The 72,089-nt window shown below is 41.8% G+C and overlaps 1 protein-coding gene and 2 long non-coding RNA genes across 5 annotated transcripts; 1 reads left to right on the top strand and 2 right to left on the bottom strand.

Moving 5' to 3' along the window:
- Positions 1–13,744: 13,744 nt before the first annotated feature.
- On the bottom strand, positions 13,745–56,151 carry NR4A3 (nuclear receptor subfamily 4 group A member 3). 3 transcript variants are annotated; one of them, XM_032240184.1, is made up of 9 exons: positions 55,605–56,151; positions 52,206–52,379; positions 51,243–51,314; positions 49,060–50,015; positions 45,243–45,372; positions 44,615–44,787; positions 33,617–33,816; positions 30,833–31,011; positions 13,745–17,020 (listed from the first exon to the last, which is right to left on the bottom strand). In XM_032240184.1, exons 4-9 carry the CDS (start codon positions 50,011–50,013, stop codon positions 16,773–16,775), a joined length of 1,884 nt encoding a protein of 627 aa, XP_032096075.1. In that variant the 5' UTR covers positions 50,014–50,015; positions 51,243–51,314; positions 52,206–52,379; positions 55,605–56,151; the 3' UTR covers positions 13,745–16,772. The 3 variants fall into 3 exon arrangements, with proteins under 3 accessions (XP_032096075.1, XP_032096074.1, XP_032096077.1); XM_032240183.1 differs by lacking the exon at positions 51,243–51,314; XM_032240186.1 differs by lacking the exons at positions 52,206–52,379; positions 55,605–56,151 and having other exon boundaries at positions 51,243–51,342.
- LOC116524761 lies at positions 19,246–29,875 on the bottom strand. The gene is made up of 3 exons (XR_004257479.1): positions 26,123–29,875; positions 19,621–19,625; positions 19,246–19,259 (listed from the first exon to the last, which is right to left on the bottom strand). It is a non-coding gene; the product is annotated as an uncharacterized LOC116524761 (long non-coding RNA).
- On the top strand, positions 26,594–41,533 carry LOC116524760. The gene is made up of 3 exons (XR_004257478.1): positions 26,594–26,605; positions 36,058–36,065; positions 41,452–41,533. It is a non-coding gene; the product is annotated as an uncharacterized LOC116524760 (long non-coding RNA).
- Positions 56,152–72,089: the final 15,938 nt, after the last annotated feature.

Here is a 72,089-nt window from a genome sequence, read left to right as displayed (position 1 = left end):
TGCACTCCAGCCTGGAGACAGAATGGATTCCATCTAAAAAAAAAAAAAAATTTAGGCAGGTTGTTACATGTGCCTATGGTCCCAGCTACTCAGGACGCTGAAGCAAGAGGATAGCTTGAGCCCAGGAGGTTGAGACTGCAGTGAGCTGTGATTGCACCACTGTACTCCAGTCTGGGCAACAGAGTGAGAGCCTGTCTTAAAAAGAGAGAGAGAGGCAGAGAGAGAGAGAGAGCAAGAGAGAGAGAAAGAAAATTCATCTACCCAGATATCTCCTCTGAGTTTCATACTTTCATATCTAATGACCTCCACCTCTGCCTGGATGGCAGACAAGTGCTTAAACTCAGAATGTTCATAACCAAACTCATCATATTTCCCATTAAAACTGTACCTTCTTCATAATCTCAGTGAATAGCGCCATCATCCACTCAGGTTTCCAAACCAGAAATCAGGTTTGAAAACTCCTGCATGTCTTCCTCCCACTGTCACTTTCCTATTTTAGATTTCCTTTATCTCTTGCCTGGAAGAATGTAGTAGTCGTTCTTCCTGAAGTTGTGCAGATCCAATTGTATAATACAATTGGAAGTTACCATACATATATTATGGTTCATCTTCAGTATAGACCCATATTATTATATGGATTATTGCCTACTTTGAGAATGTGGGCAATAAATCCATTTTATGGGAGCAGTTGAAACAAATAATGCGCTAACATGAACAAAAGGAAAACACATTTGCACAACAGTGGACATTTTCCGTGTGTTAGACCTGGTGGTGATGCTGTCCACTTCACAAATATTTATTAATTTCCCGCCATGCACTAGGAGCTATGCCTGCAGGAGAAGCTTCCAAGGCATTGATTCACTGTGTACTCTTTTCTGGGCCCAGCATTATGTGACATGCAGAGGATACAAAGTTGAAAAATTCATGGTCTCCATTCCTAAGGGACACTCAACTTTCTTCGGTCACTACCCAAGTTGAATGATGTCCCAGATGGTCCCACCTAATGCTGAGCTCCTTTTATAGACAGTGTTGTAGTGAAGTTCCTTTTATGGCCTTTTATTTTTAGAGAGTAAATTAAGTGCAGAGGGGAAAATATTCATTTCAAAGTCAATCTACAGGCACGTGGAGACTGTTGTCTAGATGCAAGAATTCTTTTCCAGGGACACACAGGAACCACCTCCCTAAGACCTGATTTAAATTGTGAGCAATTTCAGTAATGAATTCAGCCTTGGGCTCAGCCCATTCCCAGAACCTCGGGTTGAATTATGAGAAGAAAACCTATTTATTCTGGGACATCACCACTTTGGGATAAATTCCTGGAAGCCATCAAAAAAGCAAAGGGAAGATCTTTCTCAGAGTCTTTTCTCTGAATTTCTGAGAAAGAAGCATTTCATGTTTGGCCTGTCAAGTTGCTTTTAGTTTCAGCCCATGGATTTGCCCCTTATTTAATTATCTCTGAACTTACGTCTCCCTGTCCATCCAAAGACCTAGGTCACCTGTGGGAGACTAAGTCAACCTTTCTTGGGATTTCCTCAGATACCATCTTCCCCTGAACACATTCTTCATATTATTATAAAAATAATAATATGTATACAGTACTTTAAATTTTACTAAACTCTTTTCAGGTATTTTAGTTCACTTTAATAGCAACCAAGAGAGGTGCAGCTATGAGGAATCTGAGCCTCAGAGAAAAGTACCCTGTTCATTTATCACGCTACTGAGAATAAGGGAAAAAAAAAAAGTAACATGATCACACAGCTATTGCATGACAGACCTCGGTAAGAACCCAGATATTCTAACTCCTATCCTCTTTCCAGCTTGTCTCCCTGTATCTGTCCAGGGGCCAAAGTAATTTCTATATCTGATATACATCAAAATTATTATGAAAACTGAATAAACTATGTTGATATTGGGAATCAAGGAATAGTGACGTCTGTCCTGGAACTAGCTAGGTTGTGGGGATCCACTGTGGCTCCCTATAAGCCACGGTCCCAAGGGGACCTACAAAGAGCAAGGAAAGGCAAGCAAAGCTCTCCTGAGGCAGTGGTTCAAAACCTTGGCCACACATTGAAAACACCCCAGGAGCTTTAAAAAAAAATTGAAGCCTTGGTTTCAGCTCCAGAGATTCTGATTTAGTTCAAAAGTCTTGGGGGCAGCCTTTCCATTTAGATATTTTAAAATAGCCCTGGGTGATACTGTAACAAGATTTGCTAACATTGCCTGAGGGCACCCACAGTTTCTTTGTAGGGGTTGTGGACTCATTCTTTCTCTTTTGTAAATGCTTATTACACTAGTCATATTTAGTCATTGAATAAAATCTAGAAAATACTGATTAATTTTTGGAGAGTAATCATAATTATGCCACAGAGAAATACATTTTGTTAACAATTGGCTGTATATCCTTCCAGGATTTGTCTACATGCATACACACAAATAACCCTTTGCTTTCTCTTTAATCAAAAATGATATACATACTGCTGTATAATATGCCTTTCATCTTTGACTTTTTTTTCCATATCAACACATTCAAATCAAGGCTATTTTCAAAGACTTTATTGTATTCCACTGTGTGGCTGTACTTCATTGAACCTCTAATAACAAAGAGGAGTCTTCTTTTTTATCCCCATATCTGTTTCCCATCCAAGGAGATGCTTGAAACCCTAGAATCTAGTAGGGAGGATCAGATTTTGTCAATCCTCTTGGCTTCTACATCACTTCCAATTTATCTGGAAGATTTACAATTAATCAAACAATATACTAATGTGGGAAAAAATTGTATTTTGGAGGAAAGTTTGGAAACTACAATTCATACACAAGCCGTAATAGTCTTAGAGAATGAAAGAAACTGAGAGTTCTACAACTCTCAAAATTCCAATTGGTCTTCACTTGTTTGAGGTCCTTTCTCAAAATTGTTTAAGCCTAGTCATTACCTGGGTAAGTTCATTAAGGGAGTCTATGACATAATGCTAAAAGTAATAACAACAACTAGTATTTGCATAGCACTTTAAGGCGCATAATTCTAACATAAAAATAATATGAACTAACTACCATTCATTAAGTATCTAGAGAATCAATGTGCCAGGCACTAAACTAGGCACTTAACACAGTTTTCTATTTGATATCTGTCATAAAGTCTATATACAATGGTATTATTATTTCAGTTTTACAGATAAGACAGCTGAGGCTCAGAGAATTGCCTGAGCTCACCTATTAAAACTAGGCTGTAAATGTGGATTGTGTCATGGTTTTACTCAGCATTATATCTCAGAGTCTGGTTCAATGCTTTGCACTTTGCCTAGGATAAGGTAGGGACTCAATACATAATTGATGGATGAAGGAATAATTAAATCACTAACTGTTTCTTTAATTCATATTGCCTCTGGGTGATGCAGAGATGCTCTACCCAGAGGAGACTTACTTCCTGGGCCTTCGTCTTCTAGCAATAATTCACATAGTAATGATTTGGCTCTGTGTCCCCACACAAATCTCATCTTGAATTGTAATCCCCACATGTTAGGGGAGGGGTCTGGTGGGAGGTGATTGCATTGTGGGGTGAACTTCCTGCTTCCTGTTCTCATGGCAGTGAGTGAATTCTCATGAGATCTGGTGGTTTGAAAGTGTGTGGCACTTCCCCCTTCTCTCTCTCTCTCTCCTGCTCCATCATAGTAAAGATGTGCTTGCTTCCCCTTTGCATTCTGCCATGATTGTAAGTTTCCTGAGGCTTAACCATGCTTCCTGTGAAGCCTGCAGAACTGTGAGTCAATTAAACCTCCTTTCTTCATAAATTATCCAGTCTCAGATAATTCTTTATAACAGTATAAAAACAGACAGATACAGTGGTTTATGGAAATGTCCCTTCATTCTTTTCACTCTCTAGAGTAATGGTTTTCCAAATGTGATCCCTATCCCAACAAATTCATGGACCTTACTTCAGACCACCAAATCAGAATCTCTGGTCATGAATATCAACAAACTTTTAATAAGCTTTTCAGATGATTCCAATGAACATTAAAGATGACAGTTAAAGTTTGAGGACTTAATAGATGAATGACCTTTCTGTCCTGAGACTCATAGTGGTAATTTAGCCTGGATGATTGGATGGAGGAGCCATTTACAGAGATTGGGGAAACAAACGGAGGAGCAAGTTTGGAAGGAGGTCATGAATTTGGATCTGGTGTGTTTAATTTGAAGTACCTTTGGAATATTCACGTGAAGGTATCTGGAGGTATCTGGAGCCTCTAGGTCTGGAACTCAGAGGACAGGACTGAATTGGAGATACAGATTTGGGAGTGGTAACTGAAGCCATGAATAAGACTGCTCAGGAGAGTGGGAAGCATTAGTTTACCCTAAGTCATAGCATTATTTTAAGATAGTGGGGAAGAGGTGCTGAGAGAATGAAGAATCTGAGGACAGTCATTCTTCCTTGTGAGTGACTTGCATTGGAATGTTTGTCTCATCTCCTCTGGATTACAAGCTCCTTAAAGGCAGGGACTGTGTAAACTTTAATAAGTCCCTCAAACAAAAGTACATTGTTGCCCAGCCTGTGAATAATCAGTGAATTCCTTCCTGGATTCTGCTTTGCAGAAATCCAATGTGATCAGAGCCGCCAGCAAGATGTTTTCCCAAAAATCACTGCTATCATTTCCCAATGGACAGTATGGCAGATTAAAAATAAGTGAATAAATAAAGGGCATCATGTATAATCCACTGATATCTATGCTAATCACATTAATCAGAGTGAATTAATTACACCTGAAAACAGATGCAAAGTTAAATTCCTCAGAAAATCAATTCATTAAACTCATATTGGAATGCACAGTCAACAACCCCCATGTTTAGAAACTATCAGCATGATTTGTGGCAACTTCTGATTTACTAACGAAACTGCTTAAAACATTTTTAAAGGCAATTACAATTACTGTCTGGCATTTGATGGAAAGAAATCTTGTCAGCATTGTCCCTTGTGTGTCAACTGTCACAATTTTCTAAAAATTTTGAGGCGAAAAATAGGCAGGCTCTACTATTTGCTAGCCTCGATTAGGGTTAATTCAATGTGTGTCTGCAAATAATAGTGTTTAATGTAATCTCTCTAATTACAGATAAAACACATTTTCAGTCATGCTCATCACTGACAGTATTTTGGGATAAGTTAAACTGACAGCTGCTTTCTGAAGGAAAGGAAAAAACAAACCTTCCTTGGGGTTGTCTTGATTTTTTTTCTCTCTCTCTCCATCTCTCTCCCTCTTTCTTTTACATTAAAGATGAGAAAAAGATGAAACTTGACACTTTGGCTGTGGATACCAATTTTGGAAGTCATGACATAGACTGTCTCCTGGGAATTTAACATATTTTCCAGCTCCTACTCCCGTCAATGAATATCTAACTTGAATTCACTCAACAAGCATATTCTAAGGGTTTCCAGTGAACCAGGTATTGCACTAGGCAGTAAGGAAATCAAGAAGGAATTCTACCAAACCTGTCCTCCACAATTGGCCCCTTGAGTCAAGTCAAGCTTCCTACTATACTAGATTTTACAGTCATAGAGCCCTTATATTCTCAGCTCTTCCAGAGTGAAATTATTCAAATCACAATATTTTCTGAATGGCCAATGCATGTTCCTCCTCAACCACATCTGACTGGATCAGGGACTACTCAAGGACACCTAATCCTCAGATTGTCCCGGCTTCTGTAACATGGTCTCCCATGACAAGTTGAGCCATACCAGTCAGATTTTCTTTCTCAGGAATAGAAATTGGAAAATACTAGATGAGGTGGTTAGGGGCAAAGGTGAAATTAGAAGGCTGTAAGAGAAAACCACAAGATAGGAAGAATTAAGACCTTGAGAGGGCAGGCATCATTAGGTCTGTGAGACTGTGAAGAAGCTGAAACACAGGGCCTAGGTTGAATGAATGAAAGAATGAATAAATAAATAATTGTGACCTAAGATGTCTTTGGTTTTTTTAGTATCCTCAAAACATGAGTGATTCACAGAGACACTATCCTTGATACTCCTGACTTTTTTCACCTGTGCTGTAGATGAACCATGTTTCTTGCATCCTGTCTGTCTTAGTTGGGATATAATTCAGCTTTGAGTAATGGAAAAACTCAAAATAACAGTGGTTTAACAAGGAGTTTATTTTTCTCATGAAAAGTCCGCTTATACGCAATCCAGCTCAGGTATGGCTGCTCCATAAAATCCTCAGGGCTGATTCCTTCCAACTTCCTTTGCTACAGTTCTTAGGAGATACCCTTATCTCCATAGTCTAAAGTCACATCCACATTTTAGATGAAAGGATGGAGAGAGGGATGAAGAAGAAGGGGTAGGAGTCACGAGCCATCGCTTAAGATAGGTTTCTAGAACCTGGGAAAGTCTTACTCATGATGTTTGGGTGGAAATTTTGGAAAAGATCTAAATTCTACTTCCAGAGTAGCACCAGAAGCAGAGATGACACTAGCAGTACAGCAAAAAATAAAAATAAAAAAAAATCAATTAACAGAGCTAATGTCAAGGAGAAGTGGGAGCCTGAAGCCAGAGCTAACAATAAAAATTGGGAGAATTTACAGATACCTTGAGGAGGACTTTCAGCTTCCCTGTTTGTGAAATAAAGTGTTGAAAACAATCCCTTCTGGATCTTAAGGAAAAGAGGCCCCAGCAACCTATGGGTTACAATACAAATCAGACATATTCCAAGACCAACCCTACATCTAAACCATTCCTAAAATATCACCCATCATGATACCACCCTTGACTCTCACTAAGTTGAAATTTTCACACATAGAGCCACTCGCCGGAGCCAGATAGTAGCTACTGTCCAATACCTTCTGGAAGAGACAGAGCCATGTAAAACATAGTGCCCAAATTTCTAGCCTTCAAGATGGTAGAATTTACACCATCTCAGAAGTAGGGGAGCTGGAAAAGAAAGGAAAGGAAAGCTAGTTCTGAAAAGTAAGGGGGCTGTTTTGAGTATATGGACTTTGTTCTGTAAAAAGTGAGGCATAAAGCAAAGTAAGATGCTGTTTTATAACCATAATAAAAAAAAATTCTGGGCCGGGCATAGTACCTGATGCCCGTGATCCCAGCACTTTGGGAAGCCACGATGGGCGGATTACCTGAGGTTGGGAGTTCAAGACCAGTCTGACCAGCATGGAGAAACCTCGTCTCTACTAAAAATAAAAAAATTAGCTGGGCATGGTGGTGCATGCCTGAAACCCTAGCTACTTGGGAGGCTGAGGCAGGAGAATCTCTTGAACCCAGTAGGCAGAGGTTGCCATGACCCTAGATCGTGCCATTGCACTCCAGCCTGGGCAACAAGACCGAAACTCCATCTCAAAAAAAAAAAAAAATTCTGATGAATCAAAGTGTTGGGGAAGATGTAGAACAGTAGAAACTCTTGTTGGTAAGAGTGTAAATTGGGGCAATGCTTTTGAAGAAAATTAACCTATCTAGTAAAGGAAACAACATGTATGTCACATATCCTACAACCTCTACTTCATGGTTGGCCTACAGCTGTGAGTCTTAAACTTTGGTATGCATCATAATTACCTGGAGGGCTTCTAAAACACAGATTGCTGGGCCCTCCTTCAGAGTTTCTGAATCAGTAGGTCTGGGTGGGGCCTGAGAATCTGCATTAGTAAGGTCCCAGGTGATGCTGATGCTGCTGATCTTAGAACTACACTTTGAAAACTCCCAGCCTAGAGAAATTCTTTCCCGTGTTTATTAGGAGATATGTACAGAAATTTCATAACATCATAGCTAGTAATAGTAAGAACCTGAAAACAAATATCCGTTGACAGGAAAATGAATAGAGAAATTATAGTGTATTAACAGATGTACTACAGAGCAGAGAAAATTAATGAATTAAAGCTATACAACATCATAGATAAAACAAGTTGCAGAAGAATATATGCTTTATGATACTAAATATAAAACTCAAAGATGGCTGGATATGATGGCTCACACTTGTAATCCCAGCACTTTGGGAGGCTCAGGCAGGCGGATCACAAGGTCAGGAGTTCAAGACCAGCCTGGCCAACATAGTGAAACCTCGTCAATACGAAAAATGCAAAGCTGGACATGGTGGTGTGTGCCTGTAGTCCCAGCTACTCGGGAGGCTGAGGCAGGAGAATCTCTTGAACCTGGGAGGTGGAGGTTGCAGTGACCCGAGAGCGTGCCAGCTGCACTCCAGCTTTGACAACAGAGTGAGACTTTGTCTCAAAAAAAAAAAAACCAAACTCAAAGACATATAAATTTAAACAAGAAATTGTTTAGGAATATATACATATATAATGATAAACCAAAATTCAGAATGGTGTAGGGAAGAGGGAACGGACACTGGGGAGGCATAGATTCCGATAGTTCTTGAGTTGGGTGGTAAGCTCAAATATATTTGTTCTGTTATTCTTTCACATGTATAAAATATTTAACAATTATTTTGTGCTTTTTTTGTTCCATTATTCTTTCACATATATAAAATATTTAACAATTATTTTGTGCTTTAAAATCAGTTTCATCAAGTTTGGTGGCTTACGCCTGTAATCTCAACACTTTTGGAGGCCAAGGCAGGTAAATTACTTGAGCCCAGGAGTTTGAGACCAACCTGGGCAACATGGTGAAACCCCTTCTCTAAAAAAAATTACAAAAATGAGGTGAGGGTTGTTGCTTGTGCCTGTAGTCCCAGCTACTTGAGAGGCTGAGGCATGACGATTACTTGAGCTCAGAAGGTCAAGGCTGCAGTGAGCCATGATCGCACCATTGCTCTTCAGCCTGGGTGACAGAGTAAGAACCTGTCTCAAAAATATAAAATAAAATCAATTTCACTTTTGTATGTATGAAGTATTTCACTTTTTTCTTTTTAATCAGTTATATATTTCTAACTTCACATTATTTTAGTTTCCCATAGAATCTTGACAATATGAAAAGCAAAAATAAAAATATAAAAATGGGCCTGGTGCGGTGGCTCATGCCTGTAATCCCAGCACTTTGGGAGGCCGAGGCAAGTGGATCATGAGGTCAGGAGTTCGAGACCAGCCTGGCCAATGTGGTGAACCCCCATCTCTACTAAAAATACAAAAATTAGTGGGCGTGGTTGTGTGTGCCTGTAATCCCAGCTACTTGGGAAGCTGAGGCAGGAGAATTGCTTGAACCTGGGAGGCGGAAGATATAGTAAGCTGAGATTGTGCCACTGTACTCCAGCCTGGGTGACACAGCAAGACTCTGGCAAAAACAAAAAACAAAACAAAAAGTCATATATATATACATGTATCCTTTTTTTTTGTAATAAGGAAAAATCCCCTGAATATTTATATATGGACGAGGAAGGAGGTAAGCAGCTATGTTAGGAGTGTGTGTGTGTGTGTGTGTGTGTGTGTGTGTGTATGTATGTGTGTTTATACTTAAAATATCTTTATGTAGTTCTGAGCAATTGATTAAAAACTGGCAGCACAAAATAAGCAAGGGATGAAAGGGCTGGGGGAAGAAACTATGGTTTTAGGAACAAAAGGTAGAAAGTGTTTTTGTGGATATGTAAATTCAAAGCGCAAGATAGAGGCTAGGCTACCAGGAAGGGAATGGCTGTGAGATATACAAGGATTGGCTGCTTCTCTGCATTTGTTCCATCATCTTTTCTCAGAGATAAAGAAGGCAGATCTGGGGGGTGATGGCTTTGTGGGTTTTATGTAAGTAACCAGAAGGGGACAGAAAGGTGGTTGTAGAGTCCGAAGGAGAACAACTTGGAAGAGGTGTACTACAGAGCTTGAGTGGAAGTTTTAAATCATTTGGAAATTGGGAGGTTGGCCAGAATCAGAAAAGAGTTATGAGGGGTTGAATGACTGAAGCCCACTCTGAGGATAGGGAATGATTGTGTTTGGAGATGAAAGCACTAGAAAGGGATTTCAAAAATGGAGCAGGGCCTTGTTATTAAAAGCCTCAGTGGGACTGAGGCTGGTAATGGGCGAGCTTTGAGAACTCTGGAGATAATGGTGGGGACCTGCTGAGTCAAGAAGTCTGAAGAATTCACAAGACAGGTGACATGCTTGACAGGCAGGAATGATGAAGCTGAGTCAGAATATTGGATAGTAGCTGTGTTGCTCTGGTAGAGTTTTTACTGTTGCTGATGAGCAAGGAACTGAGATTAGATGACCCCTGTGTTCTGGGAAGGAATGGGGGTCTAATCACAGCTGCATGAACGCAGCCAGGGACAGTAGAGCCATATTGACTTGTGTTCAAATCCACTTACTAGCTGTGAGGTCCTGTTGCTATGTACTTAACCTCTCCTGGCTTCTTTCCCCATTTTCAGACAGAGGATATCACCTCCTTCCTAGGAGTAGTAACCATTAAATGAGAGCATGAATGAAAGGGTTTACCAGAATATCTGGCACCCACCATAGATTTTTAATAAATGTTAGTGAGACAAAGCAGGGACCCTTCTTAGGGACCCTTCTTAGGTGGAAATAAAAGAAAAATCTTGAGTCTCTTCGAGGGAAATTCCAGGCACCCAGATATCCCTGAGAAATAAATAAGCAGGGAATAGCATAAACAGTAATCTCAAGCAAGTTAGAGTCACAAAGTGTTTTAGTTTCCTCTAGAAGCTTAAAGATAACATCTTAACATATGTTCATGAGTTGTTTATTAGAAACTAAGACTCCCACTGATGAAAAATGCTGACCATTGTCAGAGACACCTTAGATAAAGGGGACCTGAAGATTGAATGCTGACCACCATTCTTTGTTCTAAATTTCTTCCTGAGGGACCTGGTTAAGAGTCACACCTACAGGACAAACGTTAACCTTCCTTTCTGCTGACCCCAAGTTTTTAGACAAAACTTTGTTTCTTTAACCAATTGCAAATCAAAGAATTTCTGAGTCCACCTAATGACCTGAAAGCCACCACTTCAAGATAGCTCACCTTTTCAGGCCAAACAATGTATAACCTCCATGTTTGACTTACAATTTTGCCTGTAACTTCTGCCTTCCTGAAATATACCCTGCCTTTAAAAACCTTTGCTTGTAAGCCATCAGGGAATTTGGGTCTTAAGCGTTAATTGCCCGATCCCCTTGCTTGGCACCCTGCAATAAATGCCTCTACTTCTATCGCTGCAAATCCCGGTGTCAGTGTTTGGCTTTTTCTGTGCACTGAGTGAGCAGATCCGAGTTTGGTTTAGTAACATTAGGTTTCTCTTCTCTTCCCCTCAAATCAAGTACCCTTAGAGGCCCAGCATAGGGGATGGCCAGCATCACAGCAGGTAATCAGAGAAGGGGCTGATGATCCCTCAGCTCACTGATGGAGCCACGAAATGAGTCAGACAGAGATGGAAAAACTAAACAGGAAGGACAGTGCACTTGCAACAAAAGCCAAACAAAACAAGCATTGCCTATGTCAGTGTCACAATTCAACTCAGAGACAACCCTGAGGAAGACTTTTCTGAAGCATTTCATGAAGAATTTTGTTCATAGTGAGGGATGGTAAATAATAGAAGGTACGAAACCTTCTTTGAAACTATGGGATTTTCAACTGGTTGGGCAAAGGATGGGCCTTCTTAAAAAAGTGCGTCCAGACAAGATGATGAACCACTTAAGCCTCTTAGATTTTAGTCCTTTCAGTTTTCAGACTAGCCCTGGAACAAAGGTTTATAAACAGCCTTGTTCATGGAGCAAACTCAGATGCCTCCTGAGATCAAGAAATGGGGAGGCTCTGAAATCATGCCTAAGACAAAAAAAAAAAAACCCACATAAAATCAAGATTGTTCTTGAAAAGCACTTAAATCACATTTAAGCTTAAAGATCAACAATTAGTCAAAATAATGGAAAGCAGAGTTTGAAGAGATATTTGCACACCCATGTTCATAGTAATATTATTCATAATAGTCAAGAGGTGGAAGCAACCCAAATGGCCAATGACAGATGAATGGATAAACAAAATGTAGTATATTTAGCCTTAAAAAGGAAGGAAATTCTGGTACGTGATACAACACGGATGGACCTGAGGATATTATGCTAAGTGAAATAAGCCAGTTACAAATATACAAATTCTGTATGGTTTTACTTACATGAGTAGTCAAATTTATGGAGACAGAAGGTGGTTGCCAGGGGCTGCAGCAGGGGGAATGGGGAGTTAACAGGTACAGACTTTCAGTTTTACAAGATAAAAAAGAGTTCTGGAAATTGCTTGCTTAACAATGTAGATGTACTTAACACTCCTGAACTGTACACTTAAAAACAGGATGGTAGATCTTATGTGTATTTTACTACAATTAAAGTCAGAAATTAGTTGCTTGTGTTTATCTTTGCATTTAACCTATAGAAATCCAACTATAGGCAACTGCCTTTTATTTAGTCCTGTCCTTCCTGGCCCACTCACCATTCAAACCATACCTTTGTCCTTATTGTCCCTCGAGGAGGAGCTTATGCCTCTCCTCTTGTTTTTTATTGTAACCAAGCATTTATGTTTGTTGTTTCTTATTGATAAAAAGCATCTGTATTTGAATACACATATCAGATGGCACTCCACTATATCTGTCATTCTTTTCTTAAGTTATCATAGTTTATGGTTAAATAATGAAGGTCCTGTTGAGAAGCAGAAGGAAGTGTTTGGCTTATAGACCAAATGCTTGCATAAAGTATTGTCTGTGACATCTAAGCACTGTGTCTGCATAGTACACAAATAATGTATTTATAATTTAATGCTGAATAATATTTCACTGTATTTATATACATTTTATCCATTCATCTGTACTTAGATGTCACAGACAATACTTTATTCATGAACTGATGAAGTCATAAGAACTCCCACACTTTTGAGCCATCAACACACAAAAAGCATATTTGCGGGCCGGGCGCGGTGGCTCAAGCCTGTAATCCCAGCACTTTGGGAGGCCGAGGCGGGTGGATCACGAGGTCAAGAGATCGAGACCATCCTGGTCAGCATGGTGAAACCCCGTCTCTACTAAAAAAAACAAAAAAAATTAGCTGGGCATGGTGGTGTGTGCCTGTAATCCCAGCTACTCAGGAGGCTGAGGCAGGAGAATTGCCTGAACCCAGGAGGCGGAGGTTGCGGTGAGCCGAGATCGCGCCATTGCACTCCAGCCTGGGTAACAAGAGCGAAACTCCGTCTCAAAAAAAAAAAAAAACCAAAAAAAAAACAAACAAAAAAAAACAACAACAACAAAAAGCATATTTGCACTAATTCAGAACACATGATGTTTTGGGTAGAGTTGAACGAAAGTTGCATTTGTATTGTCCACAAAGAAGGGGTTTCTAAGTAATGTAATAGTGATGGCTTAAACAAAAAGGCAGAGAGCACATATCTGTCTTTGAGAACTATAACCCTGATTCTTGGAAATGTTGGTTCACAAACAATTAATATTATATTGTCTTGATATAAAAGTGAATCTCCTTACCTCTAAGGAACACTTACAGCCACCAAATTTTAGCTCCATTTACATTATATACAGTTGAAAGAAAAATGGAGTTTCACACACTGTGCATGTTTGTATGTCCTCAAAGCACTCAGCAGTGGCTTGCCCCTAGGAAGTAGTCAATAAATGGTTATTGAATTTAGAATGTCCTTCTTTCCGATCAGTAAGGTTTAATATATATCCAATTCAGAAATCCTATTAATTTTTCAGCATTACTAAGCCTTTATAAATCAATTTTGGGGATGTGCTTAAGAGTTCACAGCAAATACTATTACATAATAATTAAGAGAAGACTGTTAAATGAGGCATGCGTATTCAATACACCAGTACCAATTGATAAAACGTAATTTAATTTAATCATTTAAATTTACATTGTTAATGTACAAGAGCATTTCTTTCAAACCACAGGTTAACACACACTAAAGAGCAATGCTGTTAGAGGAGCAGAGAAACTTTGGAAAACTCTGCTGTCTGAAATAAAAGCAAGGCACTCTCTATTAACAGCTGGTAGCTTCCTGATTTCTGCCCACAGAAGGCATGTTCACACTGAGAGCGCTCTCCCACAAGGGGAGGAATCACCTGCTTTAATACATGTTATCCTCTTCTGTGCTAGTGTGGTCATCAACTCTGTATAAACTTATGTGCAACATTAAGACAAAAAAAAAGGAGTTTAATTGATAGATGACTTGGGAGGTTCTCATAGTTGTAGTAACTATGAGGACAGAAGAACACGCTATCATCTTTATTTTTAGCACTCATATCTGGACCTATTACTAAAAAAGCTTCTTCATTCCTTCCAACCACTAGATTATAATGGCTAAAAAAATCTTTTCCTTAAATCCGATGGGTGTAAAAATAAAAAGTAACAGCATTTCTCTAGGGCTGTGTTTTTGTTTTGTTTTGTTCTTCTTTATAGACATGACAAAAACAAGGATTAACTTTCCAAATACTCATGGTGCACAAGAAGGTTATGTATGCACAGTATTTCTAATTTATTCAAATTCAATTTGAATTTGGTCTGAAGCTATCTTGTATGAAATGTTAGCTTTCCTGATATTTAATAATATTTATTATGTTTGCATATAAGCTCAAAAAATTAATGCAGAAGTACTACTTTACTCATGGTTATCTTCAGGTAAAATGTAAATATTAGTGGTTATGTTTAAAAGCCTGATTTTATATAGATGGAGTAAGTCGAGAAAAAAAAAAAGACTATGGAAAGGTAAATTAGGTCTTAGTCTTGATTCTGTTACTAGCTGTTTGACCTTGAGTACTCTTCACCCTTCAATGGGCCCCAGTTTGCTCCTCTATGAATTTTAGGGGGTTGGACTAATTGACAGGCCAGGCTCCTTCCAAGTCCAACATTTCAAAATGCTGACATTCCAGGTTCTATAATCTTGATATATAAAAATAATCTTTCATAAACACACACATAAACATAACACATGATCAAATATTAGAATGACTCTTGGAAAAAAACATACTTCCTATCTGGGTTATACTTTGCAGCAATTAGGCAATTCATTTGGCATTTGTTTGATTGTATAATTTAATGACAATATAAACAGCATAGTTTTGTTATTTTTCCTTTAAAAAGACTAAAGCAAAATGATTTAAAGCTAACAAAAACTACTGTGACATCAGTTTGACATTCAAAGTTTGTTTCTTAGCAAAATGGCCAAAGATATTTTGACTTGATACAGAGTATATAATATAAAGACTTTTAGACCTAGAAATCTTCAAACATTATTCGAATTTAGCAAAACATAAGCAAAATTTTAATATCAAAGTGCTAAACAGTACTGCCTTAAAAGTCACTGCAAATGAACCATAAAATAACGGCATGGGAAGTGACATTTATTGTACAAATGGTTAATAAAAAGACACATTATAAATATATATATGTAACCTGCTATATTTATATATATATATATATTTGCTTATTTAATTTCTAATTGGTGTATCCAAGTCACTGTGAACACCTCATTTAATTACTCTGTAACTCAGCTTTTTGGAGCTGGTGGTCTTGCAATAAATACAGGCAAAGCTATTACAATATAACGTGCATACAAATGTTTATACAAAAAAGGACACTATGCAACAAATTATCTCATAATAATATGGCATTAACAGTAGAAACATACAAAAGGGAGTACGAACACGGAATGTTGAAACGCAACCCACTAATCCTTCCTAGTACTCACACTCATACTATTTTTTAAATCTTTTCTAGTATTCACATTCATACTATTTTTTAAAAAGAAGATTTGCTTGCTCTCCAAAATTGTCTCCTTAACCAATAACAAAAGTTAAATTATATCTATAAAAATCCTTATTGTCCCTGGTGCTTACCCTGTATGACCCAGTTCCTACTGATTTACATGTTCTTATCTAGGGATCAAATACTGACTTATGGGATTTCTGAACGAACACACCAGTCAGTTGCTATAACTGAAGCAAGTTTAGGGAACTCTGGTGGGGTTGATAGAATATAACCAAAACAGTTACACGTAATCCAGTTTATAATCTGATCCACTTTCAGGATAGCTGGACAGTCAGGGCAGGGATCTGGTTCCATCAAGAATGGCCTAAAAGTCTTGGATGGGCCATACCTCAGAGGGGTTCTAAAGGGAAGGTGAACCCAGCCTCTGCTAAGAATATTAATGTGTCATTTGCTAACATGACTGCCTCCTTTGTATTTCCATATAGAATAAAGGAGGAGTTAATAAACAAGACTTAGTAAGACAGCACTTTAAAAAATTGCACTTGTTTATGGAAGCAAACAGCCATTATTATTTTGCTATGTCTGATTTGTAGGTAATCCTCCATCTTTCACCATTTGTTAAAGGAAGAAAGAAATTAAAAGGACATTTCTGCCTTGTTTGCACCACATACATACCTTTGATACAGGAAGCGTATTTTCAAGGGACCAATCTTTAAGACACATCCTACCCTGGCGAACAACCCTTGGCTGTTCTTGTTTTTAAATACAAAGCAACTATAATTGAATTCCCCAGAAAGAGTTTTAAAACAGTTATATTATCCTTTTTTTTTTTTTTCCTGCTGGGATAGCATTGTCCAAAAGTGCTTTGTTAGCAATTTCTTAGAAAACCCTCATGAACTATATCCCCCTCCCACCCTATCCCTCAATGCCTAAATATAAAACACAACCCCAACACAATACTCTGCAAGTTTTAGGTTGTAAGGAAAAGAGCCAGAAAAAAAAGTCTTTGCTTTCTACAGGAGCTGCTTTTCCTCTTAAGGAAGGACAGGAAATGATAGGTTTCCAGACATATCCCTTTGCTGTGTAGCAAGCAGGTGCTAGGAGAGGAGGCGGCTCACTGCTCAGGCTGTTCTTGATTAGAAAGGTAGGGTGTCCAGGAAGAGCTTGTCAATGATGGAAGGCGGAGACACCAAGTCTTCCAGCTTCAGGTAGAAGATGCGCTGGAGGCCCAGGGTGCAGATCTTCCTCAGTTCGACCAGCGCACTCAAGACCTTGGGCTCGGTGGGCTCCAGAGCCTGTCCCTTACTCTGGTGGTCTTTTAAACTGCTTGTGATCTTGTTGCATAGCTCCTCAACTCTCTTTGGTTCTTTCAACCCATGTCTTTCTGCAGAGGGATAGAGAAGGGCAAGTTTAGGAGGCAAATATATCTTAAGACAGTTTGAATCCCTAATTGAGGTCTGTGTCTCATTCTGCCAGTTCGGATGGCGTTTTAATCGAAGTGCCCTCCCTCTTAGAGGTAGCTCATGGCCTTTGGTATTAAACAACACCAAGGTTTGAATCCTAGTCCCAACACTTACTTGCTGTGAGTCCTAGAGTAAGTCTCTTAACTTCTGAGGACAAATTTCCTTATGAGATGAAAAAAAACGATGATACTCAATTCAAGGTTTCTGCAATAGCCAGCTTAGGTAAGTTAACACAAGGGAAGCACAGCTCCTGGCACACAGCCACGTGGAATGAATGGCAGGGTGGTTATTATTTTGCACACATTATCCTACTTAGGTCTCAGAAAGCATGGTCAGTAGGCAACCATTTTTCAGAGTGGCATAGAAACACATCCAGGCAAATGAATTCATATTTCTATCTTGACAGACTCACTTGAGGGAGGTGGGGAGGCTGTAAGTTCCATTTGCTAATCCAAGGACTGCCTGACAAGACCCAACACAGCAAAGTGCATTCTTGTGTTTTCATGCTAACCAGCACTTAGAAGAATTCAGCTTTTCTTTTCCTTGTTTTGTCCCCCCACCCTTGAAACCCCTATTGACATACACCTGGCACTCTGTACAAAATACACATGTTCTCCTGCTGTGGAGATGGAAAAGCCAAAGAGAAGGGGAGGAGGCCCAGAAGGATGTGGTGCAGGCATTTTATAATGTATCAAGACACAAATACCAATATCTTATATTTTATAAAACAATATATAAAATGATCTCAATGTTCAATGCTATCATCTATTTTATGTATAAGGTTAAATGAATTTCCCAAAGTCACTCAGCTGCTAAAAACTTGGATTTGAACCCAATTTTCTGAGGCAAATACTGGCTTCTTGTTCCAGAGCAACAGGAAGGGAGCCCCATCCACAACAAATCACTGTGCTCTCCCTCAATGTTTAGATTTCAGAGCCTCTTTTCTTCTCTTTCTTTCTTTCTTTTTTTTTCTTCTGAGACAGAGTCTTACTCTGTTGCCCAGCCTGGAGTGCACTGGTGCTATCTTGGCTTACTGCTCCCCCACTGCCCACCTCCTGCCCCCGGTTCAAGCAATTCTCCTGCCTTACCCTCCCAAGTAGCTAGGACTACAGGTATGCATCAACATGCCTGGCTAATTTTTTTGTATTTTCAGTAGAGACGGGGTTTTGCCATATTGGCCAGGCTGGTCTTGAACTCCTGACCTCAAGTGATCCTCCTGCCTTGGCCTCTCAAAGTGCTGGGATTACAGGCGTGAGCCACTGTGCCTGGCCTCAGAGCTTCACTTCTAAGGGAGGAGCTTGGCCTCTGTTATCTCAAAGTTTTCTTCTCTCAGTACATTTACATGTAAAATTATAAACCTTGAGAGATGGAAGACATCCTTCTAATGGGAAATCAAGCAATAGTTTCTAATTTTTACTAATTTAATTTTTTTTTTGAGTCAAGGTCTTGCTCTGTTGTCTGGGCTGCAGTGCAGTGGTGCGATCATGGTTCACTGTAGCCTTGAACTCCTGGGCTCAAGTGATCCTCCTGCCTCAGCTTCCCAAGTAGCCGGGACTACAGGTATGCACCACCATACCTGGCTGATTTTTTAATTATTTTTTGTAGAGGCAGGGCCTCACTACGTTACCCAGGCTGGTCTTGAACTCCTGGGCTCAAGTGATCCTCCTGCCTCAGCTTCCCAAAGTGCTGAAATTACAGGCATGAGCTATTATGCCTGGCCCTAAATTAATTTTTTAAGTTGGAAACATTTTGTTAGAAAACTTATTTCCTTGAATCAAAAGCCAATCAGAAAAATGAAGAATTATCCAGACACTTTTCTCCTGTCCCAAATAAGAGGTTTGGAACCAGGAAATCTGCATTATCCTCAGCTTGGCTAGTTTTGTATGATTTGGGGAAGTTCTTCCCTCTTTGGAGCCCTGTAAAAGGAGAAGGTTGAACTTAATTATCGGTAAGGTCCCAAAACAGCTCTGATGTGTTATTTTCTTTTTCTTTCTTACTTTTTTTTTTTTTTTTCTGAGACAGAGTCTCACTCTGTTGCTCAGGCTGTAGTGCAGTGGTAAAATCTCAGCTCACTACAACCTCCACCTCCTGGGTTCAAATGATCCTCCTGCCTCAGCATCCCAAGTAGTTGAGAATACAAGTATGTGCCACCACACCAAGCTAATTTTTGTATTTTTAGTAGCGACAGGGTTTCACCATGTCAACTAGGCTGGTCTCAAACTCCTGGCCTCAAGTGATCCACCCACTTTGGCCTCCCAAAGGGATTACAGGCATGCACCACTGCACCTGGGCTGATATGTTATAATGATATGAAAATACAACCAAGAAGATTGCCAGTGGCATCTCCATGGATTGTAAGCTGCAGGTATCTTATCTCAATGCAATATGCTATAAAGAGAAGGGCACTGGGCCTGGAGTTAGACCTGGGTTCTAGTTCTGGTTCTGTCACTAGGTAGGTGACCTAATTTCTGTAAGGCTCAATGCCTTCATAGGAAAATTGGGATTACTGGGTGGCAGAAACCCAGCCTTTGCTGTATTCTTCCTTTGCGTCTTCATTGTTATGCAATAAATTAAAAGAAAAAGTGCAATGATATTAAAACCCAACTCCATGGATTGTTGTGGCTCAAATAAGATAATGTTATCGTAAAGTGGTCCTGTCAACTGTAGAGTGCTATATACATGGAATAATCAGCACCAAAGACAATGCTTGCCAGTGGGCAAGTGGCTGGCAACTACAAGGTCTAACAAAAGGCAACTAGTGGCCTAGTTCCCAAGCTTTGCAGTGCATCATTTTGCTTTCCCTGAGAAACTATTAGCTAATCAGCCCAGGTGCAGACCTGTCTCCTATGGCTTATCTTTACAAAATGCATAGGCTCCATGTTTCAGTCTCAGAAGAAGCACCTGAGAGTGAATTTTAAGAGAATTCCTGCAGGCAGTGGTGTTCTGCCTAAATTTTTATTTTTCCCCCAAAACAAAAAAGCAGGCTGTAAATTTGGCAGTAAATTTCAAGAGCTATAAATCGTTCATAGCCTCTGACCAAGTAATCCCACTCTTGGGAATTTATCCAAAGGAAACATTTAACAGAAGAATAAAACTGTATACATGGAGACATTTGGTTCAGCATTATCTATTACCAAGACAAAACAAAAGCAATCAAACAAAAAACTGGAAAAAGGAAAAGGGCTGAAGAATAGGAGAACTGCTAAGTAAATGATGGTATATGGAAGGGAAGATTCTGGAGACATCAAACAGAACAAATATGAAGGCTATGAAGCAAAATGAAAAAAATGTTTAAATAAAGAGCAGAATATTAAATAATATCTAAGCTGTGATTCCATCTATGCAAAAATTATTTCTTCATATAGAGAAGGGTGAAAGAAAATATAAACGTGAAAATACCTATGGGACTCTGGGATAACCTTTTCCTTCCTTTAAAAATGTCCAGGTTGTGCTCTTTGCATAATAATGTTAAAATGGAATAAGATAGATTTTGTCCTTTGTGAAGCCCTTGAGTAGCTATAACATGATCAAACATCACCTTGCTGATCCTAAATTGAATTAATACTGAGAAATATCCAATTAGATTCATAACCTAGGGAGAGACGCCTTTCTCAGAATAAATAACAGTCCATTGATTTAAACTTTCCCTTCCCTTCAGTGTCTCATGTCTTACATAACATTCAAGATCTCATATTCATCATCAGGATACAGTAACTGAACAATATGCTGGCTGGATTTGGGGAAGGGGCTAATGTGGAACCTTGTAACCAGACTTTCTCATGGCCAAACTCACAGAAGGTGCTGCAGAGTTTTCTCTGCTCTCCAACCAGTTGTGACTGCTCAATAACTATGGCAACCATTATTTATTCAGTGAATTCAAGTGGAGATCGATACCTCCTGCCAGCTGGATCAACTCTAGGCCTGGAATTCCTCGAGGAATTCAGAGACACTCCTGTTAGAAGCCAAAGGCACCTCAACCCTTCTTTGTTGTTTTGAACAGCCACTGGATTTGTAGCTTCTTTACTTTTTCAAAAGGGCTGAGATAATATTCAGTCTCCATGCTAACTACTGCCAGCAGCCAGTAAGATTTTCAAATCACTAGGGAGTCACCAAGTGTCTGGGTCCTTCCCTAGTAATTTGAAATCCCTTAAAACCCAATCACTGACATTTTAGTTAAAGGGATCTCCTTTCTTCTTGTAGCTTGGTAAATATGGCTACGGAGCTGATATACAGAGTTCATAAATTCTGGGGGAAATCGGGCATTTGGACTATCCCCTTTCCTAGAGAATTACACACAGAAGATTTTAGCTTACGGTCTTTGTCCACCACTAAACAAAACAAACTTCTTAGTATTTCTTGCATTTTGATCTATATAATTTTCATAGAATGCTTCAGTATATTAACTCAGGCATTATATAGTCAAAACTTTATAACATACAGAAATGGTTAAGTAATGTATGCATCATCATTGTATAGATAGATTAGAAAGAGTTTGAGTTATTTAGTTCAAATTCCTATCTAAGACAAGAATCTCTACTACAAGCTACTATAAAGAGAGTGTCAGGTAGTGGCTGGACTGGGAGTTAACTATAATATTATGCCATAATAATGTAAATATATTTAATAGCACTTTATATAACACCCTTTTACTTAAGATTATTTTATCTCACTCTCACAACAATCCTGTGAATTAGGCAGGACAAAGATTATCTTTAATTAATAGGTATGGAGGGTAAGTCTCAATTAAATGATGTGCCCATAGTCAAAATTAGCAAGGGGCTATTTTCTTTCACTCCACGTCCAGAGATATTTCTCTTATAACAGGCTGCCTTCCATCTACGGATGTCTCTAATTGTTAGAAAATTTCTCATCCTGAGATGAACTAGCCTTTCTGTAACTCTCTCCTATTTTCTATACACCAAATTAACTAATTGTTTCTTTCAACAAATATTTATGAGCACCTATTCTGTGGCAAGCAATGTTATAACCACTGGGGTTAGAGACTCGACAGACAACAGATCACACTCCTAATCTTTGTGTGGTATGACCATCTAAAGACACCATTGGATTCCTGTGCATTTTAGCTATCCATGCATAGACATCTCTGCTTAGAGTGAGAGAGTGGGGTTGGGGGGGAGGGGGAACCAGGGAAGACGGAGTCAGGGGGAGAGAGTGATGGAATGAAATAATAGAGCTATTTAGGTCTGTGCTCATGTCTTCCCATCTTCATCTGGTTAAGATCTACTCATTCTTTGGATCTCAGATCAAATATTTCTTGAAGGAAGCTTCCCTGTTTACCCCATTCTAGATCATGTTCTCCTCTGGCACTCTAATCTTTCCCTTTGCAGGACAAAACAGTTTGGAATCAGATGTTATATGATTTTTCTTCTCCCATTAATGGTAAGCACCATGGGGGCATGAACTGTATTTGCTCAACATTGTATCTCCAGCACCAAGCCTAGTACATAAAAGACACCCAATCAATATCTGTTCAATGGATACATAAATAGAGGAACAAGGGTCTATAAAAAATGATTATATAAGTACTAAAAATGTAAGTTGCTAAGAACAAATATACAGGTTGGGAGTTATTAAGACGCTAACAACAGTAAAGAACTTTACAAACTCTAGAACCTACCACATCAAAGCTTTGGAATTAGATTTCCTGGCTATAAATCTGAGTTCTACCACTTATTTATTTACTTATTTATTTTTGAGACGGAGTCTCTCTCTGTTGCCCAGGCTGGAGTGCAGTGGTGTGATCTCGGCTTACTGCAACCTCTGCCTCTCAGGTTCAAGAAATTCTCCTGCCTTAGCCTCCCGAGTAGCTGGGACTACAGGCGTGTGTCACCATGCACAGCTAATTTTTGTATTTTTAGTAGAGGCTGGGTTTCACCATATTAGCCAGGCTGGTCTTGATCTCTTGACCTCATTATCTGCCTGCTTTGGCCTCCCAAAGTGCTGGGATTACAAGCGTGAGCCATTGTGCCCAGCCTCTACCACTTATTAACTGGGTGACTTTGGGTCTGTTACCACATTTGTAAAATGGTGCTAATAATGGTACCTGCCCTATGTGTTATGATGAGAAGTAAACGAGTTAATAATATATGTCAAGTATGTGGAACCAGGCCTAGCATATAGTGAGCACTTAGTGAATATTTGCAAGTATCCTCTCTACCTAAAACTCAAGTCATTACCTTCCCCTTCAAATCAGCCACTTATCTGAGCTTGTCTATTAATGATATTACAGCTTTTCCCATCACTCTCATAATCATCTCTAACAATTCCTTCCCCCATCCATCATATTTAATCCATTGTAAGAACTTCAGTTCTTATCTCTATGATGTTCCTTGCATTTATATCTTCCTGTCAATACCCATAGTCTCTGGACCAGGATCTTCAATATCTGTGCTATCTAGATCATTTTAGCAGCTCTCGACTGATCTCCATGCTTCCTGTATCTGCTGTTAGACCTACCTAACCAGAATCTGCAATGCAATAAGATGTCTGGTGCTGTGAATGGTGGCGAAGCTCTGCTCTAGTCAATCCTAGTCCTCATAAGATGCTCGACTCAGTCCACACCTAGTGTTCATCTCATCTCCATAAACCTCATTCCCCAAGGCAGGAACTCATTCCTCAAGGCAGCTTATTCCAATTTCAAATGGTTCTTTCTATGATAAAGTTTTTCTTATATTGAGCTAAAATTTGCCATTCTACATATCAGGGGTCCCCAACTGGTTTCTGTCCATGGCCTATTGGGAACTGGGCCACACAGCAGGAGGTAGTAGCAGGCAAGCAAGCAAAGCTTCGTCTGTATTTACAGCCACTCCCATCATTTGCATTACTGCCTGAGCTCCACCTCCTGTCAGATCAGTGGCGGCATTAGATTCTCATAGGAGCGTGAACCCTATTGTGGACTGCACATGTGAGGTATCTAGGTTGCACACTCCTTATGAGAATCTAATGCCTGATGATCTGTCACGGTCTCCCATCAAGCCCAGATGGGACACTCTAGTTGTAGGAAAATGAGCTCAGTGCTCCCACTGATTCTACATTATGATGAGTTATACAATTAATTTAATTATATATTACAATGTAATAACAGAAATAAAGTACACAATAAATGTAATGAACTTGAATCATCCTGAAAACATTCCCCCAACCCCAGTCCATGTAAAAATTATCTTCCATGAAACCAGTTCCTGGTGCCAAAAATGTTGGAGACTGATGCTATATGTATTTTCCAGTTCTGCCTCTTGGGCTTAGATGAGAAATGTCAAATTCTCTTCTTTGCAGGGAGTAGGGGATAAAGAAAGGGATGATAGTAACCATCAGGAGCCCCACCAAGGGGAAAAGTAACTCCCCTTTCTGAGCAGGTCTTAGGGCAAAGGCTAACTTGGTGACAACAATACAGTTCCAGCCAAAGGGGCAGGAAAGGTGGGCCCCTGGAGAGAGGTATATGTAACTCAAACACCAACAAACAGAACTCCCAGCTCTGAGCTCTACAGCTTTCTCTGGGAATTCACCTTGCTGCTACCACTCATGTCATATACAACATCCTTTACTGATGGGCAGTCCCAGAGACATTGAGCCCATGCTGGTCAGGAAGCCACAAGTCAGTTGGCAGTCTGTGTTGAGGCTGATTTAAATGGTACTTTTCAGTCTATCTTTGATTTGGTAGAGTATGTGTCTGTCTCTCTCTCCAGTGAGATCACAGACTCTTTAAAGGTAAGGGATTGTGTCTGGTGCACAGTAGATGCTCAATAAATATTTACTGAATTAATCTGAATCAAAATAAGGCAATTCTCAAGAATTCATACTTTTCTGATAACTGTGGTAGGTGAAAAATAATTAATTCAGATTTTTCTAACTTGGGAGACTTTCTGATACAATTGGCCCATTCATTCAACGAATATTTGCCATATGCCAGATACTTGTAAATGCTAAAGTAATTTTAAAGCTAAATAAGACTCTCCCTGTCCTTAAGAACCCCACAGTCTAGTTGGTAAAGAAAGACACAAATAAATTCCTTAATACAATGTGTATATTCAATGGCAGGGATGTATGAACACTTTTATGGATTCTTAGACAGCAAGACAGCTGGCTCTTCATGGAAGTGTGTAAAACAAATAATACAATAATAACAATGAAGGTTTGTCTGATTTTTTTTCTCTGCATAGTATACATTAGTTCATTCAATCTTTATAAGAAACCTGCAAGTAGACATCTTTATCCCTGTGATAAACTAGGAAATGGAGATTCAGAGAGGGTAAGGAACTTGTCCAAGATTGCAAAGACAGCACATTTCAGGGTAAAGACCTGAACTCAGATCTCCAGTCTCTAAATCCTGTGGCCTCTCTCTTCTCCCACCTTTTTTGTTCTTAACTATTCTGCCCTGTTACATTTTACATTTAGTTTTCCTTGCAATGTAGCTGACAGCTTTATTTGATGCAAAAGCAGGGGTAACCAGGTAACCATTTAGAGTGAGCTGTGGAGCTCTGGAAAGACAGATGGCGGAGGGTGTGGCACAGTCAGCCACCTGTCTAGTCCTGCTGTGTCACTGTGTCACTGCTTTCTGCCCTCGGTTCTGCTGTCCTTCCGCCTCCTCAGTCTTAGAGGTCATGTTTCAACATGACCAGGAAAAAGATGACAGGCAGAAGAGAAAGGAGTCATTTTCTCATCTGACAGATGACCTGAGTAGGGAAAAGAAATCCATGGGGAACAGCAAAATGGCATTTGAGCACTCGAGATTCCCTCCGCCATCTAGTTCAAAACTACCTTTCCAATCTTATTTCCCCTATTTCTGTGCAGGAAATGCATTTTTCTGTGAGGTTAGGTTATCATATCAGGCCAGAATTATCACACAGAATTAGTTTTATCCCTGAAAATCCTTTAACTTTCCCAAAAGCATAAGACATGTTCTCAGCATTTATCACCAGAGGCAGAGAAACCATGACCGGTAGTGGATTCATATCTTCTCTGTTAAGCTCGCTCCAGGACATACAGTCATCAAATGTAATAACCTGCACTCTTAATTTTTCTCCTCTTGCTACTTGGATCATATGTGTGATTTTAACATATGCATAATGTAATTCCACTGTAATTGTTTTACCCCTTAAGTGTACTGAGGCATTCAACTGCCATGCCCTTGCTATACTCTTTCCTTCATCTGGAATGTTCTTTATATCTTCCATGTCTAGATGCTACCTCTTTGGGAAGCCAGTCATGACCAACACTTCTACCTTCCTTCACCTCAAAAAACTTAGCAGTAATCTGGACTTCCCCCACACTGCATCTGTCCCTTTTCAGGACCTAAGCACTAATCACTAACACATCAAGTTCATATATCATAATCTATGGCTTCCTAGTAGGCTACCCACTTCCTGGCAGAATGCATGCCTAGCTCATCTTTGCATCCCTAGGGACTGTCACAATGCTTGGTACACAGTAGGCCCTCAATGCTTATTTAATGAATGGATATTTATGAAATAAATTCCACACTTTCTGTTTGGTGGTGGTGGTGGGGGGCTTCTTATTTATCAACTCATTGGTATCCCATCAGAATCAAAGCACTTCCATTACTTCAGAGACACAGCACTGGCAAAAGGCAATGGTTAGGGTAGATAAACAGGGAATCTAAAAAACGTTTGAAAACCAACCATTGTGGGGAAACCCCCTATTTACTGCAGGAAAAGAGAGTGATCTGATTGAAACCATTTCCTGCCCCACTTCACCACCTAGTTTTTCTTAAGGGTGTACAGAGAGAGGAGGAGGACAAAGAAAAAAGAATCAGAAAAAAAAAAAAAACAAAAAAAACGTGTTTGTGTAAACTACCAATACTGACCAGATTCTTAATACTTTTCCTGGAAGCAAGCCTATTTAAACTTCTAAGATGCCATTTCCTTTTCATGAGCTCTCCTCTGTGGTTTAAGAAAAGACTATTTTGGGATGAATTTTCTAATGTAAATAGCCCAGCTGATACTCCACAATGACCCTTTATCATCAACGAAGCTTATTCAGAAGTCTAGATCCATGGCAGCTCATATTCAAATGAAAATTAACATCCATAGCAATGCACAGTTTCCCAAGCATCGCCTTTTCGGCCATTTCCTGATTTTCACACATATTAAATCCACTTTCAACCAGTAAATCACAAAGAGAGTGTTTTAAGGTCCAGAAATGAGACAAGAGAGCCTAAAATTTGTTGTAGGCTAAAACCTACAACAGGAACGAGGGCAGGAACAGGAGATACCTGGTCCAGGAGGCCCCAAGACACCACTGTAGAGCACTTGGCCCATTGTAAGTGCTCGTTAAATGCAGCTTAATTACTTTAATATCACTGTACTCCTTTGAGCCTCTCTTTCAAGTATCCATGGAGACTGACACCAAACATACTACCTTCTAAAGCCACCACCTGTTTCCTTATGCTATTGAGTTTGATGTTTCCAAGGGGCAGGGGAAGGCATATGCCTAACTTGAGGGAATCTGTCACTATTACTCCAAGGGGGACCACAGGTGAATTCAGAACTGCCTATCCTGAATCCAGTTTGGTTACACTGCCAACTGAATTTTCTGTAATCCTCACTGCTGCCCTATGGAATAGACATGGTTATCCTCATTTTACAAGTGGGGAAACTGAACTTCAGGGAACTGAAACGTGTTACCCAATAGCACCTACTTATTAAACTTGGGGCCGAAGATTAAAATCTGGGAGTGCTCGATTCCAAAGTCCACGCAATTTCTGCCATGCCAAACTGCCTCCTCCCACAGCCAATCTCCACATAAATGGGCAGCGGGCTAAGGAGCTATAACTGCAGGGCATAGAACAAACGGGATGCAGAAAGAGGACTGGCACCACCCTTCTCCTAATTTCTACTCTGTATTCTCTGTACTGAGCTGCCCAGTCTCTCCGGGGTGGGTCTTCCTGGAACCCACACGTCCTGGCCTCTTATATATCTACCAATTTCTAATTAAAGAGTGAAATGAGGATGTGGGCTTCAGGGATGGGCCCTCCTCTTGAATCATGGCTCTCACACCTGAACTGGCCTTTTTCCTCTTAGATTCTTCCCCATTCTAATCTGTGCCCAAAACGCACTTGACAGGGTAAATCTTTTAAAATGCAAAACTGACCATCAGGCTCCTTTGGTCAAAATTTGTGGATCCTTGTTGTGCTCAAGATAAATTCTGCTCCCCTCACCTAGGCATGGAAGGTTCTTCATGTCCCACCCCACCCTGACCTATCAGACCAGTCACATCTCCTGTCATTCCATTTTTCGGCTGTTTCCTTTCTGAAACATAGCCATATTTTCAATGGCTTTTGGCAAATGTTTATTTATGCCTAGATTCTCACTTTTTCCATTTTAGCCAGGAGACATCTTCTGCATTTACAGAGGACCAGCTCCTGTGATCTCTTCTTAGAGGACCACCCAACCTGCTGTCTCTGAGCACTTTGAACTCACTCCCTTGTCTCCACGGTGGCACTCAACACCTTGCATCACATGTAGTACTTTGCATGTCTATCTCCTCTAGGGATGTGTGTTATCATCTCTGAAAAACCTAATAACATGCAGCATGGTGCCTAAGTCAGTGAATATTTGCTGATTAACTAGACTCAACACTCATTCCCATAGAGATGAGGCAATGAACGCCTTTACTTACAGGAATCTGAAGCTGGATCTAGATTTTGTTTTTGTCTTTTTAAAATGAACTAAACTCCAAACTTTCTGGTTTTGAATGTTTAACTGACGTAGGAATTGCTGAATGGTTTTGAAATTGAGCTAAAGAGCTTTAGTTCAAAGGTAGCCTTGAACCAGTTTCCTTCCAGTCCCGATGAAGTAATAAGCTTGTGCCTTAAATCTGTTTATTTTATTCAGATGCTCCCGTATGCCATTTGAAAGCCCTCCAAATGGAATCCATACTCTTTGAGACTGCCTTGGTTTTTGTTTTGTTAATGACTCTCTGGGAAGTCTAGCAGCCCCATTAAAAAAAAAAAAAAGTGACTTTCTCATCCTGGACCAAAGACCAGAAGGAAGTCAGTTTCTATTTGGAATACTGAAGGAACAGCTAGTGTCTGAATCCTCACTGCAACCATGCCGTTTACTTGTCTTTGCCTTCATGTTAACCATCAAATTGTGAACCAGCCTAGCTTCTTAAGGCACACAGACACATCACATCTAACTTTAGCTAAGAAGACATGTCCCAAGAAATGCATGTAAACAATGCCTGGGCAAACCAATGGAATATTCCAGTGAAGCAGAAAAAAGGGGCCATCTGTACCAGAGGATGCATTTGGTGCTCTGGAAACTCACTGTCTGCCTGAAAAACATGTTTTCTACAGCCAAGGGCATATTAATCTGATCTTGAACTCTCAGTTCAACAGCAAGCCTGTGCTTGTGTCTGACCAAAAGGACAAGGATGAGCCCTTCATTTGCACTTCTGGAGCACTCACCCTCTGTCACCGCTTCCCCAGGCCCCAGTCTGACTCAAAAGAATGAAGTCTAACAGGACCCTCTGAAAGGATGAAAGGGCAAAGGGAGCTGGGGCCAGAGCCTCCATGGCCACAAGGAGATGGTATTCCATCCCTTGCCCAACATGCACCTTCCTCCATCCCACCCCACCTTGGGATTCTTTATCTCCCAAAAGATAGAAAGAGAGAGACGTATAGAGGGAGACAGGCATAAATCAAATATGTTTTATGCTTACAGTTAAAAAACTGTTGAGTTGGCTGGGTGCAATGGCTCACACCAGGAATGCCAGCACTTTGGGAGGTTAAGGCAGGCAGATCATTTGAGGTCAGGAGTTCAAGACCAGCATAATGGAACCCCATCTCTACTACAGATACAAAAATTAGCCAGGTGTGGTAGCAGGCACCTGCAATCCCAACTACTCAGGAAGGTGAGACAGGAGAATTGCTTAAGCCCAGGAGGCAGAGGTTGTAGTAAACTGAGATTACATCATTGCACTTCAGCCTGGGTAATGGAGCGAGACTCCACCTCAAAAATAATAATAACATTAAAAAAATAAAAAACTACTGAGTTGAGCCATTTTTGCTTTTTCTCAGTCCTTTGACAATCAAATTTATTAAATCAAGTTGTATCTGATATGTCTGTAGTTTTTTTGGTTTACTTTAGGTTGCTAGCCAAGAACTGGGGAGAGGGGAAGCCTTATCACCTCTGCTCCACAGGAATGGGCTGGTTAAGGTAATCTTCCTAGGAAAGGCTTTGTAAAAACAACTCTGAACCAGTCTGGACAACAGGGTGAAACAGGGCTACAAAACAGCCAAGTATGTCTGGTGGCACGTGCCTACAGTCCCTACTACTCAGGAGGCTGAGATGGGAGGTTCACTTGAGCCCAGGAAGTCGAGGCTACACTAAGCCATGATTGTGTCACTGCTCTCCAGCCTGAATGACAGAGCAAGACCCTGTCTCAAAACAAACAAACCCTGAAGCAGCTAGTCCCACTGTCCACAGATCTCTGGTGTAAACTTAGATTTTCATATATTGGGCTTGTTGACAATAATAATTCAATAGACTAGGGATTCTCTTTCCTAGAAGTTTATGATGACACATTATAGATGCATGTTTCTTTGCTTAAACTTGGTTAAACTTAACAGATTTTGGAAAAATGGTAGTAATTTTCCCGTTTTCTGGTGTATGTGGTGGTCAAGGCCAGACTCCACCATAACAAAGGGAAGGAGAGAAATGAAGATGCAGTTCTGGCAAGGTGGTGCTTACCTGTGATCATGCTCAGTGCTGACAGGCAGGCTAAGGCTTGGATATCAAGGTTCAGGCTCTGCAAATTTAAGGAAAAGTCTTTAATAGAGTCGAGCCACTCCCCAAATCCACGAAGGCACTGAAGTCGATGCAGGACAAGTCCATTGCAGAATACAAACTTATCTTCAGCAGTGTTTGACCTGGCAGGTGAGAGGAAGAGACACATTAAATAGTTCTGTCCAGTCTGTCCAACATGATAACATGACATACAGGCACCCAAACAGCCATGGAGCAGCACTGGGACCCCGGTGCGGTGCTATGAAGCATGCCCAGATACCCGAAATGAACAAGACTATGTTCTCCAGGATGAACAACTATCACCACTTGCCTATGCTAGTATCTTTGGTGAACATCAGCCCAGGGGAAGATACGGGCTGTGGCACCGGCTGTCTTATTACTGGAATCAATTATTGGCTTTCCTTGGGACAGGACATGGGGGAGCAGGCACTCATGGGTTACGGAAGTGAAGCCCAGTTCACCCTCTCTCTCAGCAATGACCATGAGACTGTTCCTTCCAGGGCTCCTGAGACAGAGCTTGTCCTTGATTTTCTTAAATGTTAAAAACTGCCAAGCCCTGAGGCTAGACACTACAATTCCATTGTGCAGACTTTAAAAATACCAAGTCCTTGGCCGGGTGCAGTGTTTCACGCCTATAATCCCAGCACTTTGGGAGGCCAAGGTGGGTGGATCACCTGAGGTCAGGAGTTTGAAACCAGCCAGGGCAACATGGTGAAATCCCATCTCTATTAAAAATACAAAAATTAGCCAGGCTTGATGGCACGCACCTCTAGTCCCAGCTACTCGGGAGCCTGAGGCAGGAGGATTGCTTAAAGGCGGGAGGTGGAGGTTGCAGTGAGCTGAGATCATGCCACTGCACTCCAGCCTAGGTGACAGAGTAAGACTCTGTCTCAGAGAAAAAAAACAAAACAAAAACAAAAACAAAAAAAACCCCAAGTCCCTGCAAGTGCCAGAAGTCAATCACAAACAGAAGGGTGGCCTAATGTAAAACAAGTCCTTATTTTGTATTACCTTCTCTGCTTTTAACATTGGGGCTGCAGAGGGCTATTTCTAAATCTGTCCTGATAGTTTATATTATGTCCATCATCATCTCCTTCTTTCATGGAAGATGCCCTGGAATTTCCAGTGGGACATCAAGACTTAGGGGTATGGCTTTGGGTGCTTCTTAAATCTCTCTGGACTTCTTTTTCCTTAATTATAAAACAAAAATTCTAATTGCTACCTCCTAAGATTGTTGAGGGAATTAAAGAAAAGATTTGAAAGCCCATGGTGCCCAGTACACAGGCTGGTTCAACAAATATTGGGTATAACAAGTAATGAGCTGAATTCTATGTGGTCCTTCCTTTAATCTTCGATTTCCTTTAACTTTCAAATCTCTTGCCACATATTTATCTATCTTGGCCTGTTGTATTCACAAGTCAGATATCTCTTTGTGCTTCTTGGATAAATAGCTTCATTCATTCCTTCACTCAGCCAAGTGTCTAATGAGCATGAAGTATGTGTCATTCCTGGAGCCAGGCACTGGAGAAAACTTGGTGAATGGGACATATATGGTACCTGCCTGCATGGAGCTTATAGTGTACTCAGTCCTTTGTTGCATGTCTAATAGATGACAGTCACATTGCTGGCTCAGCTCTGGTGTATACTGCATTGGCTACAAATTAAGCTATTACTGGCGCTCTAGTTGTAACTCCACCCAATCTCTCCTACTGATCCCTTGACAGAAGGCAGAGACAGGACAGAATGATTCAGTCTCAGAGTTTAAAACATGGACCCTGATGACTGGCATCAGAATAGTTAAAAGCATCAGTTAAAAATGCAGACTTCTGGACTTCTCCCACAATCTACCAAACCAAAATACATGGCAATGAGGCCTGGCAATCTGCACTTTAAAAATTAAATGGGAGTTTCTGGTAACAATATGAAACTGGGGAGGGGATGGCAGGAAAGAGAAAGAGGGGAAAGATGGATTTTTCTGATAATATTTGGTAAAAAGTTGGTATCTCTCCTAAAAATATATAACTAAAAGGAAGCAAGGAACATGAGTTAAACAGGTTATATGTAAATAAAAACAGTAATGAAATAAACATTAAAAAGTCTACATGTGGAACTTACTAGAGGAGCTTAGATCCAAGGTTCTATCTTTTTGAAAAAAATCACTTTTCCTTTTTCTGTTTGGTGTCACTGAGTATGACAGGATGGACTAAATCTTTCAATCTAAGAGTGTTCTCTTGGAATAAAACTGGGGTTAAGAAGCTGTGGGAACTCTTTAGGGTCCCATCAGGTGTGCTATAATAGTAACTTGTTAAACAGAAACCCACGAGGTAAATACAATGTTCCAAAGCAAACACTTGCTCCCAGGAAATAGCTTATGCACCATGAGAATCCTTCCAGAATCATAGAATGTTGGAGCTGCAAGGGACTTCAAGAGATCACCAAATCCAACCTCTTCCTTTTAAGGAGGAGGGAACTGAATTTCTGGTCATGCAAATGACCTGCTCAGGGTGTGACAACAAGTCCACATTAGAACTGGGACTAGAAGCCAGGGGTCCCGGTGGCAAGCCTAGTGCTCGTTCTATGACTCGCTGCTTAGTTTTTTTAATGCCTGATCATATTTCACATTTGCTTCTTGAGAAGACGTTTCACCAGTGATTCAGTTACAAACACAGAAGGTTTCAGGCTTCTTCAAAGAAAGGAGTAGACGGAAAATAAAATAGTAGTAATTACCTGATGGAAAGTCTGAGGACAAACAGCTCCAAAAAGGCTGATTCAATAAGTAATGTCTGATCTTCTTTGGGGAGATCAGTAAATCCCGGAATCTTTTCTGCCCAGCTTCTGGATACATCAATGGAGGCTGTCAAGAGGTTGTAGAATTGCTGCACATGCTCAGCATCTGTGCCTGCAGCAGCCTGGTCAGTGGGACAGTACTAGAATGCAAACCAGAGAGAGCAGCATTATCCTGCTTCAGTGGGGATAATGGCATCAATTGCAAACAGGCCATTCCAAGACCATCAATGCCTAAATTCTTCCTTTTAGGTGTCACAGTTTATAAAACCCCCTTCACATTCACAGTCTCATCTGATTCTTACAATGGCCCTCTGATACAAATACAGCAAATTTTATTGTTATCACTTAATAGACAAATTTGCTTAAGTCAAATTAGCAAAGCGGTTTTCACCCTTGACAGTGCAATCACCTAGGAAGCTTGAAGAAACAACTCTCATCTGGGTCCTGCGCCAAGAGATTCTCATTTAATTGGTCTGGGGTGCAGCCTAGGGGTCAAGAATTATAAAAGCTCCCCTGGTAGCTCCAAAGTGGGATAGCCCAGTTGACAACTACGGCCCCAGCATTTTGTGTCCAAGTAGATCTCCAGGTCTACTGCTTATTTCACTACAGCACAGCTGTCTCCCCATGAGATGCTAAATTAACCCAGTGGTTCTCAAAGTGTGAAACACACACACCCAGGAATGTGTTAGAAATGACAGTCTCGGCCAGGTGCGGTGGCTCATGCCTGTAATCCCAACGCTTTGGGAGGCTGAGGCGGGTGGATCACCTGAGGTCAGGAGTTCTAGACCAGCCTGACCAACCTGGTGAGAACCGCCCCCCCGCCCCACCAACCACCATCTCCACTAAAAATACAAAATTTAACTGTGTGTGGTGACATATGCCCATAATCCCAGCTACTTGGGAGGCTGAGGCATGAGAATCAGTTGAACCTGGGAGGTAGAGGTTGCAGTGAGCCAACATCACATCACGCCACTGCACTCCAGCATGGGTGACAGAGTGAAAAAAAAAAAAAAGAAGTGACAATCTCAGGCCCTACCACAGACCTACTGAATTAGAAACTCTTGGGGTAGACCCACCAAACATTAAAAAAATTTTTTTTTTGTAGAAATGGGGGTGTGAGTTGGGGGTGGGTATCATTGTGTTGCTCAGGCTGGTCTTGATCTCCTAGACTTGAGCAATTCTTCTGTCTCAGCCTCCCAAAGTACTGGGATTATAGGCATGAGGCACCATGCCTGGTCCACCAAACTGTTTTATCAAGATCTCCAGGTGATTCTCATACACAGTAAAGTTTGGGAATCGCAGAAATAATCAGTAAGAGAAAGAATGATTTTTGCTTGCTGTTGATGGATTTCTGTGAGATAAAACAAACCAGGAAGTGGTGGAAGGGGCGGTCTCCTTGGCAGAACCCAGGCAGCTGTGTGCCATCAGACTCAGGACTCGTGGCTATTTAAGTTAATAAAAACTAAATGAAATTAAAATTTCAGTTCCTCAGTCAGGTTAGCCATATTTCAAGTGTTCAACAGCCAAATGTGGGAGAGAATATTTCCATCACTGAGGGGAGGTCTATTGGACAGTATTGATCTAGAGTCCCAAGAGCAAGAAGATATAAGTAGGAATAAAGTCTTCACCCAGCTTTCCAATATTCTGGTAGAACCAGGGTTTGTTTCTAATCACTGGTGGAAAGACTTTTCTGCTGCAGGCAGGAAGATTGATACAGTGATACTAATCAAGGGACAACCAACAACATAGAGATTTAAGAGATTATGCAGAAACACTCACGTAAATAGGCACATCATTTCCTTCACATTAACATGGCTGTGTATCATTTTGCATCCCTTTTCTGAATTGATCCTCATGGGGTAGGGATTTTAATCTTTATTTTACAGATGAGAAAACTGAGGCTCAGAGAAGCTAAGAGACTTTCTCAAGTTACACAACCAATAGTGGCAACAGCCAAGACTTACACTGACCCTGTGATTTCAAGTTTTATCCCTCTTAGCTGTTAAGCATGTTCTGATGTTACTAGCTGGTGGGATCATTTATGAAATATTTTTTTTGAGACGGAGTCTCACTCTGTTGCCCAGGCTTGAGTGCAGTGGTGCGATCTCAGCTCACTGAAGCCCCCACCTCCTAGGCTCAAGAGATTCTTGTGTCTCAGCCTCCCGAGTAGTTGGAACTACAGGCACGTGCCACCATGCCTGGCTAATTTTTGTATTTTTAGTAGAGACAGGGTTTCACCCTGTTGGCCAAGCTGGTCTCCAAATTCTGAACTCAAGTAATCCACCTGCTTTGGCCTCCCAAAATGCTGAGATTACAGGTGTGAGCCATCATGTCCAGCCTATGAAATCTTTAAAAAGCATTTTGTTTTACTCTCATTGGAGCTCTCCAGGTATGTATTCATTGGTCCTATGTTTCTGTCAACAGTACAGTGACTGGCACATAAACCTCAATAAATAATTGTTGACTATTTTTTCAATGAAAGAGTAGTCAGAAGAGTGCTTAGGTTTGCTGTAATACCTTAACCTGGTTGGAGGAGAAACAGCTAATAAGCAACTAGGTGCTTACTGTGGAGCTACCTAGTGTGAGGAAATGAGACACTTATTTAATTGGGTCTTTTTTTGTGTTTTCCCAAGAAACAGTATTAAATAACTTAGAAAAAAATCAGAGAGTCCAGCTACTTTAATCTCAATTTTGTTCTGGCCCCTAATATGTGAAATAATGTAGCATCATTTTACTTTTCTGAATCTCAGTTTTCTCCTCTTAAAATGGGGATAATACCTTCCTCAAAAAAATTTTTTTTTGAGCCAGGGTCTTACTCTGTTACCCAGGCTGGGGTACAGTGGTGTGTGATCACAGCTCACTACAGCCTTGACTTCCCTAGCTCAAGTGATCCTCCCACCTCAGCGTCTTGAGTAGCTGGGACCACAGGCAGGAACCACCATGCCCGTCTAATTTTTTCTATCTTTTGTAGAGACAGTGTCTTACTATATTGCCTAGGCTGTCTTGAACTGCCTGGCCTTCCTCAAAATTTTGTTGTGATGATTAAATTTGGTAATATGTGAAGGGCCTGATATATAGTACATGATTAACAAATGACAGTGATGATATTGAAAACAGTTATGGTATCTGAAACTATTGCCATCCCTCAGCTTCTATATTTATGAAATGGAATGGACTGAAGTAGAAAGTTTTTTATTTTCAGCCCTGATGTTCTAAGATCCCATAACATCTGGTTCAGTTCAGAGCCCTGGCTCCTCTGTTCCCAACAATCCTACACAGTGCCTGGGATTCTATGAAGTCCTGAATATTCTGTGATGTCACAGACCATGGGAGCAAAGTCCAGGAGAAGGAAGCAGTTCTCCTTCCCAAGGATATTTAAGGATGGCGGCACGATCCTATGTCATAGACACTTCCCACTACCTCCTTTTGGCATACAGACTCTTAACTGGAAGAGAGTGGGAAAAAGGGAATTAACTTTTTTGTTTTTTACTTTCTTCTTACTTATGAATCTATTTAATAATTTCATAGATTCTCCAAGAGCAGATTGAAATTCAGGGCAGACCCTTCCTTTCAAAAGCTGAGGGAGTTACTTGTGAAACTCCCAAATGAGTGGGAGTAAAGGAAAGTATGTTGGACCAAGCAGCAGGTCATGGGGTCCTTGTCCAGGCTCTGCACTGACTTGCTGTGCAGTTCTAGACAAGTCACTTAACCTCTCTGAGTCGGTTTCAGCCTCTGGAACAGGAATCAAGTGTACTAGCTGATCCCTAAGATTCTTTCTGGCTCTTGCATTAAATGATTCTAAATATTACTAAATAACACCAGGTATGATGTTATTGCCTGGAACTTGACACTGATTCAGCATTATTTTGTTTTAAAATAGTGGGTTAAATGGAAAGAAAAAGACTAAAGAATGAATAGTTTCCCCTGAGAATGGATCTGACAGCTACCTCCTGCACTGACTCCTCTGAATCCATGGCTCACAACTCAACAATTTCTCTGCTTCCATTATTTGTTCAGAATCCACCAGAGCACATAGCGTTCACACAGGGTCCTCTGCAGGCTTCTGCCCCTGCTGGGCTCACATTTCATGCCTCCTGCACACAGGGAAGTGAAGTCCCTGCCCGCCTTGTGTGTGTACTTTTCTCTGATGGAGCACAACAAGAAGGAAAGCCAATCAGCCGGGCCTGCCAGACTCCAGACAGATCCTCTGGGCTTCACCTGCAGTAGTTTTGGTCCAAGTCTCAGAATTATGGAGCCAAACTGAATTCAGCCTGAGCCACCAGTAACTTGGGGGTGACTGGAGGGTCAGGATCCAATGCTGGAGGAAAAGAAAAATCTCCTCTATTGGAGAAAAGATTTAAAGGAATGGAACAAAACATTTTATTCTTTCTCTGCCTGGCCTACCAATTTAGAAAACCTCACTCAATGAATACTGGTCCTAGAGTTAGAAGAACTGGGCCCCCAGCTATGCTTCTCTGCTGCCCTACATTGATTGTGCTATCTCTGGGCTAAGTGGGTTTCAGTGTTTGAAAAAGAAAATCTAGAAATATTTGCTTACTGCTTATGACAATCAAACATAGGTCAAATGCAAAAAAAAAAAACAACAAAAAAATCTTTAAATGGAGTTTTTTCCTGTTAATGCTCATTTTTTTCCAGCCTTATAGGGGTTATTGATTTGTCAGAACTCTGGCTTTCTCACTAGTCAAAGACACGGTATTACATTTACTGACAGCCAATGCCTAAAGAAGGTTTCTCTGAAGCACCTAGAATGAGAATCTAGAGCTGCAAACAACAGCAATGGATATTATTTAAACAAAAATGGGTCTGCATGTTTCATATGGCAGTAACACAGCTATATGAGTCAAACTTCAGCAACAGCCCAGGCCCAAAATGAGATATTTGTGTAGAAATTAAGTGAGGCCCATGGAAAATACCACCCCTCAAAAATTAGTGATGTGAGGCTTTAATAGCAGAGTGGAATCTAATATTTACTCTATTTCACTTTCAGCCCTGGCTAAATATGTAGCCTATGCTAAGAACACATTTTCCTTCCCTTAAAATGTTACTTTTCTCAATTCTTTATAGCTCTAAAAATTTTAGATGTGATCATTACGTAGGTCAAACTACGTATACATATTCTTAGACTCTTATACTTTAAAAAGTGACATTTAAAAAATTGGCAATGAAAACAATTCTCAATGAATATATTTTATTTCCCCCCCCAATTTTTTCTTTTCTGATCTAATTCTATGCTCCCCACTCCAAAAAGCAAAAAGCAAAAAACTCCTCTCCTCCCACCAATGACATCACTGCAGTTGTATGTTTGTTTACTTTTTCTCCTTTACTGGTATGTAAGGTTCATGTGGACAAGGCTTTGTCTTGTTCAGCAATGTGTCCATTGCCCTGGACAGTGCCTACTACCAGGTAGCCATTTAATCAATATTTGCTAAATGAATTAATTGCTTTCAAGAAAATTTATATCTCTATTGTTCATCCCTTCTCAACCCCTGGAAAAGCTGGAAAATTCAAGGTAAAATTGAGTTGTTATTATAAACTATATCCATGGCTCTCAAACCTTAGTGTGCCAAAGAATCATCCGATGGCACCTTTTAAAATACAGATTTTTGCCTGCCTCCCCTTCTTCCCAGTTCTGTTTCAGTATGTCTGAGTGGGTGTGGCCTGGGAATCTGCATTTTAAAGCAAATACACCAGCTCTTTTTGGTAGAAGCAGTCTGGGCACCATGTTTTAGGAAATGCTGACCTGTACCCATAGTGGAACTATAGCTTAATATTATGGACAGAAGATCAGGGAATGAAGGTTAGAGGAGATCATGGGAATGAATTTAGTTTAACCTCTTTACCATTTGGATCAGGAAACTGTGGCCCACACAGGGACAGGAACTGGCCAGAAATCATCTAGTAAATTGGTAACAGTTTGAGAGGATCTTCTGAGATGCTTTATGAAACCACTCCTTTTGCAGTTTCATTCTGCTTACCTTGTAGATCTAACCTGTCTTAAGCCACATTGTATCATAGGCTATCTTGTTAACACATTTAAATGCCATTTGCTGATGCCTGGTTTTATCTGGTCAGTATCTCTCGTATTTGCAAGTCTGTTACTACATTAAGTGGCACTGATTACCAGAAAGCATCCTAGTATGCTGAAAAATACTTGAAATGATCAGCTAATGAAGGTACTAAGTATGTTTTCTCATTAGTAATAGTGCAGGCTCTGAAGCCAAGCCCAGTATCTATACAGACTTGTACTGCTAAATTAAAAGCAACTGTGGGGCAGAGAATAGCAACATTTTGAGGAGAGACAAATCAAACCTGACATATTTTGACTGCACTGGTGTACAATGATCTGAGCTCACTTTTAAGGGAGAGAAGTTTGGCCCAAAGGAGAAGTGAAGGTCCCAGAGCCAGGAATGCTTCACAGAACTCAGGAGCTCTTTCTGGCCTCTAAAACATTCATTCCCTCTGTGACTTGGAACAAAACCCCTCCACCTCCCATTCCCACAAACAGAGAAAACTGCTCACTTACTACCTTAAAGGAACACATGCTGGTACATGAAGATTAAAACATACTGGGCTGGCAACACATTTCTTTCTTTTTCTATTGACCTGACTCATTGGGGGAAGCTAGCATCTTTAATAAATTGTAGGGCTCAAATCAACTCTCAAACTTGACAGGGCAAATTCTTATTTAGCATGTAATAAATTATGGATACACACTAAAACACTGCTAAGGCGTGGAATCAGGCAGCTATAAATGAAGCAGAGAGTTTCGTTTTTCATTTTATCCACCTCAGAATGGTTTGCCTTCAAAAAAAAAAAAACCCAATGGATGTATATATATATATATATATATATATATATATATATATATATATATATATTATTGTAATTTAAAGTTTCTATGTTCAAAAATATAGTACATCATCATTAAATAAAAGTGGCAGTATGATGAAATAGGAACATATTACTTTGAGTGATGAGATCTGGATCTTGCCCTCTACTCTGTCACTGACATTAGGCAAGCCAGTTAACCCCTTTAATCCTCACTTTACTCTTCTCAAAATATGGGAGTTGGATTAAACAATCCAAAGGTCACCTCCAGTTCTATGAATTTGTAAATGTAAAATTTTAAGAAGGAAGGTATTATGAAAATTGAATTTTGGTGAATGACAGTATTAAGAAAATTAAACCATAAATTGTACCACACAGAGCTGGAATCTTAAGTGAAATTATTTAAGAATATATGTGATGGTCAGCAAAGGAAATAATTTAAAAAGTGAAAGCCCACAGAATGGGAGAAAATATTATCAAAGTATCCATCTTACAGGGATTAATAACCAGAATATATGAGGAATTCAATGCAATAGCAGAAAAGGATTCTGTTTAAAAAATATGTAAAAAACCTAAATAGACATTTCTTAAAAGAAGACACAGAAATAGCTAACAGCCAATTTTTGTTTAAAAATTGTCAAAATCACAAACCAACAGGAAAATGAAAATCCAAACCACAAGGAGGTATCCCCTATTTGAATGATTATTATAAAAAGACTAAAATGCTGGTGGGGATGTAGAGAAAGGGGAATGCTCATATACTGCTGATGGGAATGTAAATTAGTATAGCCATTATGGGAAACGGTATGGAATTCCCCAACAAGCTAAAACTAAAATGACCTTAATTAGTCCTTGCGTTGATGAACTCGTGGCTAACACTTGTCATTAGACAAGAGAGCGGGAAGAAGCCCTCCCAATCTTTTTAGATCTGTCTTTGGGAGAATAGTTCTTTTTGCCATAGGGCAAAAGAGTGGCCCAATTACACCAAATCTTTTCCCTTCCTACCTACGTATTTCCATTTCCCCCAATCATCTATTACAAGTTCCCAGAAACAGTGAATCCCAGCTTAGAACTGGTCTCAATCCATGAAGTACGGTCTGACAGGACAGAGTCCATGCAACCATCATCAACTTGGGTCTGGTCCCATACTTCTACTAATGCAGCTGAAGGTAATGTAGCATCCCTCCCTTCTACCACACATGTTGTTGGTTCATATTGAGTGTATATGGAATAATCTCCCCAGATCTTCTTAACATGAACCACTGACAAGCCAAGGCGCTCCCATTTGTTTAAATTCTAAATGCTGAGCTTCACATTTATTTTTGTTAACTTTCTTTGTGATGGCTTCAGCCCTTCCTGTTCCAACCTGTCGAGATCACTCTGAATGTTGATACTGACATCCATCATATTAGCGATCCCTCCCAGCTTTCTGTCATCTGCAAATGTGATCAGCATGCTCCTATGCTTTCATCCAAGTTTTTGATGAAAACTCACTGTATTTTTTAAAAGTCTTTTAATTTAGTTGATTTTGGTCCAATTTTTGATAATTGTGTAATGCTATCTAAAAGCAGGGGAATCCAAGTTATGAGGTTCAACCTGATTCCAAAATAATGTAATTAAAATAAATATGCTTTGCAAAATTGAGCCAGGCCCCAAAGGTAGTACCAATGTGACCCAGACTCTGGCATGGTCAATCTGCTATTTTGGACAAAGCTAACAATTAAATTGGATAAATGTTTGTTGATGAAGATGATGACTCTAGACTAACAGACTGAATGGTACAAAGGCAAGCAAACACACTAGATTGATTTTTCAGTGTGGAGACAGTTCCCAGCTGGGACAACTCAAAGTGCTGGGAAGGGTTTGCCATTGAATGACTAATTAGGCCATGTAGACTGATAATTGGATAATTTGGGGCCAAAAAATCACTTTTGAGGCCTAAATTATCTGAACTGGCCATCTATCGTGCTTTCAAATGCCCTGGAACAATGTCAAATTGCATGCTCCAGCCTTAGCCTAGGCAGTGCTAAGAAGCTTCACTAATTGAGATGAACTGCATATGGAGAGGCCAGGGTGCCTGTGGGAGGGTAACTCTTCATTCTTGAATACTTTTCTAGCACCCACTCTCACTGGAACCAGAGAGACAGTGAAGCTTGGTATTTAGGAGCACAGGTTTTGGGTTCAATATACTTGGCTCCTAGTACACTTGGCTCTTAATTCTATCTCTGCTGCATATATTAGCTACATGACCTTTGGCAATTCAGCCCTTTAGCCTCTCCCAGTTTAAATTTCCTTATCTGTGAAATAGAGATCATACTACTTACCTTAAGAGTGTTCTGCATGGTATCTGATGTGTCGTGTTCATGCTCATTAGGACATTCAACAAATGGCAGAGTAAGAAAGTTTGGCCAAGGAAATAACATCAGGGCACTGTGCTAAAGCTTTGACAAGTATAATTGTATTTAATCTTCACAAACAACCCCAGGAAGTAGATATTATTGTTACTCTCATATCACAGATGAGGAAGCTGAGGCATCAAAAGGTGTAATCAGTTGCTCAAGGTCACTTAGCTAGTAAATGACAGTGTTGGGATTTTCACCTAGGCCCGCATAATTCCAAAGAAGCCTAAACTGTTAACTTAGTCTTATTATTCTGCTTTATTTTCTTACACTATTATTTGAAACTTGATTTTAGTCAAGAGCCACTACTTATAATCAGAATAAGAGTCCTCAACCTTTGATGCTAAGGATCTACCATACTTCTCATATGATGTTTTGTGATCAGGTGCAGAGAGGAGGCTTCGAAGCCTATAATGAGGGTAGGGAAGAGGGAAAGAGGATCACAGCAGGCACACTAATCATTTCTATCAACACTGCAACCTAAGAGAAGGGTACATAGCAGGGACACACTCACTCTTTACCAGCCATTAGACCAGAAGCTTGAGACACTGATTAGACCTGGGGACAGCAGTTTGGTAGCAGCCACCAAGACAGATCAACTGACTGGGGGCCTCTAGACTGGTATTTCTTTATCTGAGCACAAGCTGTGATTCTAAGTATTTTTTGTCTTCAAGTAGGAAGGATAATGATGCCTACATGGTGGTTTAAAGGATAAAATGAGACAATGTACCACAATGTCTAGCATATAGAAACTGCTCAATAATTGTAGACTTTTTTCCTTCCCTTCTCTCTTCATTTAGACCCTGTTTTACTAGAAGTTTGCTTTTCTAAGCCCTTTAAATAAATTGTCTTGCAGAACTATTTATTCATTTGCTCAGAAAATCCTTTCTTGTGGCTTTTCTCTGTGTTACCCAAATTCTGAGGAATTTGCAGGGTTCAGACTGATGGGATTTTACTATATCTCATATGAAATAAAAATGTTGATATGTTTTGGTTGACTTAACAACACCAATCGTCATTTATAATCTTCAAAATGTTTTTACAACCATCATTCTTGTGTGGCTGGTGTTCACAATACTCCTCTGAGGTTAAATATTGTAATCATCTCCATTGAAGGAGGGAGGGAGCCAAAAGCAGGAACCAGGTGACACAGGCAGGAAGCAGCATAGGTGGCGTTCCATCCCAGTCCTCCTGACATCTGATGTCACGGCCAGAGCTCACTCCTCTCCACCAATGGTCTAATCTCTCGGAAGAAGCAGCAGGTCAATCAATGTTGATGCAATTGCATAAACTGCTTAAGAATAACTGGAGGCTCACCCAGATGGTTTGAACACAATATGAAAAAAAAAAAAACAGTAGTCACTTTGTCTAGATCATGAGAGAAATCTACAAATTGTAGTTCGCCTGTGCATATTTTGATTGGCACAAACACCAGGAATCCTGCAACAATGTGTATGACAGGTGCAGCACTGTCAGGGTCATTTGTTAAGGCATTTAGAGATTCAATAAGGCAAAAATTATTTGGCGCAATGGATGCACTGAATTGCTAAATGAAGTGAGAAATACAGAAAAGGTATGAAAACTGTCTAACACGGTGCCAGACACAAAATCATTCAATCAACTCTTATTGCAAGTACCATAAATAGAGACCCTGATCATTCATTTGAAAGCAGGAAATCACAAAACTTACTCTGGAATAATCGAGATCTCTGGGTGTTGAGTCTGTTAAAGCTCGGACAAGGGCATTCATCATGCAGATTGGAGGAGAAGGTGGAGAGGGCTGAGAAGGTTCCTGTTGTAATGGGCTCTTTGGTTTGGAAGGTAGACGACCTCTCCTCCCTTTCAGACTATCTGTACGGACAACTAATGCCAAAGAGACAAAAAAAAAAAAAATCTTCAAAGATTATGTTATGAATGACCATAAATCGCAAAAGGGAATAAAAACACATTATAGCTGAGTAATCGTTAATGAGACCAACCATTTAAAAGTGGCAGTAAGATTGGAATAATATTCACACAATGATTTCATGAGAGTTGAAGCAAGCAGCATAAAAGCCACCCATATTTACATTTGGTAATGAATTAGCACTAAAACTCTCCTTCTAAAATAGAGCAAAGATGTATGTATACAAGTTCTCTATTAATTTTGAGAAATTAGAATAGTCCTCAATTATTTTAAAATGTAGATATATATGATAAAATGTTGAAAGGAAAAAGGAACAAGAAAAATTCACCATCCCAGTGTAAATATTAACTTTTTTTTCAGTGATTTCTGAGAATATGTATGAGCAAACTGGGTAAAAAGCATTATACCATACCTTCTTTTACCATTCCAACACTGAGACACTTCTGAAATCGACAGTACTGACATCGGTTTCGACGTCTCTTGTCTACTGGGCAGTTTTTATTTGCCAGGCAAACATATTTTGCATTTTTCTGCACTGTTCTCTGAGAAAACATAATACAAGATAGTCAACTGATAGTTTCTGGAAAAAGGTAGGACCTGACAAGATGTATTTTAATTACAATGTGAAAAGCGACAGTGCAATTCATATAATTCGATAAATTTAATTTCCTAACACGCTAGCCTGCAGGAGAAACAATTTTATTAGTGTTAGCTGCTGACAATGAAAATCATCTCGGATTGTTCTAAAGCAAGTCTCAGGAGACACCCAACTCTGAATGATAAAATCATATCTGAAATTACCAGGTCAACATATCATACCTTGGAGAATTAGATTATCTCCACTTTTAATATCCCTTTGGGAACAATTTTCTACTTGTTCCACTCCCCTGATTATTGCTGACCTTATTAAAATAAAATCAAAATTATCTGGGATGTATTTTGTTTGCTATCACTATTGTAAGTCAAATATCACAGTAACTGGCTTTGTTACCCAACAGAGATGAAATCATAAAAAGCAAAATCAGGATTTTTCTGATTAAAACATATAGGAAATAATATTATAATGCAAAAAAATTCCCTTAATCAGCCTGTATAGCTTATTTTATCTTTAAAGACCATATATGATAAACAGGCCATTTCTGATTTTTCAAAGCAAAATATTAAAAGTAGTTATTAGAAATCATTACCATATCTAAGGAAGAAAGCAAAAAACCCCAAAGAATAAAAAAAATAAGACAAAGAAAGAAATATGAGAGCCATATATTTTCAGTGAAAATTCCTATTAATAGGTCATTTTATAAATGACTATTCACATAGACACCAAAATAACCATATTGTAAAAAATATAAAACTTAAGCTTGGGTAGAAAAATAATGTTGTGTTTTTCAGAATCCATATAATTTGGAAATAACACATGGAGATATAAACATATTTCAAACTCCAAATTTAAACAAATGCTTGCTTTTAAAATTGAAAACATTTGTGCAAATGAATGTATTTTACCACTTAGGGTGTAACTGCTCAGAAATTACCTGGATCTATACAACTCCTAATAGAGCAGAAAGTTGGAATTTATTTGGGAAGCCTGGGCTGCATTAAAAAAGAAAGAAAGAAAAGAAAAGAAATCCAGATAACTTGGGCTTCATGATCTATTTTGTGTTCAGACATCTAGATTTGCTTTCAACCTTTACTTTCAGTCATCCTCAACCCCATGTTTCAGTTTTACCCTATTACCTTCTAATTTCATTTTAGGGGATAGAATAACAAAGTCAACCTATCTCAAGTCTAAGACATGTTTTCCCTGCCTTAGTAGGTGATTTTAGTTTAAAATGCAAAATTCTGAAACACAGACACACTTCTGAGGTTCCAGCATTTAAATTCTTAGCAGTCTGTAAGGGTAGGAAACGTGTGTTTCCTGAATAAAGCTTTCATTGAACATGCAGTAATTTCTAACACTCTACTTCTTGCCATCATCCTCAAGGCTATGTGCCAATTTGAGTGCTGGTGGCATTTTGCTTCAGGTATACATTTTCCCAATAACCTGAAGCCTTCCCTACATTTGTGTGCATGCACAGTTTAAGGACAGGGAGAGATCGTTATGGTTCAATCACCGAATTCCTATCATTAACAGCACTTCATGTCACATTTTTAAAGAATTCAATTTAATGGTAGAAAGCCACTGGGTAAAACCCACTCCGGTTCCCTTAATTAACAGATCTGTGGGGTGGTTCTCCCCCATCTTGCCCCCACCCTTTCAAGTATAGATTTGTTTTCAAGGGATTGCTGCAGAAAAGGGAAGCTGTTGGGGAACACTTAATTGACATTTCTAGACTCAGAATTGTATTACCACTCTGGTATTTTGGTCAACTCTCAATTATTTAGGGATAATTATATTTGTAGATTATTCGTAATTCTTTATTTTTCTTTTACCCCTTTCTGCTGCCAGTTTCATTGTCCTTCAGCACTTTCCACTGAAATCCTGTAAAAATAAAATCTGCTAAAGGAATGTAGTTACTTGAAAGTAGTTCTGATAAAGCTTGAGAAAGTAAGACAAAAAAATGGCTAAACTAAGTGGCTAAAAAATAAAATAAAATGGCCGAGATTCTGCATTTAAAACATCATAATCCCAAATATCTGTAGGGCACTTAACATACTGCAGTCTTTCCAAACATTTTCTCATTTATCTGCAGAATTCAGGTAGTGACATGATTACTATCTGAAGATCAAAAATAACTGTTGCTTGTTGCTACGTATATCCCTCCACAAATGTGCATTTTTACAAATACTTTATAGCTTTTGCTTAATAATGAGCTATTGTTTATAGCCCTTTAAAGATTATAAAATACTTTCGTATGTATTTTTATCTCATTGAATACACGGCCCTTCTCTGAATTTTATTCACTGATCGGGAAACAGGCCTAGGATGAAACGTCATGCCCAACGTGATACAATTGGAAGGTGAAAGATCAGAGTCTTCTATTTGATTCTTCTCTCTCCAATTCCAGTATGCTCCCAGATATATTCTATTGGCCTCCCAAATCCCAGTTACCCAATCAGCATCCCCTTCCTCTTTCTCTCTACCCTGTCCAGCACTGGAGGATAGGTAATAATTTGTGTAGGTTTGTAAATGCCTGAAATAACGGCCAGTAGTGTGGGGAGTGAGAAGGATGACACAGAAGTAAGTGTCTGATAAAGTCTGGGAGTCAATAGCAAAAGGTGGCACAGCAAAAGAGCAAGGTCTTTTCCCTAAGTGGCAGAAATAACACTGAAAGATTCAGGAGTCAGGAGAAATCAGCTGGAAACATCTCATGGGCAGCTAAATTACTGCTTACAGCCTACATAAGGCTTCACTGCTCCTCCAGGCCTCAGCTTCCTCTTGGGTAAAATATGGGGGAGGCTGATGGCTCTCCCACTGTAAAATTTTTCTGTTAGGCCTATGAGGGAATGAACTGTGTTTATGCCTGGCACTGTATGTGGTATAGAAGTAAAGAAGGGTTCCTGGAGGACAGGAGAACCCCAAGTTCTATCTTCTGCGGAAAAAGCTGCCTCACATGCATCTAGACAGCTGCTCCTGTCTTCCAGAGCCGCAGAACTATGTAAAGGGAGTGGACTTTGGGGTCAAACAAACATGGGCTGGCATCCTGCCTTCATCTCCCTCTCTGAAGGTGTGTCCTGAGGCAGCTGATTAACTTCTCCAAACCTCAACATCCTCATCTACAAAACAAGGATAATTAATATCTACCTTTAAAACACGGTTACTAAAAATAGCTAGTGAGTAGCCAGAATTCAATCTTAGGTGTGTCTGACTCTAGAGCACCAGCTCTTAGTGTAAGGACTAAATGAGACACAAATGTCCAGGGCTTGGTACGCACACCCTATCCCCTCAGGCACCATGGATGGACAAAGAAAGCAAAGAGGTTTTTGCATTTTCTAAGTCACAGGTCCTTTTAAGACTCTGCTGAAAGCTCTCCGGAAAAATGTTCATAGGGCAGTGTCAGGCCAGGACGTTCACGGACCCCCGGAGTCCAGCTGGGGTGGCCGGCTGTACATGGAACTCAGTGGCAAGTCCCTGATAAAATGGATGTGAAGGTACTAGGAAGAACTGTAGGAACGCAGCGTGCGCATTACAGCGCTCAAACCCGGAAGGACCAGGACGCTCCTCCGCCCACTTAGAAGCTCCCTTCAGCGAGGGGGCTGGGTGCAGAGGGGAGGGGGCGGCGTGCTCTCACCTTGAAGAAGCCCTTGCAGCCTTCGCAGGTGCGCACGCCATAGTGCTGACAAGCGGCGTTGTCTCCGCACACGGCACACGTGCCCTCGCCCGACGACGAGCTCCTGTTGGGCGGCGACGGCAAGCTGGGACTCTCCCCCAACAAACTGGACGCGGTAGGAGAAGGCGTTAGGCCGAGCGGCGGGAAGGCCAGAGCGGCCGCCCTCTTGGCCAGCGGCAGCCCGTACGGGTGGCCCTCGAGCGCGGCGGCCTGGCTGCCCGCCGCGGCTGCGGCTCCCAGGGGCAGGCTGAGTGCGGCGGCGGCCGTCGGGTCGTAGCTGAGGTGGTGGCCGCCGGCCGGGCTGGGCGCGGGCGGGTGCGGCGGCGAGGGCTTGAAGTGGAAGGGCGGGAAGCGCGCGCCGGCCACCGGGGGCACCGCCTTCATCCGCGGGTCCAGCAGCGGGCCCGGCGCGAGGCAGCCTGGAGCTGAGGGCAGCGCGTCGTCCCACAGCGCCCCCGCCTGCGGGGGGAAGGCCGGCGTGGTGGGGGTGGACGGTGGGGACTGCTTGAAATACATGGAGGTGCTGGGCAGCACCTCGTCTTCCGGGCTGGAGGCGGAAGGGATGGATGGCTGCTGCTGCTGCTGCTGGTGATGGTGGTGGTGGTGGTGGTGGTGGTGGTGATGGTGGTGGTAGCCGTGCGCCCGCCCCTCCTCCACCTTGATCAAGGGCCGCGGCTGCATTTGGTACACGCAGGAAGGCTTGAGTTCGTAGTTGCTCGAGTAGCCCTCCATGAAGGTACTGAAGCTGGGCAGGGACGTGGTGGCGGTGGCCGTGATCTCAGTGCTGCCGAGGTCCATGGTCAGCTTGGTGTAGTCGGGATTCATGATCTCTGTGGTGTATTCCGAGCTGTATGTCTGTGCGGCATAACTGGAACCTGGAGGTGAAGGGCTATATTGGGCTTGGACGCAGGGCATATCTGCAGGGACAGAGAAAAGGGTCTCTCAGAAGCAAGTTAACACTGGTTTTCTAGCTAACAGGCAGCAATGGGTTCCGCTCTCTAATCTGGGAAATAGAGAGGAACTGACATCCTCTCCGTCTGGTAGCATAGACAAAAGGCCCCACACTTACTTTCTTTGTCCCTAGTAAGGAAGCTGAATTCCTGACAAGGGGGTGCCAAAACCTGGCCTCCTGTGGACCTCTGTACCTATCTTCCTTCCCTTGCCCTGTCCTCTCCACCAGATTTGGGAAACTTGAAGTCTTTCCTCATAAGCTCAGACATGGTTTTAAAAAGTGGCTTTGAGTCCTGTAAACTAATTGAAGTGGCCTCCTCAGCTATAACCTAGGAGGACAAAGAGAAAGCCAGTCGGTTTATTTTTGGGGAAAGAGACCATTGGTCTCACTGACTTATAAACCTGAGTTAGTCAAAAAAGAGCTACCCTGTGAGAGATTTAGTGGCCAAGGGAGACAGTTGACATTCTAACATTTTATAAGTGCCAATTGAGCCTGCCCACACACGTTGTGGTTGCTTTCTCCCACCCCCTTCCCACTCCTCCAATAGGGCTAGCAGCCTGCACAAACTGGACCCCTGTTGATAACTTCAGTCAGCTAGGTGGGGACATAGGCCCAGGAAATGGACTCGGGGGAGTTTGTACCATCTGCAAAGAAAAAGATCAGCAGCTGCAACAAAACACCCACCCATATATATATAAACACACATACATATATCCCAATTCTAACTAATAAAACATATCAGTGGCTGTTTTGTGGTAACAGTTTATAACTATCATAATAATAGGCAAGTTAGTATAGGTATTTCCTTGTGACATTATAATTAGTACCCATGATTTAAAAAAAAAAAAAAAAGCAGTTTGTGAATAGACTTGATATCTCCTCTAGTTTGACTATGTTGCCCCCAAAGTGGCTGGTATCCAGGGTGCTTAACATTGTGCAGAGGCTGAACTGAGTGAGAAGGCTCTGAGAATTATTGGACGTAGTAGATGATTTATCTAATTATTTTCCTTTATGGCTAAATATAAATGGTTAAAAAGAAAAAGGGCAGGGGGTGGGGGGTGGTTTCTGGTGGTTGGTTTTTCTGAGCCAAAGGAAAACCAGGTGCTTTACGCCTCTTTGGAGTCTATGGTGTAAAAGGTGTGACTAACAGAGAAGTGAATACTTCACATTTCCTTTGACATCTTTCTCTTACCCACATTTCCAAATCTGATTGAGTCATGCGTGTATGGGATGAAATCTTGACTTGAAAAAAGATGATGAGGGCCTGTTGGAAGAAGCAGTGATGAGGAGAGGCCAGTTCAAGCCTTTCTTTTCCAAGCAGGGCTTTAGAAATACACTCACTAGTTTGAAGTCAAAGGTTTACTTATCTTGCTGTCCAATTGTTGGGATGAAATGAAAGGCTAATCATTTAAAAGAAAACACTGCCTGATCTTTCATCTGTTCTCCTTCTCACTTTAGCACCTCTAGGATTTCTCCTTTAGTCTTTTCTGTCATTCTTCCCTGCCAATCCCTTCCTATTGCTCTTATTTGTGTCTTTCTGAGGTTTCTAGCTAGAAGATGACCTTGCTGGGATTGTATTCTATTTATCTGCATTATCTATGGTGCCTACACAGGCTTGGCACCTACTATTCCTTTAACAAATTTGTAAAGAGGTGGTACAAATCAAATCTAGAATCTGTTCTTTTGCCAAACTCAAATTTACTCTTTGGTTTTCAGTTGAAATGCTTTTCTCCTTCCCTCCGAGCTTTAAGCATCCAAACTTCTTCAGCCAAATGATTTGGGTTTTATATTAATGAAAATGCTCAGTATTGCCCTAAGTGATTCCATAACTCTTACATGTTTACACTAAAAGAAGAGCAAAATGAAATTGAAATGTATAAAATACCCCAATCTATTGGTATATTTGTATTTCTCTTAGGAAAATTAATTTTGAGCAATGCAACGCTTAATTTAATCTGGCTGCTCTACTCAGTAGCAACAGGGTGTGGTATACAGAGGAGCTTCCTGTGAGGAAGCCACCTGTGCTGTGAAATTCGTGGCCAGCAGTTACCGTCCTGGCACTGGGCAGGTCGACCACGTTGCCCGCTGGGTGTGTGGTTCCCCCACCCGCTTCCCTCAGCCAGGGAGGAGAAAGGTGTCCTGCCTTCGGACCTACCTGGAGGATATCTTGCGCGCTGAATGGTGGGGCTGGGGGTCTCTCCAGCGGAGGCTGAGAGTGTAGGAGGAGGGGACGTCCGGCGAGGTGAAGCGCAGGCAGTGCTGCCCGGCACTGCGGTGGGTCCAGGCTCAGGGCCCGGGCTTGCCGGGCTGCGCTCTTCCGCAGTGGGCTCTGGAGAGGACAAAGTCACAGTGAGACCAGGATGGATCATTACGGCCCGATCTGGGCGCATTGGGGACTGGGGGAATTGGTTGGGAACCTCTAGAAATGCTACATTAATTACAAAGACTTATAAAATTAAGGGTGATTAATGGTACAGAAGTCCCCCTGGGCAAGAAGCATCACACGGCCTTGAGGAAGCTGAGGAAAGGTTGTACGAACCCACGGCGCCTACCGCCGTTTTGTGGCACCAGAACCGAGGCTAAAAAAACGCGCAGCCGGTCATCGCCTATAAATTGATCTCTCTGCTCCCACAATTGATTCCGAGCTTGCGAAGTCAGGAAAACCGAAGAAAGCAGAACACTTGAGGAAGGAGCTCTTCCCCAATACGGGGATCAGTTAGTGTTCACCAGCGGAAAAAAGCCATTTTCCAACTCCACCAGCCCCCACCCCTCAAATACAAATTTTACAAGTTGCATAGGAAATGCACAAGGTCCGGAACGAATGCATGAATGCCCCGAGGAATTAAGAAAGTCTGCGCTTTTCATTCTAAATGCTAATGGAGCTTCGCTTCTATTAGCCTCGAGTTTCGAGGGCCAGGGGTCAAGCAAACAAAAGGACACCGAAGAGAAGGCTGGCGCTGGAATCTAGGGGACGAAGCGGATGGCGTTAGCGGCTGATGGGGTGGGCGGAGGGAGGTCCGTGCACCCAGAGGGTAGTGTCTTCGAGGGTGGGCAGCTTGGAGGCTCCTAGCCACCCAGCGGCCCAGAGGGGGCACATTCCTGAGGGTGCCGAGCGCGGCTCCCGGACCAAGGCATAGCCGCTGCGAAAGTTTGTAGCTGAAAGTGCAGCTCAGCAGGCCTCACGTTAGGATCCGGATGCCCCAAACTCCAGCCTATAGCGCCCCCTTTGTCCCTGGTGGGCACAGCTCGAAGGGTGGGAACAAGGACCCAAACACCCGCAAACCAAACCAAGCCAAAAACCTCTGAGGTGCCCGGGGCCACGAGGGTCGTATCTTGGCGCCGCTGAGCCCGGGGCTTCCCTGCAGGAAGAGAGAAAGGGACTCAGAGCCCCCAGGTCCGGGAAACCCTCGACGGCCAGGAAATGGGGGATTCCCTTGCCACCTCTAGCTCCAGCCGGAGCTACTCGGACGGAAAGCTTGCGCTCGCTGTAGCGCTGGTAGAAGCGGATCTTCCCATGGAAGTAGCCTGTGCTTCCCGTCTCCCCGCATCTTCAATGGGGGTCTCCAGCAATGCCCCACCCACCCCTTCTTCAGTGGGTGCCCGCATTCCTGCCCTGCATTCCCCGAGGGCCTTTCAAGCGGAGTCTTTCTCTGAGGGGAAGCCTCTGAACTCGGGTGGGTGGGGGCCGCATCTCCCCAACGAAGGGGTTCCCCTCGAGTGCCCAGCGTTCGCGGGAGGGACCCACACCGCCTTTCCTCCAGCCCAGCCCAGCGCCCTGCCGCTCTCTCCGCCCTACAAACGGCCGGTTACCTAGGCAAAGCCTCAGCGCCTGGAAACACGTTCTGCCGCTCCGGCTTGCGGCCGCCGGGGCCGGGAGCACAGAGCCTTGGGGTTGTAAATTAGAAGGAAATAACTACCTCTGTCAAAGCCCCTTTCTTTCTCGTGGGCAGACGAAAGGAACACCCCCGTGTTCCCCTCCCCGTGGTGGAGTGTGTGGAGGAAACCGTGAAACGCAGCATTGTGACCGGAGCTCCTCTGCGGAGTTTCCAACCCTGGGGAGCGGGGGCGGAGGTTGGGCGGGGGCAATAGCAGCAGAGGAGAGACCGACAGAAAGGGAAAGACTGAGATTCTCAGAAAGACCGAGGGAGACGAGACAAACCGCGGGGAAGAATTTCTGTGAACGAAGGGTCCCGGGGAACCAGGTGGGCGGGTGCAGGGGGAGGGAACGGGCGTGGAGGTTGCTATGGCCTAAGGAGTCTTTGATACTAACTGCGAGCATCTTGTTTAGGGAAAATAACTCGAATAAAGTAACTTCATTCATTGTGCCCATTAGCCTCGTTGGGCGGCTTTTTCATGCCCCAACTCGGCTTTGTAAAATGTTTCCCCGTCGTGGGAAAAGAGATCCGGCATTGGACTCTCGATGGAATGACAATGACTGACGGCTCCCTGTACTTCTCTCCCGGCACCCCAAGGCCCTGTGATCACAGTCTGATATTTCTGATGACTAACTCCTCGCAGCTCTTCCCTCTGGAGAATCCGGACGCATAAATAAATAAAAGGCAATCTCTAAGAACGGTCTTGGAAATCAAGGGACAGATGCGTTCTTCCTCGCTACTGCTCTGAGGCTTCCAACAGGTTGGAGAGGTGCCTTTGGAAGTCAGTCTCCGCAGCCTGCGCTCGCATGACCGCTCTCGTCTCACCACCGAGAACTTTCATTTCTACCAAGAGTAAAACACCCCGAGCAACTTCTCCAAAAGCGCTAGTTCTGTCAGTGAAAAGTAAAGCATGCCTTTCCCACACAGAGCCAAGGTCCGAAGGAGAGGGACACTGTTCCCACACGTGTCAGGCCGCTGGAGTCGGCAATTACACCCGATTTACCTCCTAAAGGAAAAGTGTAAACCCGCAAGTCAGCGACGCCAGGCAGACGTGCCTAGTGGAACCCCAGGCTCATTTCAATACAATAAGCCACATTCCTACAATTACGCCCTCTTTCCTGAGGTCCTCCGAGTGCCTCTGCAAACTCTGGCCGCCTCTGCCTAGGCCCTTCCCTCCCAAGCTTCCTTCCAGAGAACCAGCTCGGTGACACCATTAGGTACATTAACTTGGACCCACCAGAGCTCCTATTTTCAATCCTACTTAAAAGGCAGGAAAATTACTGCCGTTCATCACCGGAGCTGCAACTCCTGCCGCTGCTGCCGCCGCCGCCGCCGCCGCCGAGAGCATCATTACCATGACAACTAGAGCCGAAATACCCTGAATTACAACGCTGGAGCCGCTACAGCTCAAATCCCGGTCCTCCTCTTTGTTAGAGGCTTTTCGCCTCTTCGAGTGAGGGGAGGAATCCCACAAGCTCCAGAGATCCCCGCGGGCCCGCTACTGGGGAAAAGTTTCAGACCAGAACCTACGGGCCGCTAGGCTAGCAAAGCCAAAGCCTGGCGGTGAGGTGGGGGGAGGAAACCCCACGCTCAAAGTTGTCAATTTCAGGAGCGACGCTTCCCAGGCAGCCAACTTTTTAAACAAGTCCCCTTATTAACTGGGCGAATCTCATACGTACTTGAGTGCTGTGGCGATTCCGTCTTTAGAGCGAGTTTCTAGAGAGCTGTCCCGAAGTCTGCACTGGGGGGAGTCACAGCTGCTGTCCCGGAAGGGCTGCGGTGTACAATCCCAGCGGCTCCCGGAGGCGGTGAGTGACTGGTGTGGGATGCTGCGATCCCGACTCATGGGAGAGCACAGCCGAGAGATTCTGCGGGCGTCCTGGCTCGGGCTGCTACCAGGGAGAGGATGCCGCCGCTGTTCCCACCTCCACGGCCACCGCCAGCACCGTCAGCGTTGCAAAGTGAGCCCGGGAGGGGCGTCCAGCTGCGGTGCCGCGCTGCACCCGCGAGGGCTCAGGGCAAGAGGGGTGTGAGCGCGCAGGAGAGTGAAGTGTGTGTGCGGAGTGTGTGTGCGCGCTTGTGTCTGTGTGTGCGAGTGAGGGAGCGGGTGTGAGCGCGTCTGTGTATGGGGAGCGGAGGAGGAGCAGGAGCTGTAAGAGTGGGGGGGCGGGAGGCAGGAGACTCCGCTCTCCCGGCTGCGCGTTCGCTCGCTCTCTCGGCACGTCATTTATGCCACAGGAGCCCTAGCGGCCTCTCCATAGAGTGCCTGGAATGCGAGACGTCAATGTGACGCCATGGGACGCTACGTCACCCTCCTCCTCCCTCCCTTGGCCCAGCCGGTTCCGCGTGTGCGAGGGAGGGTGTGTGTGTTCGTGCGCGCGCCCGCGCGCGCGCTCCCCGGCCAGTCACACGGCCGCACAATGGAAACTCCACCGCTCGGCGGGCCCCGGCCCGGGGGCTTCTCGGACCCGCGGTGCCAGCCCTTTTGCAGCGGACCCTCTCGCCAGGGCGTGCGTCGGCGGGACGGTGCACCGACCTGCCCATGGGTCAGGCGGGACCGCCCAGCTGTCAGACTCGGGTGGAGTAGAGTTGGAGGAGTGCTGCTGGCGCGCCTCCGAGGCTGCCCCGAGGCACCAAGCCAGGGCGAGGGGGTAAGAGAGAGGACAGCTCTTCCGAAAGGGAAGGCTCCGCCTGCCAGCTTCTCCGAGTGACCTGGCAGCCGGTGCAGAAGGAGTCTGGCACCAGCCCGAAGACGCCCTGAGGTGCAGCTGCACTTTCCTCCTGTAAAGGTTCTAAAACTGTTTACCTCTCTGCGGTCCTCTGCGCCCAGGTTAATCCCCTCTCCCCGCACCATTTACTGGGTGCGTGTTTCACACAGGGATGCAGATGGCTCTGAGGATAATGTTTTATTTCTTTACACGTACGTTTCTTAACTGGACACGTTATAACCCAGCGAAGTGCACATCCATCATCCACACGCGCGCTGCAGCAAAAACTACTCAATGTGTATAAAACAAACACACGTGTTCAACAGCTGAGCGGGTCTGACTATTGCAAATCATTCCTCCTCCCAGTCCTGGGTCAGAAATGGAACTTTCAATTAGCACTTTCACTTTTTGATGGTTGTAGATGCCCTCTGCCCACATCTCCCAAATTAAACATTTCGAAATCAATCAACAGGATTTATTAGTCAGTCCCTCACTAGAGGATTTGCTTTGGTCTCCTGGGACATATTTGTCATAAAATGGTATGCCGAAAGCCTAGGCGACTGTATAAGGGGGAGCAATTTCTTGCTGGAAATGATAAATTTAAGTGTAAATTTCCTGATGAAAATAAAATTTATCAGAGTTAAAGACTCCTAGTCTCAAAGGTTGCTGCTGAATGAACAAAACCTCCTTCGGAAATGAATTTTTGCAGAGGAGAAAATATTTGAGTGAAACAATGCAGACAGAGTGGTCCCCATGTGGTCCACTTGAATCGCAAATACCGTTTTGTATCTTTGACCAGTCCCAATGTTTGTGTGTGGCAGGGGCAGGGGGTGCGCGGAGGGGAGATAAAGGATTCCGTTGTAGACAGCACACGTTTCAGAATCGAAGAAGGTTCGAGCTAGGACCAGAAACTTGAAAAGAAACTACATATAGATAAATACGGCATGTATATCTTTCTTCATCTCCACTTCCAATTTTGACAGGGTGGTGCGTAGAGGATCGTGGGAGGATGCCCCGAAAGTTGACCCAGCCAAAAGCAGCCGAATCTCTGCACAGTCGCGGGTTCCAATCCAGCCTCGGAAGAAAGGAGGGCGCTGCTACATTGTATCCATTCAAAGACTGGAGGGGGGAGCAGGACCTGGAGCCGCGCGGCGCTGACGCACGCGAGGCGCGTGATTGACGCAGGCGATGTTACTAAATTCAGCGGTTGGCCGGGCCCCGCCGCCGGCGCGCGCCGCAGATAGCGGAGTAGGTTCCCCTCGGTCACCCCCGCCCCTTCTCCATTCAGCGCCGCGTAGGGCGGGGCAGGGCGCGCGGGGCGGGGCGGGGCGGGGTGCGCGCGGCCGCGCCGGGATCCGGCCGAACCAAATATAGTCGGGCCTGTCTATTTTTAGCCGGCCCTCGGGCGCGAGCCCGCCGCGTGAGGGGGCGCCCTGACCCCGCGGGGAGTGCGAAGGGGGCGGGGGCGGAGTCGCCATCTTGGACTTGGTTCGACCCTGTCTGGTGACCGGCGATGCGGGGCCGGGCTCGGCGCCGGGGGTCGGGGTGAGTGGGTGCGAGCCGTGGGAGAGCAGGGGGCCGCCGGCGGCTCTTTCAGTCCGGCGCGGGCTGTGAGGAGTCAGTGGGGCGAGGCGCGGGCGACAGCGGGGCGCGCGGCCCGTGCGCGTGTGTGTGCGCGGAGCGGGGAGACGGTGATCCCCGCCCGCCCTGCGGAAGGCCCGGCGGTCCTGCCGCCCGGCCAGCCCCGAGTTGCGTGGGGGCGGAGCTGCCCGCGGCCACCACTTCCTGAGTGCCGGGGATACCCTTCCCGGACGTCACGGAGGAGCCGAGGCGGTGGTGGCGGCCCGGGGCTCATCCTGCACTTGCATCACGGGTGCAGCAGCAGCTGCCCTGCTCCTTTGTGGCTTTTTCCCTTGTTGAGTAACTGCTTTGTTAACTGAAAATACCATGACGGGCCAGTGTGATCACCAGCTCCAGACCTCAAAGAAGTGAAGCTGTCAGGCAAGAAGAGGGTGACTCCCCCAGCCGGCTGCGATGGTATCTGGTGGGTGGGTGTGTAGAGAAGCACTTGACAGTTTCCACGTCTTCTTGCCTAACTCTTCACCCCCAAGAAGATTTAAAAATACTTTTATTTCCATGCTGTAAAAATTTCATTTGTGTTGTGCACCTACCTCACCCCCCATAATCCCCCTTCAATTTAAACTTTCATGCAGAACTGCGATCACTGTAAGCAGGAACCCTAAAATTTAGGAAACATGACATTTTTCAATGAATTTATTGAATAAACTACATTTTCTAAATGTTAGTATATATGAAAGGTCCTTGCCTTTCATGTAACAATTCAGAGTTGTTATAAAGCTACTAGATTGTTCATATGAGTTGGGCTCCAGTGACCGTTTCAAACCAGTATCCTTGTTTACCTAATTTTTTTTTTTTAAAGAATACTCTTCTCCCTGGCTGAGAACCTCTAAGTAAAGTTTTCTCTCTTTAAGTGGGTGTGTCTTCTGGACCTCTATCTTGGTTACTTCTGTTCATCCTCCTCCTTTCTCCCCTTCGCCTTCCTTTACATCCTTTTCTTTTTTTTCCACATGCTTACTCCTTTACATCCGTTTCTTCCTTTACATCCTTTTCTTCCTATCAAGTGGCCAATCTCTGTTCCTGGACTGCTCTGTTAGATTGAGGACTGTTGTCTGACCTCCCTGAGCCAATGCACTGTTCCTGTCTCAGTGCTTCTCTGGGTAGGAAGCTGGACTGACTGCTGGAGAGGTCACTAAGTGGCCGCCTTTTAAAACTCAAATGGAACGTTATGGAAGCAGAGACACAGCTCTCTTATAGACGGAGACAGCATCCTCTGCTGAATCCTACATCCCTAAACGTATGCTGTTCTTTAGGTGACCCAAACATAATTAGTCTTTCTCGATTCTTTTTTTTTTTAGAATTAGTATCTACTGCTCTATAGCTTTTCAAAAGTCAGATTTATTAGAAATAAGGCATAATATTCTGTAAGGCATATGTAATGTGACTTTCAGTAATCTAAATTTCCTTTTTAAGATTTTATTTTTTTTATCTCTTTTGGGAAATCAAATCAAATAAAACTACCTTAGTTTGTGAAACGTTGAAAACTTTCTTGGTTCAGTCCTTTTTCTATAACAGAAGAGGGACAATTATATGTCATTAGTTTACATACACAAAGTTTCTGCTTTCATGATGCTCACTGCAACCAGCCTGTTAAAGAACTCTATAAACTAACCATTACAGATTCACTGGATAGTTACCTTTCATTTTGTTTTGGATTTGTAGGCCTAAACTGCCTGCAAAAAAAGAACCTATTTTTCTTAGAAAGTAAAATATGAAATTTGGGGGAAACTTATTGTATGTGATATAAAGCAGTTGTTTTAAATTGCTTTAAATGCTCTTCTGATGAAGTAATGACACAAAATCTTACTGCTTTTGCTGATATATAAAGAGGATGATTTCTTTTTAATGCAAAGATTGGGTGAGGAATGGTGACATAAAAATTCTAAGCCAAAAGTTGTTACCTAGGGTGAAAACAGGAAAGAAAAGTAAAAAAATTGTAAGTTCAAGTCTTCTAGAATCAGTGTAGAAATTCTATACTATCTTTAAGGTACATATATAAAATTTAGTAACTTCAGCTGACATTGATTTATACACTTAGATGTACCTGACTCAGTAACCTACAATCATTATAGTAAGTTTCTCTCTGACCTACATGCTTGCCATTCCTTAACAGTTTTGTCATTGCCAGGTTAGTCTTCCTAAAATTTAGATTTTGTTATATAACTTTTGGCCTCAAAAGTCTTCAGCAGCTGCATATTTTCTCCAAAGTCAAACCTAGAGCCACTTTTATTTCCAAGAATTTCCCTGCCCTAGTCAAACTGGTATTCTCACTGTTCTTCAAACGTCCTTTCAACTTCCCACATTTGTTCATAGTTTTCCTTTTTATGGCATCCCCTCCTTCCTCTTCTCCACTAATTGAAATGTACTCTCCTCTAAAACTAGCTCAGGAAGTGAACTCAGATTGTACTTTACAAAGTCTCACAAAGTTCTTATATTTCTGTCGTCTTTTTGTGCTCTTGTGTCCGTGGTCTATTCCCTTGTCAAACTGTAAGCTTCAAAAGCATGCCTCACACATCTTTGAAATCCCTGTAGCACCTACGAATGTTCAGTATAGATAGTATCAATAAAATATTGCCTCATTTAATTTGGATATGAATACAGAATAGATATAAGTAACACGTTATATGGATTTTTATTTGTTTGTTTTGTTTTTTAGAGTCTCACTCTGTCACACAGGCTGAAGTGCAGTGGCACGATTTCTGCTCACTGCAACTCGGCCTCCCGGGTTCAAGTGATTCTCCTGCCTCAACATCCAGAGAAGCTGGGATTACAGGTGCTTGCTACCACGCCTGGCTAATTTTCACATTTTTAGTAGAGATGGGGTTTTCACCACATTGGCTAGGCTGGTCTCCAACTCCTGACCTCAAGTGATCTACCTGCCTCAGCCTCCCAAAGTGCTGGGATAACAGGCCTGAGCCACCATGCCTGGCTGGATTAGGGTATTTTTGGCATGAGTGGACATATGCAAGTTCATTCATTATTTGCTTTCTTTACTTCAACTTTTTTTTTTTTTTTTTTGAGACAGAGTCTTGCTCTGTTGCTTAGGTTGGAGTGCTGTGGCACAATCTCAGCTGACTGCAACCTCCACCTCCCGGGTTCAAGCAATTCTCTCTCAGCCTCCTGAGTAGCTGAGACTACAGGCCCACGCTGCCATGCCCAGCTAATCTTTTGTATTTTAGTAGAGATAGGATTTTACTGTGTTGCCCAGGTGCAATCCACCTGCCTCAGCCTCCCAAAGTGCTGAGATTACAGGCATGAGCCACCATGCCTGGCCTACTTCAACTTTTAATACTCTGGATAGAATGTAGCTTATCAAGGTGCCTGCCACAAGCCCAGACAGCTGCATGGTGATAACAAGAAAATGGCAGTTTGGCTTGTACCTGTTGTATCTGCGTAGGAAGATTTGCTATGATTTGTTTTTTCCTGATAGACTTTTGGTTTGACTCTTATTCTAACTTCTTTCCCCTCTATTTGTACTTTCTCTTATGGTGCTTTCTCTCACTAATGGACTAGATGCTGTAAGTTAGGAAATGTTAATATCAACTTCTTTGGAAAAAAAATTTTAAGGTTTGGAAAATTGAGAACCATGACATTTTTGTATAACTCATTAAATATAAAAATTCTGGAATTTCTTATGTTTTCCAAAATATATTGAAATAGGTTAGCTTGCTACTTATGCAGAAGTAAAGTGGGCAAACCAATTTTGGAATTATGATTGTTTAGAATTTTTAGATTGAAGCTTATGTGACTGAATATTAAAGTTTATATTAACAAGTATAAGATAATATAGTAGATCAGGAAAGACTTTTTAAATTGTAGAAAAGTTTAGAAAAAAGTAGAAACCTGAGATGGAAAGATTACGTAACAGTATAAGTGCCAATAATACTTTAAAATCTCATTAAATAATGTGTTTTCATTTATTAGAAATAATAAGCATCAAGACAGGCATGCCGTCTGGTTAAAAAGATAGTTTATTTCTTGGTCATGTTTTCCTCAATCATTTGTAAACTCTGGAAGACCTCAATAATTTGGGGGAGAAAAGTCATCACTCGTGTGATAAACCAATTCAGGATATTATTTATGCCTATGAAACAAGATCTGCCTTTTAATTAGAGTTGATGGATGAAATAAATACCTCTTTCCAAATATAACTGCATAACCCCTTTCCCGTCATTTCAACACTGAAAAAAAAAAATCAAAAAGATTACCTCACATCTACAAGTTCAGTTCCTTCAGCATATTCTCCAACAGTGAGATGCTGATATCACAAAAAGCACTAGACTGCTTCTCAGAGACCTGGGTCTGGCTTTGCTGCCCGGAAGGTGCCCAGCCTTGGGTAAGTTCATCTTTTGGGGGGCCTAAATATTATTTGTAAAATGATAGTGTTAGGCTCACTTTATGATCTTTAAGGAAATTTCAAGTTCTAAAGTTGAATGCTTTTTTAGACACGTTAAATATTGTGAATCATGTGTCAGCTGTGCCCTGGTCTCCTAAGTGATTGCTATGGCAAGGAGACTTACAAACTCTTGTATACAACACGTGTGCTTTTAGTAGTAGTTACATTAAACTGCTTTGGCCTGCATGGTAATGAACTAGAGCCACTGAGTGGGGTCTTGGTGGCCTGAGAGAGTTAATGCTGCCAGCATCACAGCCTTCTGTCTATGAAGTAGAAATGAGCAGAAACCTGGATAGTCCAAAAGTCACTTTATATTTAGCTTTGGAATTTGTTTTTATGCCTTCATTTGAATATGGATGAGTCACAAATTGACTTCATACAAATTAGCAAACTTTCATTGGAATGGATTCTGTTGTTTGCTCCTCTTCAGTTCCTTTCTGATCCTCACTGCATGCGAAGCACAAACCATTTCTTAAGTGTAGCGGTGGAGGCAGAACTGTCCTTTTTCTGTTTCTTCCTAGAGAAGGCTTGATGATGGTGGGGTTGCAAGTCTTGTATCTGCTTTCAGAGTGTAAATAAATAGAGAAAGTGAAATAGTGAGAAGGCAGGTCACAAGGAAAGTACCAAGTAGGTGTTAAGTTGAAAAAAATTTGGCAAAACAACCAGGATGAATACAGTAGGTTGTATTTGCAAACTTGTTAAGTTTGTGGATGGATACATCTTTATGGATAAGTAAGAGCTGACTTCGTAGGCATTTGGAAGTATCTGAATTTTAGTAGATTGTAGGTTGAGGTATCAGTTAGATTTGGATAGTAAAAACATGGTTTATCTATTCTTTAAATGCCTGTTCTACATATTTAGGTATCTGGTTTCCTCCTTACATCATGTAATTAGTAACTGATGCTGATTTTTTACCATAATACATTTTCCAGTATTCTGCATGTTTATAGTTCACTACTGGAAAAATTCGTCCCTGACATCTGTTCTCAATTAGCTCCCTTTTCCAGTTATGTTTTCCTGTTTTATCAATTGTGATGAGGAGAATAGAAAGCCATGTTTTTAAGATTTCTGCTACTTAAGTTTAGTAAAATTGAAATAAATGACCTAACTTTTCTAATTTCTGAAAATTTGCATGTTAAATTACTGGTTTCATTTTTTAAAACAATAGCATAAACTGGACAAAATTTGAGATCCAATTACCATAGCATTTTATAGTTGTCGAACTGACTTTTCCATAATTAAAAAAATTTTTGGAGAACAGCTTCTATTGTCTCAATGTCCTTTTTTCCTGAGGCGGAATTTCGTTCTTGTTGCCCAGGTTGGCATGCAATGGCACAATCTCAACTCACCACAACCTCCGACTCTCAGGTTCAAGCAATTCTCCTGCCTCGGTCTCCTGAGTAGCTGGGATTGTAGGCATGCACCACCACACCCGGCTAATTTTTTATTTTTAGTAAAGATGGGTTTTCTCCATGTTGGTCAGGCTGATCTCAAAACACCTGACCTCAGGTGATCAGCCCACCTCGGCCTCCCAAAGTGCTGGGCTTACAGGCGTGAGCCACTGTGCCTGGCCCCTCGATGTCTTTAAAAACATCTTTTTGTTTCAATTATCTTGAACCTATGTATTCTTTGGGATGAATCTTCTTTGGGGTGAACTTATTGAGTACTTAGCAGTTCTTGGCATGCTAAGAATAAGTGTTAAGAGGAAGAGTGATGCTCTGTAAATATTTAATGAATGAACGAAAGCAGTTTTCATGAAGCTTTATCCAGAGTATTCTGTTTTCTTTATCTTAACCAGCCTCATGGCTTTAGAACTTTTCTGGGATAGTTTTACTCAGGGATTAGGTATAAGAGAGGAGGATATGTCACTGTGCTACTGCTACCACACTACTGTCTTCCACCATTGCACCGAGTCTACAGACACTTCTGGTTGCCCAGATTGAGGGAGGTACCCCTGAGTTGTAGCACTCTGTAACATCTGTATTTGAACTGAGAACCAGTTCAGGTGTCCTAAGGAATTGTTAAACCTCACCTTTTGATCCCAGACACCCTCAGGAATTAATCTCTGGCTTGTCTCTTTATTTTGATACGCCACTTTTGCTGTGATACTTTCAGAAGATTGTGTTTTCTCTTTTCTTCACTATCTCTGCCTGGGCGAATACGTAACCTATTCATCAGTGAGTTCCTCACCTCTAATTACGTGATTTCCAACTGTAATCCTCACTTTGCTTTCCAGTTCTGGATGCTACTATTCAAGGCTTCTAAGTTCATAGTTACTTGTCTACTATGTATCATCCATAGACTGAGAGGCTCACATGTAGGGTATTAACTAGGAACTCAACTTATATCTACTTATTTAAACATTTTAAGATTTAATTTTTGACAAAATAATACATTTACATTATTCAGATGACAAAACATTTAGAAATGAGAGGTGTACTTTTGTCCCATACTAAATGACCATCCTTCCAGAGGTTCAGAGGTTTTTTTTTTTTTTTTTTTTTTTGAGACAGAGTCCCTCTCTGTTGCTCAGGCTAGACTTCAGTGGTCCAATCCCGGCTCACTGCAGCTTCTGCCTCCTGAGTTCAAGTGACTCTCCTGCCTCAGCCTCCTAAGTAGCTGGGATTATAGGCGCATGCCATTACATCCGGCTAATTTTTGTATTTTTAGTAGAGATGGGGTTTTACCATGTTGGCCAGGCTGGTCTGAAACTCCTGACTTCAAGTGATCTGGCTGCCTCAGCCCCCCAAAGTGCCGAGATCCTTCCAGAGTTTTTTAATGCATTTCCAAGATGGTACAAATATAAATTCTGTTTCCCTTTCCTTTTTTATACCTATGGAAGCCGACATGTGTTGTTCTGTCTTTTTCACTTAACAGTGTTATCTTGGAGTTCTTAACAGTGGAAAAATATCTGAGATCTATTTCATTTATAATGTATCTTGGATATCTCTTCATGTCATTTTGTGAATATATCATTATTTAGCCAGCCCAAATTGATGGACGTTTGGGAAGTTTTCAGTCTTTTGCTGTGTCAAGTAATGCTACAATAAATACTTTTGTTATATAGATTACTTGATATTCGTGTAACTATATTTGTAGGGTAAATTCCTAGAAATTGAGGGATACAAGTTACAAGTAATGCTACAATAAATGCTTTTGTTATATAGATTATTTTATACTTGTGAAAATATATTTGTAGGGTAAATTCCTAGAAATTGAATTACTGGGCCAGAGGGTATATATCATAGTAGTTGGACAGGTACTGCCAAATTGCTCTCCTTAGAGGTTGTAGAGTTTACATTCCACTAGAAATATAGGCAACTGCCTGATTACCCATATTCTTTCCAACAATGTATTATTTAACCTTAGGTTTTTTCCAGTCTGGTTGGTGAAAATGTTATCTTAGTGTAACTTTAATTTCTTTCTCTCATGAGTAAGTTTGAACATCTTTTCATATGCTTAAGAGACATTTATATTTCCTTTTGGTGAAGTGTCTCTTATATCCTTTGCCTATTTTGGGAGGCGGGGGTGGTTGAAAAATCACTTTGTAGTTGCTGTTTATAATATGGAGATTTGCCCTTTGTTATATGAGTTGCAGCATATTACCCCATAGTTTGTCATTTGTCTTTCAACTTTGCTTATGATGTTTTTGCTACGTAGATTTTTTTTTAAATGTACTTGAATTTGTCAGTCTTTTATGACTTCTGGATTTAGTCATAGTTAGAAACCTGCTCCACTCCAAGGTTATGAAAGAATTCCCTCATGCTGGCCTTTACTACTTTTATCGTTTCTATTTTACATTTAAATTTTTGATCCATTTTTCCTGGTGTATGGTATGAGAGGTGGGTCCAACTTTATTTTTTTCCAAATGGCTACGCAGTTGTCTCAACACCATTTGTGAATAGTCTACCTCTATGCTATTTTGCTTCTTACTCAAAACAAGACTGATTCATCTCCTCTTTTTTTTTTTTTTTCACACCTACTCTGCTGTGTCTGAATATGAATACAATTCTCTGCTTTCCTTCCTGTAGAACACCTTCTTCAGTGGCAGAGATGTCTTTCTCCCTGCTGCCTCCCTGCTTTCCTCAGCAACACCGCATGCAGCCTGGCAGCCAGTTAATGTTGGAATGAATACAGGCTACTCAGAAGACTCTCCAGGATTTTCCATTCAGCAATAATTGGTTAAAAAGAAATCCTAACTGTAATCAATCAGATTCGTTAGAAGACTGTTCAAACTTGAGATGTCTTTGGGCTTTCTCTAGTCATGGTGACCAGTTATTCCAGAAGCTAAAGGTGTACTACCTGGGTCCCTTACTCTACGGGCAGTCCAATTTGGGTTGCTTTCCTCCATGCAAATTACTCTCATCTGCTACCTCTGCTCTGTCTGACAGCATGGGATTTTACTTTCTGTAATTTGAGATGGGAACCATAAAATGCCAAAAATGTGGTATTGGATTCCCCATGATGGAATGGCCAGCTCCAGAACTCATTTACTTGGAAAGTGAGGCTGTGAGTGAATGATTTTGGAAACATTCTTCCTCAGTTTGAACCCGAGGCAGATGCTGTTTCATCTGTGGAACCTGGGGAAAACCCTAGCTTTGTTCTGCTAGGTGAGAGTGTCCAAGAAACTGAATTTACTTGATACCTGTCCTTACTAGCATTCTCTTAAGTTATGTGGGCTAGTTTTACAACTACTTGATAAAAGCATTCCTTCCACTTTGAACCATTGCCCGAGGCCATCTTTCCCTTCTAAACTTGTCCAGGCCATCTTGCCTGTTCTTTATTATTGAGCCTTACCTTTTGATCCTGTTTCTTATCTTTGCCTTCAGACTTTCCCCCTGATGCTGGCAGTACCCTCTTTGTCCAGTACCAATTTGACTTAAAAGTTACTTTGGCCAAAAGCAATTTGGCCAAGTACAGTTTAGTTGAAAGTAAGCTGGTTAACTGATTTGTTTTGGTAATCAGCTATTTATTGAAACAGTGATTTGGTTAAAACAATGAGTTGATCAAAATGAATATCCTGTTAAATACTTTTTGAGTGGTGGTAATTTCAGTGTATAATGATTAGATACTTATGGTCCATTTTTTAGGGACTTTGCAGTTTTTTTTCTTTTACAGTTCCAAGTTAACTTTCAATTATGGCAGCATTTTATTTCTTGTGATTTCAAAATGTTAAAGCAACCTAGCTACCCCAGTAATAGGAGAATAGTTGGACAAGAGTAATTTTAAAAGCAGTAAGAGGTTAATTGGAACAAAAAAACACCCAGTGATAAGATAAAAACATGTTTCCTGTATTATTTTTCTTTTCCCCTCATTAAAAAGGCACTGCATGTGCAGTACAGGACATTCACAAAAATACAGATAAAGAATAAAAGGAAAAAAGAAAAAAAGCTATAAATTAATTCACCCAGGAATAACCACTGTTGTTCTTCCCTATCCTTTTAAATGCATTTTATACACATAAACTCTACCTACAGTTTGTAATTTGCCATAATTTATGAAAGCATTCTCCAGTTATTGGTTAGTCACTTTTGTTAAGAATCAGATTTTGATTCCTTTGTGCAACTGTGGGCCAGGCCACCTTTAGTTGGGAATAGATTCCCTTTCTTTTTTCCCTTCTGTCCCTCAGTCTTGCCCAGGCCTGCATCCAGCCTGGGCTCCTGAGACCCCCCTGCCTGCTTTAAGTGAGACACTTTGTAAATGAAACCATTCTGCCAAGCCTTTCTATGGTTACTAAAGAGGCCTGGTTCCAGAATTCCTGTGGAACTCTCTGTTATATATGAAAAAATGTTTGGAATTCATGCTTGATATATGTTATATGTATATGTATGCAAATTAGATGGGGAGAGTGAAGAGTTGAGAGGGATTATATTGGGTCTTCATTAAAATAAGAATAAAGAGGCATCGCAGCAGAGAACTCCATTATCAGTGGAGGGAAATTTCTTAGGAGATTTTCTCTAAAATAGGGTTGGCAAATACGTGCTATGTGTTGTGCCTGAACCTGAGTTCATGCTAGACTTACTAATCAGTCATGGCACCATTTCTCACTGGACCCAGACTCAGCTTTAATAAGTCTTTCTCAGGGTTGGGCTCTAGGTGACTGGATCCACTATAGTTGCTGTGGGAGACAAACTAATTACTACTCTTGCTTCTGAAATGCTACATTAAAGTTGTTGTTTTTTCTTACAATGGCTTGACCAAGAAAGGCTTTTTTTTTTTTTTTGGAGACAAGGTCTTGATCTGTTGTCCCGGCTTGCAGTGTGGCAAGATCATGGCTCCTTGCATCCTCAGCCTCCCGGCTCAAGCGACCCCTCCCCGGCTCAAGTGATCTTCCTGGCTTCAGGTAGCTGGGACTACAGACACACGCCACCACACCCAGCTAATTTTTTTTTTTTTTTTTGTAGAGGCTGGTTTCCCTATGTTTCCCAGGCTGGTCTTGAACTCCTGGGCTCAGGGGGCCCTCGCATCTCGGCCTCCCAAAGTGCTGGGGTTATAGGCGTGAGCCACCATGCCTGGCCTGACTGAGAAAGTTTTAATAAAGTATTTTTTTTATCTGATAGATAAGTTTATGTTGAAAAATATGGGATATGAACAAAGAATAATTATCTGGATCTTAGGCAAAGCACATGCCTCATAGTTAAGCTCATGAAAGCAGCATAATCACATTGTAGATTTGTTATGGAGTGAAAACAATGTCATAATAATACTCGTTATAAATTGCCCATGGTATGGTCATGGTGATTGACTCCCCAGTATTCATTCCACTCCAGGTGATTAGTCTAAGCAGTCATGGTTAATCCCATTTCCCTTGCCAATGAAGAGTTAGGAATGGCCTGTAACCTATTCTGGCCAATGAGCTATGAAGGAAAAGTCTGCAGAGGGCTTGAGTGCTTCTGAGAAAGGATTTCTTGGTCCTAAACAGAGAGAAAAAGAGATGATCCCTCGTTTCCCTGTGATTTTATGTTTGAGTATGGTAGCTAGAATTGCTGTAGCCATCTTGGAACCATGAGGGAAACTGGCTTTGGGGTACAGCTGATCTAGACGATGACAGAACAGAGATGGAAGAAACCTGAGCCCTTGATGACCTTCCTGAACTGCTGATTGTATTGTACTTGGTCTGCTTTACTTCTGAGCTTCCAGTTCTGTGAGATAATACAGTTCCTCATTGTGTAAGTAAGCATGATCTGGGAATTTGTCATTTGCAGCCAGGAATACCTACTTTGTCCCAAACAGATTCACGTCAGGTGGATTTGATATTATTTGGATAGGTTTCTTTTTGTTGGGGCTCTTCCCTCCCCATGTCTTTTTGCCTTCATAAGGCGGATGCAGGTTCTAACTGGCCAGGTCTTGTCCCCGTCTTTTCTAAAGGGCTTTGCCTTAGACTAGGGTTCTTCACAGGAAGCAGCAAGGAATCAAACAGCACTCACTATCACTTCCAGAGCCTTTTGGATTGTTCGAATATCTGGTGGTGGGACTGCTGCCACTTGTTGTTCATTCCTTTTTTTTCCTGATTCTTATTCTGATTTCTTGCTTAGATCTTGGTCCCCTCTTTTGTATATTTTGTGTCTCATGCCTGACCTCAAGATTGTTTGATAGATTTATTTTCTTCTCTTCATTCTCTCTTCAGCAACTCTTTCCCCTTATCTCCTTCATCCACTCCTCCTCACCTGTGATTTCACTTTGCGGCCAGTGGAAACTGTTCTAAGCAGATGTGCTGTATAGTATTTGCCAGGAACAGTAGTGAGTTACATAAGTAATCATACACCTATTTGCTCTAGAATGGTATGGTAAAAAGGAAGAATAGATCGGCCCTTGGTCTTCTCATCCAGTACCTTTCACTCATGGCATAGAATAATAGAACTGGAAATGGTCTAGAAGTCAGGGCATTTGAGTCTTCATTATGGCTTAACCATTTGCTACCTGAAATTTTGGGCAAGTTTCTTTAATATATTTTTTCCTTAAAAGTTTGTTACTAATGTCTAATTTTTAAAATAGTATTATTGTGATTCAAATGAACTTGGCAAATGAAAAAAATCCTTCTTTAAGAAAATACTCAAACTTGGTTGGATTTTCTGATTATCTTCAGTGAACTAATGTCAAAGTCTCTAAATTGTGTAGCTTGTTAATCTCTGTAGAAAGGCAATGGAGTATGATATGGGCATACTAACACAAATAATTAGGGATTGAAATTTATATTTTAGTGTTAACTAAGGCCTGAAAAAAAGGAAAAGGCCACACGATATTAAAATAAAGGTCAGGATATTGATCTTGAGGCTTATTTCTAGTTCAACCAGAAATTCTGGTCAGCCGAATTAGGGGGAAGAGAAACCAACAGAAGAAACACCCCCCTCTAGTGGCGAGGGGCCGGGTTCTGCACTTGGTTGCTAAGGTGGATGAGGGGAATGGATGACTTCTGAGGTTGTTAAGTTTCTTAAGAATTCATAGGCGGGTGTTGAACAGTGAGAACACATGGACACAGGGAGGGGAACATCACATACTGGGGTCTGTTGGGGGGAAATAGGGGAGGGACAACGAGGGGTGGGGAGTTGGGGAGAGATAGCATAGGGAGAAATGTAGGTGAAGGGGAGGAAGGCAGCAAATCAGCTGCCATGTGTGTACCTATGCAACAATCTTGCATGTTCTTCACATGTACCCCAAAACCTAAAATGCAATAAAATAAATAAATAAAATAAAATAAAGAATTCTGGGGTTGTAGAGTTAGACTCCTTAAGGAACATCTTAGTTCAGGCTTCGCTTGTCAGGAAACTTAACACATTTCTCAGGATAACTAGTATCTTGGCAGTCTCATGTGAAATTGATTGAAAAATGTAGAGGCTACTGTTGTTGGAAGAGGTTCACAGTTTACTCTTACATAGGCCAGGTGGAGATCATGAAAATTAGGAGGCAGTTGTTACTAAACTTCTTACTGGTCTGAGATGATATAGTAGGTATCTTTATAATCCCATTCACAGGGGGATAAATATTTAAAGTGGTGGGTAATGCCATAGAGTAGTATTAATATATGTTTATACAAAATAATGGCTGTGGATTTCCTTAGTTTTGATTTGAAATTTTTACTAGTGATTCTAAGAACCAGATGTTTTAACTTGCATCTTGGGGATGGTTTAATTACAACCTATGGAAAGGCAGTGAAGTTAAATATATTAAAATAATATTACTTATACTTTAGTGGCTCAGAAGGAGCACCTAATGCTTTGTTTTTTTGAGACAAGGCCTCACTCTGTTGCCCAGGTTGGAGTGCAGTGGCGCAGTTTTGGTTCACTGCAGCCGTGACCTCCTGGGCTCAAGCAGTACCCCCACTTCAGCCTCCCAAGTAGCTGAGACTACAGGTGTGCACCACCACACTGGGCTAATTTTAATCGCTTTTCGTAGAGATGAGGTCTCCCTGTGTTGCCCAGGCT

This window comes from Sapajus apella, unplaced genomic scaffold (assembly GCF_009761245.1).
Source record: "Sapajus apella isolate SASKATOON/1434 unplaced genomic scaffold, GSC_monkey_1.0 scaffold46, whole genome shotgun sequence".
In the NCBI taxonomy this organism is placed as follows: Eukaryota; Metazoa; Chordata; class Mammalia; order Primates; family Cebidae; genus Sapajus; species Sapajus apella.
This window is presented reverse-complemented; position numbering and strand designations above follow the sequence as displayed.

Bases quoted from the DNA above. Each gene is read 5' to 3' on its own strand.
- NR4A3 (XM_032240184.1), bottom strand. From the start codon at position 50,013: ATGCCCTGCGTCCAAGCCCAATATAGCCCTTCACCTCCAGGTTCCAGT. The intron at 44,788-45,242 runs GTATGGTATAAT...CTTTGGCATTAG, and splicing joins TGTTGGAATGGTAAAAGAAG to TTGTCCGTACAGATAGTCTG. The intron at 33,817-44,614 runs GTAAGTTTTGTG...TTTGCATTCTAG, and splicing joins GAGATCTCGATTATTCCAGA to TACTGTCCCACTGACCAGGC.